The sequence below is a fragment of the Pundamilia nyererei genome, unplaced genomic scaffold, assembly GCF_000239375.1.
Source record: "Pundamilia nyererei isolate P.nyererei 1_Seehausen unplaced genomic scaffold, PunNye1.0 scaffold00039, whole genome shotgun sequence".
NCBI lineage: Eukaryota > Metazoa > Chordata > Actinopteri > Cichliformes > Cichlidae > Pundamilia > Pundamilia nyererei.
Window position 1 is genome coordinate 3,471,895 of NW_005187440.1, and position 59,846 is coordinate 3,531,740.

Consider the following 59,846-nt stretch of genomic DNA (forward strand, 5'->3'; position numbering starts at 1 on the left):
TCTGCACCCTGGTGACATACCCCTACTCCAAGGCCCTGCATGTGTGGGTGGTTGTGGTGGAGCGGGAAGAGGGAGGCAGCTGGAGATGGGGAGGGAAGGAAGGGAGGGGCAAGTGACCCCTCCCTTCCTGTGGGGCCGGGCGGCGCTGCTGCACTGGGCCCGGTCTGGATGGGCCTGGGCCCCCTTTCCCTGGCGGGTCGCGGAGTATGGGGGTGCCTATCTTTTCTTTCCTGACAAAACTGAGTGATCCTCCACTTCTCCCCGCACAATTCTTAGCATATTTCAGTTCCTGCAACTGGTCCATCAGGTTATTGTCTCCCCAGAAACACTTCCCTTGTGCTTTTGGAAATCTGTTTTTTCCTATTTCCGTTGTTGTTTTTCCTATTTCTGTTGTGTTTTGTGTGCTTTTGCAGCATTTTTCTAATTGCTGGCATTTTCTTAAGTTGCAGTCCGTTCAGCCTCTCAGGGCCACCGTACATTCCAGTTGTTTCCTCCAGGTATTTGCTAACATTTTAAAGTCTTGATATTGATGCTTTGATTATTATTCCTCATACTGAGACAATGGTTGTTATTCTTGTACTTCTTTAAAAAATTGGCGACTAAAAAACTAGCCAAAAATGCACAGAAGAAATTAGTGGTGGTGAACAGGCCAATCACAGTATGGCGTTACGACGCGGCATTGATCCAATGTGTAGTTACATTTCTAGGGAGGTGCACTTCAGTTTATGTCATAGGTTACAGTGTAGGGTTTCAGAGGGGTTTGCTACATATGGCTTAAATTTCCAGCTGAAGCACATGTCCCCAGTAAGTCATAGATGATAGGGTTTAAATGTCAAATATTCCAGGGGCGAAGGCAACTGCCCTTCGAGTACAAGGACCATGATCAGGAACAAGAGGCTGTTAAAGCCAAAAGATTTAAAGAACAGTGAGTTGTTCCCAATATTTATCATCAATGTCCAAACTGGTTGACTTGCTATGTTAGCACCAAATGACACGCGCAGATGGTATTAAATATGGGAACCTAAACAACACTCTGTATTAAATAACTGTGATAACACTGGAAGTAGTATTTGGACCTTTTATTTAAATGGTGAAATCTTGAAAACATTGTTGAAGTACCTAAAGTAAAAGTATCAAAACAATTTAAATGGTACATTTTAAGTCACTTTAATGCTAAACCTGGAACCAATTTTCTAACTTAAAGTTGGACAGCTTGTATTAATATAGTATAAAAAATCAGAGGATGCACATTTTGATCTTAGTGGATATTTTGTTATCGTGCAAACTGATATGTAAATAAGGCCTTTAAAATAAATGCTGGGGAACACAGAAATGGAAACTGACAGAACTACACCTCTATGGCCACCCCGTTAAATACACCCCTGAGTATGAGTGAACATACTGAGTTTTGAAGGTTTTTTTCAAAGTCCTGATTTCTCCTTACAGCTACACTGTACATACAGAAGACTCTTTCCAGTGTTGTAATATTTTAGAGGAAAATAGATTTATTTCAGGCAATGCCTTGGCTACCATATGCTCCTCTCTCTTTAAACAGATTCACAGAACAGCCGGTGGCTGGAAAACAGGAAGTTGAGTCCACACAGTTGCGACCTGTCTTCGTTTCATCCAAGCTGACAAATCACATCCCTAAGACTCTTGAATATCCCTATGTTCCTCCTTATACAGTGGGGCAAAAAAGTATTTAGTCAGCCACCGATTGTGCAAGTTCCCCCACCTAAAATGATGACAGAGGTCAGTAATTTGCACCAGAGGTACACTTCAACTGTGAGAGACAGAATGTGAAAAAAAAATCCATGAATCCACATGGTAGGATTTGTAAAGAATTTATTCGTAAATCGGTAGCTGACTAAATACTTTTTTGCCCCACTGTAAGTTCTAAGGTTCCTAATTTGTTTCTTTTGGCCCAGTAATTTAACAAATGCTGCAAATGAACTGTAACAAATTCTCCAGCTGTTCCAGTAAAACCATATTTATTTGAAAAGCTGTGAACAGGCATTATTAATAAAACACAAGCTCTGCTATCTAAATGAGCAAGATTAATACTTTAAGTTCTAATTTTTGGGTTTGTGCCAGGAAGCCTCCTTGATCAAAATACCCAGTTTCATCAGACCCTTTTGTTGTTAACCCAAGCCCCAATATAAATACTAATAAACATTATTAAATTAGATCGGCATTATTTTGTTATTACTGAAAACCTACATGTGTCTAAAGGATACATCTTTGAATGTCTTCAGTTTCTTTTGTCTCAAATGAGCTTGAATCCAGCCACATTTCTTATAGTTTATTCTAAATAAGCCCCTGCAATATTAATATATAAATATAAAGCCAGTATAATGATGAAAGCTCAGGTGTTACTGAAGCAATACCATTAACTGTGTTATATCCATGTGTCCCAGCGAGCTGTGACACTGACCCAGCAGCCTGAACCTGAAGGCAGCTATCATTCATTTTATTATGTACGCCTGTGCTTTCTCAGGACAACAAGCAACCTCACAGCTGCTAAAATGAACAAGCAGGTCAATATGTATTTGTGAAATCTACTCTTTCCATCTTCACATTGATTGGTGCAACGGGGCAGCTGTGCAGGAAGCCAATCACACAGGTGAACAAACACAAAGAAATAAACCACACAGGGCGTGCCGGCGTCATTCACTTTATTAGAATAGCAAAACTTCAGCTGATCAATGTCCTAAATTCAAAATGTTACCTCAGTGTGTAAAAACCAAACAGCGAATAGCCTTAAGAGCTGGAAGCAAATGGTCCAAAGGGGAGTCCCTCGCCACAGATTCCCGTGTTAAAAAGCCCAGCTTTAAAGCAAAAAATAAACATATTCATAACCTTGTACAAAAAGCATTTTTGATCTCTGTTGCTGATTTTCCCCTTTGCGACAGGTATACAGAGGGACTTTGTTTAAAAAATTATTATTATCATCTGTTAAGATTCTTTTAAGGCTTCCTTTTCTTGCCTTACTTGCATTTATCATGAGTTACTTCTTGTTTATGAGACTTTCTGCATTCAGTTTTGTATTTAATAAAAGCATGCTTCACTGGGTTATGATAGGATGACAAACCCTGGCCATTAATGAATAACTCATTAATTTTAAATGTTCAGATATTTTTCTTCTAGAGCTGTGCAGACCTGTTTAGACGTTTTTTCTGACAATGTTTCTGTTCTTAAATATAACCAGTGTAAAATATCAACACTTGGAATGAACTCCAAGTGGTGGTATTTTTTCAGCATATGTGCCAAATTTGTCATGGAATAATAAAGGATCAGGCCTCACCTGACCTGAAACTGCTGAAACTGTTAGTCATTTGCTCAGTTACTTTTTATGTGTCAAACCCCTTTAATTAAAGCTGAAGGCCTGTACTTCAGACATATGTTTGATTTAAATTCCACAGTGATGGTGTAAACAGGCAAAACTATAAAAATTGTGTCTTTGTTTAAAGTATGGACCTCACTGCCTAAGTGACAGGTAGGTGTTGACACAACCCTGGCTCAAAGGGTAGCGCAACAATTTCAGAGATAAATAAATATGCATTGTGTTGCTGTATGAACATGTGCTGTGTCAGTGAACAAAAAATAAAGCAGCTGATGTTCAATAGATCAAGTAACCTGGAGGAGAGAGAAAAAGACTGAGTACCTCAGCACCTACAGTACAAGCAAGCAAACACACCAGCCCAGGTGTCAGCCATCACTCCCAGTGAGCCACTCATCATGTCCCAACAACCAGGTACTGAAGCCTGGGGGCCGTCACATTTCTAACATGGGTGGATCTAGCCAGTAGTTGTTTGCTAGGTGTCAACTAAACTAATTTGTCTCAAGAAATAGCAAACATTTGTGGTGCTGGTGCCCTGTGCTTTACAGTGGAACTAACAGACTGCTTCAGAAGTCCAAAGTCTGTGTTACAATTCTGAGGGAAATCTTTAGCATGTTAATTAGCATTAATAACCAGGTACCTGTGTCTGTGTGATGCTTAAGTATCAGCATTCCACCTGCTCACCTGAATGTGGCCACACCAAGCTCCAAAAATTGTCCATGTCCATCTTTTATATCATACATATTATATTCTGGGGTTGTGTTTTTGCTAAAAACAAGCTAATTTTTACGAAACTAAATCCAAACTAATACATTTCACAATCACGTGACGAAACGCATCACAGGTATAAAGTTGCGTACTTATCTGCTCACACAAAAATGACCATGTAACTACAGATGAATTAATATAGAAACATTCATAATAGCAGTATGAAGAACAGTTGCAGGCATATTAGCAGCAAAACAGAGAAGAATGGCCGCTAAAAGGTCCTCTTTGTGTAGATTGTTGGAGTTCTGTTATTGATATAATCAACATGACTAAATACTGGGTGGTTTAAATCATGATCCACATTTTCAAATTATGAAACTGATCATATATTTTGTATGCGACTTTAGTATTCAACTTAACTAATAAACAGGCTTATCAGCTAAACAAAGACGAGAAGAAGCATAAAGCAGTATGCAGTGGAAATAATCAAGTACATCAAAACCATAATTAACTACAGCACTTCAGTTACTAAGTATATTATCACTTATATCACACGCACATCCTCTTGAATCAGTCACAGCTTTGAAATCTTTCATATTTTTCTTAAGCACAGCACGTCGAAAATGCATATGTATTACTACTATGTTATTACTGCATCATTCTTACTATTACTATTATTACTTCACACATTCCCAAATTCAGTACGGAAAAACCGTCTGTATCTCATTGGTAAAAATGAAAAATAAATATGATGGGTAAAAATAAACTGGCAGAAACCCTGTCAGTTACAGTTATGGATTATGATTAATTACACTGGAACCCCTGCTGAGACGTCACTCAGACAGACGGAAACGTAGTTCTTAACTCTGAGAGCTGGATGAGCCTCACTGCATACAAGAGAAGAAAATACATTTCAACTCAGCAGTCGGCCCGGGCTTGTAGCTCTTCCACCGGCCAAGTAAAGTAAGCTGCTGCAAATGGTTTCACTAGTGCAGAAAAGTTCAGATGGAAAATCCGCAAAGTATCCTTTTAATATAACAAATGCGTAGTCTTAGAATTGTGAGGTCCTGTCATTTTTCATCTATTACACGCTGACGTGACAGGCATCGGCCCGGGCCAATACGTCATCATAAAAGACATTGAATGAAAGGCTGATAGCACAGCAGCACACAAGGGGAACTTCTTCATCTGCTAATAAAGTGCACATTCACTGGTCATGGAATCTGGTGAGTGCGTGTGTGTGTATGGAAGGTGAGTTATAGTAATGGTCCTCGAATGGCAAGGGAGTCTTAAATGGTGCTCTTTCAGAAGATAAACTGGCATCTGCAGGAGTTTAACTCTCTCTCCCTCTCTCTCTCCTATACACGCATACATCTATACACACCTGCCTCTGTGTGTGCACGCTTGAGACTTGTGAGATATGATATTAGACAGTATATAATACTGCCATAAAGAGCTCTGAGGCAACGCACATGTTATAACACGGTCCTCTCAAGAAGCAGACCTGTCACATTTTCCCGGAATGCCAGTGTGCTAAATGTTAACCATAGTCCCCAGACAATGAGGCCCTCAAGGGCGTTTTCCACCTCCAAAACGGGGCATAAGGACACGGAGAAAAGTAAGTGTCAGAATGTGCTAAGCTGGGACCGCTCTGTTTCTCCCCGTGGGCTCATACTGGTCTTCTTTTGCTGTGTATAAACAAGCAACATCATCATCTACAGTTTGCGATTTATAGCCGGGGGACCGCAAAGTTTTTTCACACTTTGAGGAAGGAATTAGGACATCTTTTGCGTGTGAGAGAACGCGCGCGCACGCGAGGGAGGGAGAGAGAGCATTTGAAAACGTCGTAAGTGAAGGGAAGTCAGGGTGCAGCAGCAGCACGGTTTCTGCCATGGAGTGAAAGAAGGAAACCTCCTCTTCGGCGTCGCCTGCATGCAAATGCACCCGACCGGGGTAGAATAAGGCTGGTTCACCACGCTCAGGTGGAACCGCACCATTGACTTGGCGTGGAGCGGTGCTTATCCTCGAACTTAAAGCAGCAAGACACGGTCGCTCAGAATCTTCCAGATCGCATCCAAAGGCTCATACAGGTGACAACTGTGCCCAACTTCACCGCACCGGCCGTGCTGACGCGCACAGTGCGTTTGTCCAGAGGTTGCTCGCTGCGTGAGACCCCGCCGCTCCTCTTCTGACATTTCGCAGCGCTGCCGTGCACATGCAGACTGTGCGTGTGTGGCAGCGTGACGCATTTGCGCCTTTAGATTTGATTTATTTATTTTTAAGAGTCTGGAGTGTCGCGTTTTCGGACAAGTTTGGGTACCGATCGGAATGATCGTCATGTCCGCATGGGATAACTTGCGCGTCTCTCTGTAGAGTGACACAGAGCTCGGCTAGGTGCTGAAGTTGGTTGGGAATAATAATAACAGTACGTAGAGCAGAGGACGAAAGAGGACGAAACGGCTGAATTTATTGCCAGCATCGTCATCTCCGTGTAAGGATCGAAACTGCGCGGGGGGGACTGCTGCTCTTTCCTCCTCTTCATCTGCACACTTCCAGCTTTTTCTTTTCTTCCCCCCCTCTTTTCTCTTGCAGAAGCATCAAAGTGAATTCCAGCTCCTGAAAGCACAGCTGCGTAAACTTGGCCAGATCTGGTGACATTGTAGCCTGTGTGTGTCTGTGTGGGTTTGTGTGTGTGTGATAAGCAGCCTGGATGGATATGCGGCTCACCGAGGGAATTTGAAAAGCAAAGGGGGATTACTATCGGTCCCTCTTGTGTTATAACCTCAAAATGGATGCCCACGTCAGGCTTTGGAGATGCAACTGGATTAGCCACTCTTCCGCTGATCTGCTTGACATCTGAGTGGCACAAGTGTTCAAAGTTTGGATAATCTCAAAGGCTGACGGTGTAGAATGCAGTCTGGAGTGAAGACGCTCTCCGCAGGTGGAGGTGCGTCACTCTGCTGCCTACTGCTCCTCTGGCTCATCTACTCCCATCTGCTCAGAGAGGGTAAGGGCACTTACAGCTATTTATTACTTTGCCAACAGCAGCAAGGTCTCTGAGGGCTTTTTATTGGGATGCAGCTGCACATGGTGTGGTCAGATCCTGTCATTCTGGGGGAAAATTCCTATTACGCCCAATTAAACAGCCTCTGTGCTCATCAGAAGTCAAATTACGGTGACCTTGTTGAACATCTTTGCAGCCTGATTTGGCATCTCAGTAATAATATTCCCAGTCAGTGTATAGTGATGTTATTTTGCACAGTTTCATCATGTCTGATAGCACTATTATGTACCTAGGAGCTTTAGACCACCATTTCCAAAACACTTTTTAAGAATCTGAAATGCATTAAGAATAGTTATAACCTTCAACCCAAACAACCCTGATTTTTTTCTGTTTTGATGCTGGACCAAAAATCAGGCTCTTTGCTGTCATGTGGGATAGTAATTTGGCGAATCTATAACTGAGCCTTAGGTGAAAAAACATCAGAAAGCCTTCAGCTATTGTTTTTCCACTTAGGTTAAGGCCTTTATATCCTTCCAAGCCATGTTTTCATCTTGAATAATGCATCCACTGGTGCAATTACACCTTCACCCTGACACAGAATAGAAAGCAAAAGGATGTTTCCCTGCACTTCATTGGCTGCTGTCCACAACACAACATTTCCGCCGCTGTCAGAGACAGAGAACAGGCTTAAAGTACTGGAACTTGTTGGGAGATGCTGAACACTAAGTTTGCAGATTAGATCTTTTAATCAAGCATTGGCCGGCAGCATAATTACCACTGTGGAGGAGGGATAGTGCCTACATCAATGTCTTTGGCAGCTTGCCGGGAACAAAAGTAGACACTGATGTGAAAAATGAACTGCCTGCGCGTTGAAATGTGCTCCCTTTGCCTCTAATTTGCAGTGTTTTCTCCCAAAAACGCTGCTGTCACCAGCCTCGAATTCCCACCCCTCTCAAGCCTGTGCATATTATCCAAGGAGCCACAGCTACCCTCCTGTTCCCAGCAGCCATTTATTATTGACTCGTTTTCATCTGAAAGTGATCTCATTAGCACATGATTGTACAAATTACTCGATCAATCTCTTGTGAACTTTGTTGCCCTTCATATATTCCCAGGGTAAGTGAGATCTCCCGTGCATGGCCTGGTAGTTAAAACCTCTGGATATGATTTTTGGGGTAGACAGTCTCCCTGTTTGTTGCTGACTGGTTTTTGAATAAAATGTGTCATATATATATATATAAAATGCAGATGTGTAATCATCAAAACCAAGTCATTTGAAACTGGCTGCACTGACCAGTTACTGCACTCATAAAAGCAGCTCTGATTTTTTTAGCATTACAGTCTAAAAATATAACAAGATTCATTTGCAGTATTTCTTTTAGCATTTATAGCTAAGCATCACTGTTAGAGTCAAAGCACTGTTCACTTTCCATGAAAAGCTCGGCCAGTATGGCCCCTGAGGGCCTGAGAGCCACACTGTGTGCCGGTGAACTGGCGAGCAGGACTAACTTGAGGTTAGAGGCTGTGCTGCCTCCACCGTCTTCATAGCCCATCTGTCATGGCGACCAGGACAGGAAATCAAAGCCTAGCAGCTCTGTCCATGCACGCCATTGGGCCACCGTCGGTCACAATAAATGGCCTGTCGGCTGCTCTCAATGTTGCCAGTTTATTCAACAATAAATTTGGAATTGTCTGGGATTTCCGTACTTGGGCCACATTCCGGTTCAGTGGTGCAGCCAGGGAGCAGCGGTGACACATCTCTGCTTTGTCACCCACAAACCTCGGAGTTAGTATGAAAAGGGAGGGTGGAGTGCTGCATTTTTACCCACATTTATTCGCTGGAGGTGAAGGGATAGTTGGCCTTTGCTCTAACTCATCTGACAGAATTCTGTTGCCATGGCAGTAAATCATTAATTTGAAATAATTTGCTCAGATGAGACTTCTTAAATCTTTATTCATCTTTGATGCAACAGCAAAATCATTTCTGTGTTTCTCAGCTGCTCTTTCCATAGATTACTTATCAGCATGTGTAGTGTGGTATCTTTTCTTTGGATTTCCCATTAAGGATGTTTAAGCTGTCATAATTTCTCATTTTACCACAGATGATTATGTGAAACGGTTGTAGTAGCTAACCGATTTAGCAGCTCTCGCCTTCATTTTCATTCATCTTTTTGGTCTCTTTATATGCACTGTTTGGGTTTTCAAGCATTCGAATCTTTCTGAGACTAGTCTGATTGCAAATAGCGGTGGGTGACTGCCTTCATCTATAAAGCTCTGATGACAGCACTCAACACTGCTCAGCAGACAAACTTAGCAGCAAGTTGGTGAAGAAAGCTGAACTTCTGTTTTTCTCAGTAGAAGATGGAACTCTGAAAAGGGTTGAAAGCAGAGCCATAGATTAAGACAGTCCAGTCACCGGGGGTTCTGAATTCGGGGTAAACAGTTCCTGCAAGTGCTTAGCGGGCAGTTGGAATGTATGCTTAAAACATACAGCCTTGTTTTTGTTTAACTACCTTTTAAAAAGACATCTCAGACTTCTGTGCTGCTATATCTCTATGGTGCAGCTAGCATAAGTTGCTAACCCCCGTTGCTAAACTTCTGTGAGTCTCCGTGATCCGCCATTGCTGTAAAAAAAAGAAATGGTGAAGTAAGATGACGTGACTCTTCCATTCAACAGCTCTGGTTGAGAAGAGACTCCAAATTCATTTTATCTGCTGGTTAGAGGATCTAAACCTGTTGAACATTGAATGTGACTCTGAAAAACAAACAGAAACATATGATGTAAAGCAAAATATATTTAATACAAGAGAAGGTGGACAACCCAAATAAATGAAACCACAGGGTGATTTCCTGATCTTGGTGTTCTGTTTTGTACAGAAAGTGCTTCTCTATACAGCGCATGTGACGTGTCATGATTAACGTGTCATTTTGGTTTGTTTGAATAATCCAGTGAGTGCAACAATCTATCCTGTCACCCTGCTCTGCTGTCGACGCGGCTGACAGCACATTTATGAGCCACGTCTGTGGCCCGTGTCACTACATTTTGATGTGACTCACCGAGACTGTACAGAGAACAGGCTCATGCGGTTCAAGTATCAAAACCAGACCGATTTTACTCCTGATGAATTATTCTGTATCCTATCATGGTCATTTCCCCCCGATGTATATGAGAAAGCAAATCTTCATGGTGCACCAGAGAGATAAAATTCAAAATCTTTGGTTGGTATTCTCTTTTAACTCAGAGAGCAGGGCCTATCCATCCAAGCATTAAACTAATCAGAGTACCAGAGAATTACTGACTTTTTGAAGTGAAAAGAATGATTTCCATTCCAGTCTTCTTCAAGGCGGCATTAGGCATGCAAAGGGAGACCTACTTTGATTATGACCTTGGCTGTAAATTGTAAGCAAATCATTGAGACCTGCTTATATAGGCGGTGGGGCTTTAAAAGTATGAGCATCTTTATGGAACAAAATGAAAAGAATTTTTACAGCTAAATCAATTTGGCAGCACACAAAGCTCATATTTCATAACTCCCCGAATATAAATTCTTTCTAGCCGTCAGCTTTGACCTCCCTTGTGGTTGACTGTAGCGCACTACTCAGTGTATTTCTGCATTGTTATTTTCTCTGCGGAAATCTCTGGGCTTGAAACTGCTCCATCATTGGCAGAGTGGTGTAAATGATTTGAGTTATGTTCCTTCGGACTTCTGTCCCTTTCTATTTTCTGCCTGATGCCGTGATCATATTTTCTGAGAGGGAATGTGCTTGAGTGTTAAAGCTCACACAATCCCGCATTACTGTACAGTACTTATGGGGTCGTAATAGTCCTCTGATGTTCACCATTTTCTCTGTGTTTGCAGTAAAGAAGGAGGGCATCATGGAACGCTATCTGGGGGGGAATTTGAAATGAGTCACCGTGGCTTTATACAGTCATCTCTGCGCTACATTCAGCAGAGCTACTGTTTGCATTTGCAAGGCATATTGTACATTCGCTCTCCATGCCTCTAGCCTGTTTTCATCCACAGCAAATTGTTTGAGCGCACTCTGTATTGTAATATTCTGCAGCTGTGCTGTGCGACAGCAAAAGAAATGCATTCAAAGCCATCTCAGTCATGTGAACCGTACCACAGGACAGACCTGAAATACACTGTGAGTCCTAGCAGGGGATGGATGTAAGGGGAATGTTTTCTATTTTAAAGCTGCCCTTGGCAATGTCACACAAAGGTTGCAGACAAACTGTACAAAAAAATGAACTTGGGGATCTTGAAGTTCTCTAATATGATGTTAGCAGACTACACAGCATGCTTTTGCTTTCTAGTGAGAAAGGAGACAATCTAAAGCTACTGTGCCCCGCTTTCCCCAAGGGAGTGCCATCCTACGGCGGCTACGGGAAGTTTCAATTTGTCATTCCCTGTGGGTGGAGTAGTGTTCACACCTGACACGGGAATTAAATTTGAGCAAATAGAGCCCATTTCTGGTGTCTCAGTTGGCAGGGCGGCAGTGCCTTTCAGTGGTTGCTTGTGATTGTCTGAAAATCACACTTGATGCAGCTTAAAAAATTCTGTCATTCGAATGCAGAGCTCAGCATTCGAATATGAGGAGCTTCTCAAGAGAGAACAACAAGGAGCAGACTGACTGAGGGCTAGCACACTGCAGAGAAATGTTCTTTATCTAATAACATAATTCATCCCACCCCAAATGCTCCAACATCTCCCTACCATCACACCCGATTCCTTTCGCACTGTTTTATTTGAAATTGCATAGTTACCATTACAGGTCCTCTAACATCAGCAGGGAGTTGTTCACTTGTATAATTATCAATCGGACTAACATAGAGTATTCAAATAGCATGTGAAATTAAGTGGTGGCACATGTTATGCTCCACTGCTCTGCTGCCCTACTTGTTTAGCAGCAGAAGATCACGGCGATGTCAGGAAGCATATAGCACGGGGTCAGTCAAACATCTGCCTCTCTCACCTGGTGTCCTATTACATGCTACCTACTGCGCTGCACGCGTCAAGTGCTGTTAAGGTAATGAGATGGACTTGGCTGCGGCTGCCTTGGCTACCATATGCACAGTCAAATAAGCTGGCTGTTTGATGTCATCCTGAGTTGTTAATAGAAGCCAGAGCTGTGAGATCAGAATGGACATGAGGAGAAGATCAGGTAAAAGTTCGGGCTGCAGTCGCGAATAAATCCAGATTAACTCACTGAAATTACCTTTATATTTGTGGGATTGAGTTTATTAGCTTCCTTTGAGGTCGTGAAGCAGAGTAACAGTATTTTAGAGTGATCTCTTACTTAAGTTAGCTGAGTCTATATGTGCCACAATTGGTGGTGAAATAATTATCATCTATTAGAAAGCCAATTTCAAGCAATTTCAAGAACTTTAAACTATCGTTCTTATAAACTAAACTATAGAAAATCTTGTGTGTGAACAAGAAAGTCATTTTACCCCACAAGACAATAACTTATGTACACAAAAACCAAAACCAAAGGAAAATCCCACACTGGGCTTCACTGACTCACATTACTGAATCAGAAAAATTTGAAAATTATTCAAGGTCTTCTCATTACAGATTTTTGGGATACCAGTAAAAATTAATGGTGTAACATAAAGTTATATTCTAAGTACACCAAGACTTACAGTGGGAGTCCATTGTCAGGCTCAGACTACAGTCATGCACACTCTCACTCTGTGCAGTCCTGTGAAAAACTAAGTGCAATCTTGCTGCTTCCAAAGGAAGTAACAGGGTAAAAATGCAAATGCAAATTAACAGGATACTCAAATGCAGCTGATCAACAGCAAGTGTGAGCGCCTCTATAAAAACAGAGGTTTTTGTAAATTTCCTGGTCAGTAGCAGGTGTGTGTTAAAGATGAAGTCCCAACAAATTCACCAAAAAGCCTTAAAATCGACGTGAATGAACAAATGCCCACAATTCTCAATGACCCGAAGCAACGCTGTGAAGAAGAGTGGCCCAAAATTCGTTCACAGTGATGTGAGAGACTGAGAAAGTCATATGGAAAATGATCACTGTAAGTTATTACTGCCAAAGGTGTTTCTACATACTTTGAATGGGCTGTGCTCAGTTGTCCTTATAACAACTTCCTTTTTCACATGACTGCACATTGTGTCTTTCTGTTACAGTAGTCACTATCTCTGCTTTGTCAGTTACAGTCAAAATCTTGTGACTGAAAAACATGATAGTTTGCATGTTCCTCTCTTTCATGGTGTTTGGGATGTAATCGGTAAGGAGACATGTTCCAGAAAAAGAACTTTAAAAATCACTGACACACAAAGTGGTCTGTCTGATGCTGGCACTTGTGTTTTCAATTTCTCAGCTCCATCCAGCTTCAACAATTCTTCGTATTTTTCTTTGCTATGTCTAAAATTGTAGAGCTGGTGTAGAGCACTGCGCTCATTTGGGTCATCCTCACAGAGGTGGTGGAGTCATGGTGGAAGAATCAAAACATTTCTATCATGCTAGTCTTCCTGTCATGAGTCATCTCAGGTGCAGCATCAGTTTTCATCCATTATGACACAGCATGCAAGATAAAAAGACCAGTGGTACCCATTTTGTACTATTCCTGGCCCAAAGCTGCACTCTACGTCTTCCAGTTTGGTCTGAAGCAGTTGTTGGGCAGAAAAGAATCAGATAAACAAGAGTATAAAGCCTAGTACAGGGAAGGGTGTTCATTTCTACAAATAAAGACAACGCAAACTGTGTTTTTCCAGTGCTTATGTAACTTTGTAAGTTATCAGACAAAATTTTCAAGGTCCTCTGTGGTTAAATTGTTCAGGAAACTGGTCATAGTTAATGTCACACAAAGAATTTTAACTTCCCTTTATCCGGTCGTTAAGTGATGACATGACGAATCCTACTTCCGGGTCTAAAGTAGTCTGCGTTTAATGTGTGTTGTTAACATGTTTAATGTTTTGTATTTTCTTCTATTTAATCTCAAAAAGCTCCTAAAACAGTCAGTGAGCACTGTTGACCTACCTCGGCTTTTATTACCGCTAATCGTTTATTTAAGCTCAGTTTTTAAAACCTTAGGATGTAACTACAGCCCAGCCCATGCAGCAGTATATGAATGACTAACCTCGTATTGTGGATGGATTAGCTCAGTTGTTCTCCTGGCTGAAGTTTGGTCCTTTTACAGCATAGGTGTCAAACTCTGGCCCCCGGGCCAAATTTGGCCCGCAGCCTACTTACATTTGGCCCGCGAAGCCATACCAAATTACTATCAGAGCTGGCCTACTGGTATTATACAGCTAATACCGTATATATATTGTTTAGTATTAAGCTTTGCTTGTTCCATATTCAGTTTTTCAGCAAAACGTGTTTGAGTCCATAAGAAAAGATTCATTCTTATATCTGGAGGAATAAATATATTTCAATAAATATTAACGTTAGCCCGCGACTTTGTTCCAGTTTTGAATTTTGGCCCACTGTGTATTTGAGTTTGACACCCCTGTTTTACAGCATCCTGCCATGCGATTACATTTGTTCCTGACCACCGAGAACACTCACGTTAACTTTTATCGAGTGGAAAAAAGTTAGCTTTTTTATATTATGCTAACATAGCTGTGTCGCTAGCGGTCACGTAGCACATCATTATATACCAGCTAGCCAAACTTCAGTAACCCTACAAACGTCACTGCTGTTTAGTTTTCTGTCTTCATTTATGTTGGAAGTGATAGCAGAGCTGTATGTTTTCATTTGTTTCCAAAACCCCGCAGTCAGGACATGCTATATTGTATTTAGATAGAAGCTAGCGAGCTAACTCCCTGCTAACTTCTAACTCCGTTAAATGTCATAAATTCCGTTTTCATGGATGCCTGGATGTTAAACTCAATTGTTACACCTGGTAGAGCAGAACGCTGATCATTTTATTAAAGATGAAAGACTTTAGACAGTTTTTCAACTCTCAGTAATGCCATAGTGATCGTTTGATATATGGACCCGCAGCGGAGTTTAGGCCCAGACACGGCTAGTGACGTCAGACTTAACGACCGGATTGTGCAGTTGTGTTTTTTTTTCAGCACCACTGATGGCTCCTGTGAACCTTGATCACACCAGAGAGGTTCTAAATAAGAGAAAATGTGTGAACATGATATGTTTTGTGCCTCTTAATATTAAATACACTTTTTTTGAGGGTGGTGTTCTGTCTCCGAGAGACCCTCTTTGTGTCCTTGTCACTGCAGTTTTTGCTATTTTGGGGGGCTTTGGAAAGGACAGTCATTAATTGTTTCCTTCCTTGTTTCCTGTTTCCTTCTTCCCAAATGCTGGGTAAGCATCACTGAGCAAGATGCAGATCCCAAAGATTTCACCTTGACACCACCACTAATGTGTATTTATTTGTGTGTGTGTTTGTGTGTGGCTTAATGAGAGGATTTGCAGAGAGCTTTGTCCTCAGAAAAAAAAAAAAGTGGAAAGCACTTTATAAAAGCAGTCCATTTAAAAAGTTGATTTAATCCATAATCAAAACAATCATTAGTGTGTCCCTAAACACAAGACAACTACAAGGAAAGCATAAATGTGCTGTGTGAGATAGCTGGCTGATGCTGAATGGGGGTTTTAGCCACTTTTAATTACATTTTAAAAATTGATAAAGGCAGCCACTACTAATCAGTTATGACAGATTACCTGCATCATTAACATTTATAATTTTTCCTGCAATGTTTCCAGTCTCCCACAGAATATCTGCTGGATTCATATCAGATTCTATACATGCTAATATGATTGTCATGCTCTCTAAACTATCGTTTTGTTGCCAGCCCCATTTTCATTCTTGAGAATGCCACTTCTGTCACAAAAGGAGCGCACAATGGAATGAAGATAATCACTCACACTTATTATTGTATCTGAGTGCGGTGATTAGAGTCAGATTAGAAAAGTGGTCGGAGTCAGTTCCGGATGTTTAGGCCAAACCAGCACAGAGGAGCTTTGTGCTATAGCTTTGGTCCCTATAGGGAATAATTCCAAACACAATACGTATTGTTATGAATAATTAACTGCACCACTCTACAAGATGTGGAATTTTTTATAAATATAGTGCAAAACTGTATCTTGGAAAGTCGCGTTGTGCAATAAAACATTGTGAAACCTCGCTTCCATGTGTTTCAAAGCTCCAGTAATTACAATCTATAAAGGAAGATTGTTTTAATATGGAAATGGAATCCTAGTCATAGTTCATTCAGTGCAGTCTCTCATATAATTTTATGGCAAATTCCCTGAGGAGAAACAGAGCTTTTCTCACAAGCTCCCAATGTGGTTTCACTTGTACAGGAGCAGCGCGGCGCTGTCTCCTGCGGATGCCCGTTAAATCTGATAAAGCTTTTTTTCTTTTTTTTAAAATCAGTTAAGACTGACTTCTGATGTATCTGCACAGTCTTAATTAAAGACACAAACAAGGAAAAAAAAGATAAGCTAGAAAGGACTGAAAGTTTTTATTGGTTAGTACAACTGTCTAACTAAGAAACAGCAAACTGCTGCAATCAGCTGCGATGTTAACAGGGATGATGATAATTGGCGGCTTTGTATATTCACGGTCCGTCGCTGAGGTCGTGCCAGTGTGGTGTATCTAGAGCCCAACGGCTCTTAGTCCAGCAGTGATGCACACTGAATCAGACTAACAATGTGAAAGCAAGTGTGGACTCCTGGCAGCCTGTTTCAGGCAGAGTTATTAAGATATTTGTGCGCCTGTACTTTGGTGATCTGCAGTGTGTCTGATCAAAGAGCTGATATGTAGAGCACAGACTCACATCTTTGCTCTAAGCTGTGTGCGTTTGGTCCCCTGTGTGTGTCTGTGCTGCCAGTTAGCACTAGCATAGTGTTATGATTCACTGATAAGGTGATCAAGCTGCCAGTCGCTGCTTAAAGCCAGTGTCTACTACTTCTTGTTGTCATTTCTGACAGGATCCAGGGCCTGTTCAGCGACCATTCCCATCCTTCAGTCGGCGCTCTCCTCGCTACCACGGCCATATGTGCATTTCATCATGTGAAACAGAGACGAGGCAAAGTGTCCTCACACCACTGAGTGACAGAAACCCTCTGTCACATGAATTAACTCCTGTACGTATGATGGAGTGCTGGCCATGGCTAAGGGCGCTTTACAAAGCAGCTACCCCCACCCACACACTACACAACTCACCACTTCAACTCCCCCAGCGCCTTACTGTTGTCTTCCTTCAGGCTTATTACATGAAGCCCATTCATCTGTTCAGTGTTGAGCACTGATATCTGACGGCACCTCTGTCCTCCAAGCAACAACCAAGTATACAGGATCTCGCCTCAGCAGAAAAACGAGAGAGGCGGGTGGGCTGAGTGATGGTGGTGCGCGGTGGAGGGTGGCCAGCAAGGCTGATGTTATGAAATTAGATTTACATAGCAGATCTCTGTAGAACTGGTTTTGTTTTATGGCTCTTAACACTTCTGGAGGTAATTTTATGGAAAAAGTAAACCAGTCTTATCAGCTTAAATGGCAAAGTGTGGCTGTCAGTGGAAACTGCAGCCCATTCATTGATCTATTAACTGAGAGGCTGAGATACCCCGTAAGCCTGTTTTTGATGTCAAGTAGCACTGCTGGAAGTGAAAAGTACTTCCAGCAAACGAGTAGGGCAGAACAAGTCGGATAATATGATTAGCCAACTCTGGTGTAGAAATATAAAGTTTGACCTGCACGGCGGTAGAGAAAACATTACCTACAACTGAGGAGTCCCTCCTCTGTGGACCAAGTATGTGGACCTAACCAAGTATTTTGTTGCTTAAACACAAACAAACTGCAACTAGAAAATATAAAATGAAAGAAGGTTTAATGCCAGAAAGCTCTGAAGGAAAAGCAGTCAACCCGGCAAGTTAATTTTTGCCCGTGAGTCTATCTATCGCCTACCTAACTATCGTTGCAATGGACAGGAAGTATCTCAACTTGGTGAATTATGCTAAAAGAAATGCCGCAGGGTCACCTTAAATCTTCACAGACATCTTGCTCTGATACTTGGATGTCTCAGCACTGCTCAGGTAATTTTATGAGTCATTTGTGTTCATCAACAACCCTTTCAACCTTTGCCATTATTGCGCTCATTTCATGCTACATAGCAGTTAGCGTCTCACTTAATGAGCATTTGAGTGTGGCGGGAAGCGACTAGAAGCAGCAGCATAAAGGAGCTATGGTTGGTGAATGCCAACGATTGACCTTACAGGAACTGCAGTACACACTCTTCTCTAATCTGCCTTTTCTCTTAGATGTTTTGAAGAATGGAGAACCTCCCCTTCATACACCCCCTTGCCCCTCCCATGTAGTTCATCTGCAACTAAAGCATGCTTGCAAAACGTAGATTTCTCCAGTTTGTGTAATTAATTTAAAGATAACACTGTGGCAAACTTGGAAAAGCTGCTTATACACGTGTCCCTGGCCAGGGAGTTATCCATCAATTTGTAATGCCTGGAGAACTCTGAAGTAATTCTCTGTGCTTGGACAGAACTATAAGAATAGCACACACACACACACACACACACACACACACACACACACACACACACACACACACAGATTTCTGAGCAAGGTAATCATCACTTTAAGACATTCTGTCCATTTGCTGTCTCAGTAGAGCTTAGCTTGGCTTGAAAATTGGTCTGTCTGGTGTAGGAGCAGTGCCCAGCAGCCTCTACTCCGTCAACCAAGTAACATTTTATTTCTGTCAGTGGTCCAACTCATTTGGATAGTCAAATAAAAAAGAGCAAAAAATTAATAAATGTGGCTTCAAACAGGGTGTGAGAGTGTTAACCTCACATTGTACGTTCGGGCATGGCTGTGAGTTCTCTGTTTAATTATTGCGACTGCCTGTAAAGTGGATATTTTCAGGTACACGCGAGGATAAGTTATCTACAAATGGCCAGTGTTGTCAATTTCACGGCGAGAACAGTCTTGATGTTTCATTATTTAATGGGTTGACTGCTATGAAATTTGCAGAGAACATTCATGCTCACAGTCAGAAGAAGTCTTTAGATTTTGCCCATTACGTGAAAAAAATCAATAAGTTGTTTTATGGTGCTCTCATATCTCGGAGCCTCTGACTCGTGTGTTTGTTACTTTGCAGTTATGGCTAGCCAAATGGAAGATGCTCTTTTAACTGATTTTTTTTCCTGCATGATCCCTGTAAGGCACTTTCATCAAGAGAACTCTGTCATGGTGTATTAAAACTGAAAAAGCATTCTAGCCGCCTGCTTTTAAAGCACTAAAAACTTTCCTGACATTTTTAATGAGAATATTAAACTCTTTAGTGGAACACAAAGCCAAAAAGGTTAAAAAAATGTCTCTTTGCAAACAACAGCCAGCCTGTCGTTTTCACCTTTGAACACCAGTTGCTCCTCTGTAATAAGTTCATTACTGACTCATTATGCTAATGTGATGTACTTTATCCTCACTGCTGTGTTTGGCAGGCCAGTTGGCGGTGGGAACCTGCGAGATAGTGATGCTCAACAGAGACAGCAGTGTTCCCAGGCGGACCATCGCCAGGCAGACAGCCCGCTGCGCCTGCAGGAGAGGCCAGATCGCCGGCACCACCAGGGCGAGGCCGGCCTGCGTAGATGGTGAGTTCAGTGACTTCTCTAGCCCAATGGAGAATAAATATTAGAGAACGTAGCTGGAGTGATTCAGTACAGCGGGAGAAGAAGTCACTTTGGCAAGCAACTGAATCGGCTGGTGTGCTATAAACATAGAAACAATCTAATTAAAAAGTGTAATTGATGAAAAAAAAGTTCAAAGTAATTTCAATATTTCTGTAACACAATGGATTTTTCCCCTATGTTTGAAGAAAAACTATTTGTATTTCACCTATAACAACTATATTGCAGTCGGCATGTCAAAACCTTTTAATATTTCCCTATATGAAGCCTGTTGTATGCAACTCCACCTTTACCACCATAAATCGAACAGCTGTAGTTCAATTAAACTATTAAAGTAGAAATATTCTCTGAGCATTTAGGGTTTTTTTTTTTTAATTTTAAGATATTTTTAGGGAAGTGTTTTTCATCAAGAGTTAAGGATCGAGTCACCTGGCACACTTGTGTGCTACATAAGATCACTAGCGGCTGGTTAGCTTGGCTTACACCCTAACCCTAACACCACTAGCAGAGTCTCCAGGATGTACAAGGAATGATCTCTTGTAAAATATGATTGTGATATTTCTATACTACTGTTAATAATGAACCTCAGAGATGCCTGCAGGCAGGGTTTAGTTTTCTTTGTACGGAGCCAGGCTAGCAGTTATTCTTTCCAGTCTCTATGTTAACCTACACTAGCTGGCTGCTAGCAGTGGCTTCATACTTAATTGAACAAGTTGTGTCAAACTTTTTACTCTTGTTGAGTGTGGGATCTCGATCTGTGTTTCTGAACAAGGTGGGAAAAAGTGGGAAACCTAGTCATGTATTTACTTTTGTACATTTTTTGCAGTAATGCAGGAGTGGAGAACAATGAAGTATTTGAATAAATCTCGTGCAAAAAAAAAAAATTTGATAGTTTTTAATGTATGTAATTGCATTGTAATTTCACATACCTAGGAGTGCTCTCTGGATGCTCTGGTCCCGTTGAGAAAAGCTGAATAATACACTGTAAAATAAAACTAAACACCAAAATTAAAGTAGTGACATAAATACTGAAAAAAACATTTTAGTTAATGGAAATAAAAAACAAAACTAAATTCAACTGATGCGATATTTATATGCCAAATCATAACAACAATCAATTCAAGTCTAGCAATCAGACGACCTCCTGTGATGAAGCACTTGGCGAGTGTGGGAAGCAAAAACCTTTAACAGGAAGAAACCTCCAGCAGAACCAGGCTCAGCGAGGGGCAGCCATCTGCTGTGACTGGTTGGAGATGAGACAGAGAGACAGGACAAAAACAGCTGTGGAAGAGAGCCAGAGATTAATAATAATTAATGATTAAACGTAGAGTGGTGTATAAACACATGAAGAGTGAGCCCACAGCAGTCTAGGCCTACTACAGCATAACTAAGGGAGAGTACAGGGTCACCTGACCCAGCCTTAACTATAAACACATAGAATTTTAAGCTTAATCTTAAGAGTAAAGTAAATGGTAAATGGCCTGTATTTGTATAGTGCTTTTACTAGTCCCCCCTAGGGACCCCAAAGCACTTTACACACCCAGTCATCCACACATTCACACACTGGTGGAGGCAAGCTACAGTTGTAGCCACAGCTGCCCTGGGGCAGACTGACAGAAGCGAGGCTGCCATATCGCGCCATCAGCCCTTCTGGCCAACACCAGTAGGCGGTAGGTGAAATGTCTTGCCTAAGGACACAACGACACAAACCTTCCAATTACAAGCCCCCAAAGTGTGTCTGTATCCCCAAATCCATCAAGACCAAGACCAATAATACATGCGATAATGACACGTGGAATCATTTCCTCTGCCACAACAGCATCTACAGACCTTTTTCATGGCAGACATTTTGACATAACAGGAACATCATGACAAATTATAAGAGGAAAAGCACAGGTGTAACTATTAACAATAATGTCTCTGTTCCAGTAGGAGTCCCATTTCAGTGAAGCAAAATGCACAATACCGCAGCCCTGCATCGGCTACTCCTGAGTGGAATGCAGTTGCTGTTTTCTGCCTGTCCGCCTGTGTCGTGACTTCCAAACGTGCTGCTGGACAAACCTGCTGTTGCAGGAACTACGGCACCGCTGTGTCGGTCTGACTGTCCTGTCTTTGGACAGTCTTTGTCAAAATGTTAGCGTCGTAACCATGCACTATGCAGTCATGAAACTTTACCAACCCAAGGAGAATGGAAGAAAACAGGACAAAGAGTCATTAGCCACTTTACAGCCAAGTTATTAATGTCAAAAATATCCTAATGCAAAGCAGCATCATCTCCCCCGTTTGACACTGGGTAAAAAGCCAGACTTCAACAACAACAGAGCGCAACCTGTCCTCAATAAGCCCAATGAACAAAATGTATTGGCTTCCTTCTCTCTCCATTAAAAGTAAGTGCCGATGTAATTTGGTTGTTTAACCAGCCAATCGATAATCACTTTGCATGTCTGACTTTTTGATGCCTTTTAGACTGTTTTACTCCTAACTGTGTGATTGGTTGTCTGCATTAGGCCTTCTTCAGTCAGCCACTGTGACATCAACAAATTAGTAATTGCTTTGTGTCTCCAGCGTGTATTGGGTTGAATTTTCCTCCTCCTTTTCCTCCTCCACCTGGGTTTAAAAAAAAAAAAAAAAGATCACTTGTAATGGAGACTCCAGTGTTCATCCACTTTGTAGATAAGATTTTATACTTTAGAGCCCCTGTCTCTGAGCCATTGGACAGTATCTAGCTAAGGGTGATAAGAACGATGAAAGGGATGGGAGGGGTGTGATTGGAGCTCACAATATCACAATCAGATGCACCATTAGTTCCATCATGCGATGACTCATGTTGGCCTTAATCTAATATCCCTGACACCAGAGCCCCACAGTCCATGTCATCCTCTCGGCGCGCTGCTTTTAACCACCTCTCCCTCTCCGCAGACATTTTTCCATAACACTCAACAGATGCTAATTAATTTACAGAGAACTATGATTACAGCAGCAGGAAATTGATTATTACTGGCTTCCTGCCGCACCACACCCTACGCTCCATTAATAGCCAGCGCATTAAAGTTGGGACCTGTTGCTTGCAGGGTCATATTAAGATTTTCTGCTGACAGCTGAGCTCATCAGTCGTTGCCAGGATTTTAAATGGAATTAGTGTGTATTGCACCAAAATGCAGTGGATTTAATGATGCCTGTGATCACATATCCTCTCTAACCTTTTAGCTGAGAGCATATTCATTTACATTCACTTTAATGGCCATTCCCATAAATCCTCTTTTGCCCTTCTAAACACATAAACAATTCACAGACTTATAAATAGGTTTATATATTTCTGTATCTCACCAAGACCGGGGAACATTCTTTCAGTGTTCCACTTTCTTCCTGATCAGTTTTATACAACACTTTCACAGCTGCAGAAGAAGTGGATCACTGCCCTTTTGTGATCCTGTGATAGAACAGTGACCTTTAATGAAAGTGGAACCGTCACTGACTCTCCGTCTGTGGCATGTAAACAAAGGCGAGCGAGCCTGCCTGATACGAGCAGCTATGACTAATTTTGGAAACATATGGTGAACGGAGCACAAAAATCTCATTTGTTTTTCAGGTTAAAGAGTAACTTAAACAAATTCCTTTTTGTGACGGAGAGCTGTGGTTTATATGCATGTCCATATGGTGTTTCTTTTGTGTGCTCGAAGACAAGCAGTCAGCTACACGGCTGAGCGTTTTTTGCCTGGGAGCTGAAGGATGTCAGTGCAGTTTCAAACACAACAAGACTAAGGAACCAATCCCGTGGATGCGGCTTGTTAGAACTGAAAATCGGGAACAAGGTTTATCCGACATTGGCGCATTTTTAGCTGCTTGATTACGCAGTCATATCAGGAGCTTGTGCTATTTATGTGTGCTCCTTCCTTTTTTTTTCTATCCTCTGCTCTCTGTTTCAACATTTCTGCGTCATGGCCTGTGTATTGTGGTGAAACGGACACACACAGAACAGAGAAATTGAGAGGCGGGTTGCCCGACTTGATTTTAACTAGTTATGTTACTGTAAGTGCAATAAAAGTGTTAATAACTCTAAAGTTGTGCTTGTGATAACAACTGGCCTTTTTAGTGCACTCTTTATGACTGAACCTGCCGATGGACAAGTTAAGCAGTGTTTTCTGATATCTGGCCAGGCAGGCGCTGTGTCCTCCTTCATCCTGCAAGAGAACCCATGAGTGGTGCTCTCACATCCAGAGGGAGAGTGGAAGCACGTTGCAGACAAGTAGCTAAGAGAGGATATGGCTTTAATTTCTCTGTATTTGTGGATCCACATTTGAATGAGGCCACTAAATGAGACAAAGGTGTGCATTTGGGTGTTACAGATTGGATGTTACAGTTTGTAACACAAAGAGGTCTCCTCGTCTTACAAAGTGAGGACACTGTTGCGAATCGCTTGCTCATAAAGGATCATCGGCTCGTTGGCTTTCTCTTTGTAAAGTCTTTAGCTTACAATACAAAGCACCTTGAGATGGCTTTTGTTGTCAACGGGTGGCACATACTCTAGTTAAAACTGGATTGAACGGAATATGTAACTATTCATTTTATAAAGCGGTAGAAAGATCAAGAGCATGCTCATACATAATACCAATAGCTATTAAATGCTGAGACCAAGGATTGAAAAATTAAGATGTGTGCTGACTTATGATTAGCAAATAACTGCAATGTCCCTGGTTCACTTCTAGTGGGATATATTTTTGCCACGTCATAGTCTTCTCTAGTTCCCCCGGTTTCTGCAGCTGGATCTACACGTTCAATATCTAATAAGAAATATGGAAGGTTATTTTTGCGGGGGGATAACTTGTCTTTTGGAAGTAATAGAGCATTTTTGTAAAGGTGTGAGTCACAGATGCAACAGTGTCAAATCCTGTTATATCTCGACAACCTCCACGGTCCACCTTTATTTCCAGTAGTGTGATTAAAGCTGGTAAAGACATCAGATCTAAGGATATCAAAACTTTAGCTGTTAGCATGCAAATAATGTATTATGAATTAGTACCCAAAGATATTGCAGACATTAGGCGACTGACCTAATAGAACAAAGGCCGGTTCATCTACCAGGATCCATAAGCTAGATCAGCTCAACGATCAGCACCATGGACAGCGATCAAGGAAGCTTTATTGAGTGAATTCAGACTTTAGATATGTCCTTTACAAACATCTACATAACTGGTTTTGGAGATGTAGTGTTTTAACACTGGAAAATTAACAGCTGAATACACTCAACAGAGTATAGAAGTAAAACCTTTGATTTTCACCTGAGGTAGAATAATGTTCCAACATTTCCATTGTCAGCTATGGTGAGTGGTAATGTGATTACAGTCAGAACTGAAGCTTTGATAAACATCCATTTTTACCCAATAGGTATGACCAGTGTGGAGGGTTATTCGTATTTATGTTTGTCTGTTACTGGATTTTCAAAGAACTGATGCTTGTCAGCTTTGGTTGCTGTGCACAGAACTTTGGGAGATTGACTTTTCACACTACACACTGATAAAGTGCACAGTTTGACATTTGACCCCGTGAGCAGCTGACCTTTTGGAGTGTATACGTGCAATTTACACTGTGAGCACAGATTGGATCAAGTCATCGGCAGAGTTATAATCACCACGAAAAGCTCTGGGATTTGAGGGCCTTTACTGTTTCCTGTAATGAATCGAAACTAAAATCCAAGGCTTAGTCTGATGTAACCTCTGAGACATTTTCAAAGTTACTACAATCTGCAGCTGATGGCTTAACAGAGGCAATTGGACAATTCTTCTTATCTCCCTTGCCGTCCTGCTTGTATTCTGCCTTCAGTAATTACATAACGACAAAACTATCTAAGCCTCAAAGTGAATAAAGTCTGTTGTTACCTGTGAATATATGAATTGATTAGCCTAGACGGTAGCTGCATTGCTTGTGCAGTATGACATATTACCGAGTTGTTCCTCCTGTTTTTTTGGGGTTTTTTTTACTTCACTGAACATGTTGCAGCAAGGGCAGTGGCTTTTTTTCTGCAAGTTACTTCTTTTGATACTCTTTTTTTTAGGCGTATTTCAAGCTTTTTTGCCCTCCTTTTGTGCTGCTGTATGTCAGGGTTGTGCAGGTTTAGTCTGCACACTGTACACAGGAGGATTATGTGCTTTTCCTTGCTTGTCTCCCTGCTCTCACTCTAATCTGCTCCCCGAGTCTCTCCTGCTCCCTTTCTCTGCGTGGCCCGTTGTTGCCATGCCACCACATCACACCGTAATCGTATGAAGCTCGATGGCCACCATGATAAGAGGCTGCAGGGAGACCGTTTATATGCTGGGTTCAAGCTTCTCGTTTTGCGCTCAGTCAAAGCGTTATTGACAATAAACGGGCAAAAGAAGTGATTTAGAAGAAGCATCAAAACAAAACAAAAGCAGAGGTTTTTTTCGTATTTATATTGCAGACGCATAGCCGAGAGGATTAGATGTACTCTTTATTTTAACTGCAGACAGAGCCAGGCCCTCGTTTTAAACAAGCGTGACTTTGAAAAACATGTTTGCTTCTGAGCTGACATTCATTTGCTAGTGTTGTTGGCATAGTTTGCCTGCAGTGCTAACAGCACTTCCTTCCATATTTACCTCATCTTGATCATTTTAATATTTATTGAATGTATATTTCATAGCAGCAGTTTCATGAGCAATTTCATCTTTCATATGGAACACAGCCATGATTATTCAGTGTTGCATAAGCACAAAAGAAATCCCTATTGAACGTGTAAAGTTAATTTTAATTGAATTGAATTTGTTGCTCTTGTTTTTTTTTCTTTCTGTTTAGGAGAAATATTTTTATTCACCAAGGAGTTCAAATGTTTCTTTTATTTGCAATTGCAATTTAAAAAAAAAGGATGTGCTGATGTTTCACATTAAAAGCCCTCTATGCAGAGAGTAAAAACACCTTTAAGATTTTTATTTAATAGTTTTTCATGGAAATGGAGTCACCCTGCAACCTACAAGCGTTTGATTACTAGTGTGTCTAAGTGCACAATTTACTACCTTTGAATGAACTTTCTATGGAGCGTTGCTTTCAACAGTGATGCCAAGAAAAGATTCGGTGCAGTGACAAAATTCAGCTTTAGAAAAAGACGAAAGGCTAATGACAAGTGATAAAAAGTCTTGTTGTATCACTGTTGCATTTGTAACTTTGATAGTTGTCCCCTGTGTAGTTAAAGGAGTGTAAATTTTCAGTTTGAATTCAATTTTATTGTATTTATACAGCAGCAAATCACAACAGTCAACTCAAGGCGCTTCACATTGTAAGGTAGACCCTACAATAATATGGAACAGGTATTTTCTGAAAATACAATATTTGGCATCTGGTTAATTTTGACCCTCTGTAATTGACCAATAGTTTGTTGCTCATGAAAAGCCAGTTGATTGATGGATTAACCCAGATTGGTTATAACCACTTCATAAACATAAAAAAATTATTTATTAATTTTTTTATGGTACAACTCTACTAATGGTTTATTGATTTCTGATCAGTGGAGCGTAAACTTCCCATCTGTGTCAACAACCACAAATAAAACACTACCCACCAGAAATGCAAAGCAAGCCCCCCCCAAAAAACTGCAACAGAAAACTAACTGGATTCTCAACAAACACAATACATGATTATGTGTGGATACATTTTGTAGGCGGGCTGATCATCAGCCCATCAGGCCCATGCTGTCAGGATAATGTTGCAGATTGATCTGTGATTGAAGTTTAATTAACATGAGCCCGAAAACCCGTAAAAACCTGTTACAGTGTTTTTGGTGCCCAGCTTTAATGACTGGCTATAATCTTGTAGGGTGTTTACTGCTGCATAAGAATCATCAGTATTAGTTCCATTATTTCATTTCAAAAGATGCTCTTAATTAATTGTTCTAGTGATTCATTCGTCGCTTTGTTTTTTTTCTTCGATGCAATTAATCCTTTGGTGTGTCCTTGGTGAGAAAGTGTCTCTCTCTTCATCTGAATACATTTTAAATGAGCTGCCTGTGGCTTGAGTATAAATTTGATGTTATTTTTTGCTCTTCTGCGGTGGCAGAATTTCATCAGATTAGCAGCGCGTCTGGTTTAGAAGTCGCCGTTGTGCCTCCTGCCCTGCTCTGAGTCTCGTCTGGCAGTGTTGTGTTGCACTGGGCAGGGCTTGGCACCGTGTGCAGGGGGGACAGATGGTCTTACGTGTGATCTAGTTTGAGGTCCAGAGCCGTACCCCGACAGGGACCCTGGCAGCTGATAAGCCTGGCATGACGTCCGTGGTCCCTGGGTGGGACTCCGACAGCGACTGCGACACGACGGGCCACCCAGGTGTCGGCCAGACAGAGACACTCTCCTCCTCTCTTCCAGCCACCACAGCCAGCTGTTTCATCTCTGCTGTTACCATAACAAACAGGAAAACATTACAAAACAGGCCTGAAAATCTGTTCAAACACCATGATAAAACTATAATGCCAAGATAGCCACAATATTTCCAGCAATTTGCACCAGTTGAGTAACCCAACAAGCCAGGTTTATTATACCCACAGCATGTAAAGCATACTGAAGGGTGAAATCAAGCAGCAGACAGATATTTTCAGACAGCTTTAGCACAGAAGCTTAGTGGGTGGGCGGGTGGTTGTAACGTCTAAGCTTTTTAATGTGTCTACAATTGTGCGTGCCAGCATTTTGGGAGCGATAGGTTTGATGGATGGAGACAGGCTGAAGCCGAACTGCAGCGCTGCCGTTTTGTTGCCGCTCGCGTTATTCATGATGTTGTCGTGCATGAGGTTATCACAGCAATGCTCTCATCCCCCCCCTAACGCCGTGTCACCAATCCGCGGCTCTCAGCACCAGGAGACTCATCAAGTCATCATAGATCAACTCATGTTGTCATGGATGGCATTGAAAAAGTAACAAGGGCAAGCTATCGGGTGCCCGGATAGTACAGCAGGAGCTGAAAACTGCATTTATTTTAGCCAACCTGCGTGACTCTGGGTTGGCTGGCCTGATGCACTCCACGGTTAGTCAGCACTCCCACCGCTTTGCCAGCTCAGCTTTTATTCCTTGCCCTGGAAATTGAGTTTTGCTGGCCCTGTAATGTACTCAAAACTACATCTGCAACTGACTGATAAATCTACGCTTTGTTGCACCTGACGGATAGCTGTGAAAATGAAAATTCACCGCGGCACGTTGCTGTGTCAGGAGGAAGGTCACTTTAGATTTGCCTCTTCCCCACTCAGGATGATGCCAAAATGACCATTTTGTCTCAGAATCCAGTCGCAAAGCTAAACTATCTTCTTAAGCTCGTTCTGTACGATGCGACGACAGGTTTATGTATTGTTTCGTTGAACTGCTGTCTCTCCCTGGCTGCATGGCAACACTATGAGAGCAGGCTTAAAAAAGCACAGCTCCTTCCACGATGAGTAAATAATATCCATTATTTGCTGAGGGAGAATGGCTTTGTATTTACACAGCAGTGATTGTGTGTGCCGCGTTACATACATGAGGGTGCTATTCGGCCAGCTTGATAAATACCACAAGACAGCAGATCTTTATTGCAGACTAGCAGTTGGGGTCTGACACTCCAAAGACCAATTTCAGAGCGTTAACAAGGCCTGGACAGGAATACCTCACAGCAAAATGTCACAAGGCCTCCCTTTCCGCACCTCTTTACTCTTCCCCTTCTGCGGCTCCCCTCTCGGTTCCACCATCAGCTCTCCTCCGGACATTCAGCGAATTGTAGTTCCTCTCTTTCAATTTGCCCACCATGTTACCTCGTTCCACAATGTGCTGCCCCGGGGGATCGTGGGTAGGCAGGAGCGGTGGCCCCAGCCAGGTCCGCAGAGAGCTGATAACCTTTCAGTGTTGCTTTAGCACGCTGTGTAAAGAACAATCAGTGCTTATCAACCTCGACGACAGGCGAATGTTAATTCAATGTCATGCAGTCAGGCTGCAGCGGGAGAATGGGAGCATCACTTGGTTACGCTGTGACAGCCTGACGTCTTCTGCCAACAAATAACTTTAAGAAGACTGGAGAAAGGCTTGTTTTTGATTGCCTTTCTGATATGTAATCTCCTCTCTCTAATCTATCTATAAAATGCTACTGAAAATGAATTTAAGGTTTACAGACCCCTGCAGCTGTCATTTGTGTCACAACTGCATAAAGTCTAAAAACAATAAGTCCAGCGCCATAGCAATACTGACATCAGAAATAATACATTTGACATTTGCGAGGGCCTAAAACCAAATTACAGCTGCTAGCCTGCCACTAACATGTTGGCCAAATGCCTCCATAAGTGGGTTTACTGTGTTGTTTGTGGTTTATTTTGAGTAAAACCTGCTAGAAGTGCTCAAATAATGTCACTGTCCATTGGGGCTTAAGACTGCAAGTTTGAAAGTGTAAATCTGGGGGTGCTGAGTGCAACAAAAAATAAAATAAAAATAAAAAAGCGGTCTAACCAGACATCTGCAATCCATTTCCTTCTATTATTCACCTTCGCCGCCTCAACAATTCCCAATCTGTCACTGATCTGTTAATGTTCAATTTGCATTGTGGGTTTGTTGGCATCAGGTTTTGACAAGAAGAATGTGTAGACTGAAAAACCCATGGTGCTGCTGCATCAATTTTACTAATGCATTTGTCCATGCTAAAGGAACACAGTTTTCTCCTCCCACAGTTACTGGACAACAAGACACATGTAAAAAACAAAAATATATATAATATATAATAATTTTTGAAAAAGGCCCCCTGTCTGTTATTACAATCTGCGTTTTGTGTGTTTTTTGACCAATTTTCAGTCATGTCATTTGTCACGTTCTAATATGGCCACAATGATCTCCAGTGTATAAAAGCTATGATCTCTTTAGGTAGGCAGGCTAAAAACAAATAATCGCCTAAATTGTGGCTACACCTGTAAAACACAATGGAGATATGCCACCACCACCACAGCCTCCAGCTAATTAGGACCTCAGTGGGGGAAAAAGATGGATTCATCTGCTCTCTGATGATGCCAAGAAAAATGAAGATGTGTGCATTTTGTAACAGGATCAAATTTATGGCCAAGCTGTAGCTGGACTCAACTTCTCAGAGTATAATTTAGCTTAAACAAATGAAACATTATTATGTTTTAATTTCCACCAAGAAAAAAATGTCAAAACGGGAAGAGGGGGGTAAGCAATCTTTCTGTGCAGTTGCAGTGAAAGCTTGCATTAGCAAGAGAGTAATTTATGGACCGCCAGCTGGCCTGTAAAGGTTACTACCACAGGCAATTCTGACATGCTAGTTCAACAAGAACCTCATTAAAATACTACAGGCTTTTAGAGACATCAACGTATAAGGTTACCTTTGTGTCTGGTGAGCATAAAAACAACAGATTTGTTTATTATGGGGGAAAAAAAGTTGACTTTTTCTGCAGTTTTTCTCTCTCGCTCTGTGAATCTGTCTCTCTGTCTAATTTACCTCTTTGACCTGATGTCTTTCTTTGCCTTCCAGCACGAATTGTTCGCAGCCGTCAGTGGTGTGAGATGGCTCCCTGCATGGAGGGGGAGGTCTGCAGCCTCCTGTTCAACCGATCCGGCTGGACCTGCACCAGGGGCAGTGGTCGCATCAAGACCGTCACGGTAATTTACTAGACGTGACATTAATATACGCCATATGCACATAACAGCAATGCGCCTACATTTTCAGCATGAGCGAACCCCCGCCAGCCGATAGTGTCAGGTGAAGCCTGAGCCCTGGGCTACAGGGAGTATATTTCAGTCAAACAGCAGGTCAGCATCCAGGTTTCAAACACTGCATCAATAGTGGAACAAAGATGCCAGAAAATTCATGCAGCACTGCTCTCTGTGGGATCAAACTTTGAAGATTTTTTTAGATATCTTTAGGCCTCAGTCTGGTTTGTTTTACACTTTTACAGGAGTTTTGAATTTTGGTAATTCAAACTTTTGAAACACTGAAGCCTGAATCTGTAGCATATACAGTAATAGTGGTGCAAAGATGTGTTGGCAAGTGCATAGGAAGAAAATCTCATGAAATTAGTGAAATCATCATTAGTTTTTACTGATCTGCAGCTCCTAAGTATAAGATGTTCAGCTACAGAGCTGCTGCATCAGCCCTGTGCTGTATCACATTTGCACTGAAAGCAAGCAGTGTACCATATTACCCGGGCTACTTGTGGAAAACTTTCTTTTTCCTACATCCTGGATTATTTTACAGAATGGCTTAAACACACTAGCCAAGACTCAGTCATCTCCTCCCAAAGCTAAAACAAATCATTTGAAGCCAGTCAAATCTGAATCTGACACCAAATCACGAGCTAGGAACTGTAGTTATTATTCTGTCTTTGTGTTTTTATGGAGAAGGTGGAAGCTGATGGAAAACATCTGCAAATGCAAATGCAAGACAGATATATGTAGTATGTAAAAATGTTGACCAAAGCATTAGGCAGTGTGCAGACAGATAACATTAGTGTCTGACCTCTCTCTGACTTTGTTAGAGATTTAAACGAATGCAAAACATGTTGAATTTTTAAAACCCTCAATATGGTGTCATCTGGTCCTCTGTAGGCTCCTCTCACAGTGCATCCAATGCCTCAGAGCTGCCAGTGCTGCATCGCTTACTGAGCACTGATTAATTCTCATTTGATTAAGCAGCGAAACAATGCACAAGGAGCATTGCTAGTCTCCACGAGGGTTAACTTCATATATTTTTTGTATCAATGCAAAAGAATAATCATTATGAATGCGTTTGAAAGCAAAGAATAAAGAAAAATATCTACCCTCCAGACATTACTGCTTGTTTAGTGAACATTAGAGTCACCATGGATACAGGTCTCTCTGTCACTGTGTGCTTCACACTATATCTCTTGGCAATTTCACACTATGCAGCTCTATGCTCCATGAAAATGGAGCAATTTTGTATTCTTTCTGTACAATTCAATGTAATGCATTTCTCTTAGCAGGTGGCCACCTTCCTGCTATGACTTGTGGAGATATGGTGTTGATAACCTTTCTTTGACAAGTCATGGAAACAAATACACTTCCTCCAAAAAACGTCAGCCGATCCCAGTTATACTGCTGGCATGTCCTCTATACTTTTGTTTAGAATGGTTTGCGCTTCCCACGTTCATGAAAATTTTGAAGAGGGCCTAACGACTGTTGGTGACAAGCTCGGCTGGACAAGTTTCTTTTTAGTCATCTGCTCCTTGAACAGCAAAGAGCCAAACTGTGGCCATTAAATCTCTGAGCCAACTGGCTCAGACTTTATAACCCTTCAAATTTTATTTCTGCACCACCTTTTTGCATTTACCAGTGTTACCTTGCTTGCTCGGCTTTTCGCTGTCATTCCCAGGGTGTCAAATACAGATTGTGCAGATCTGTCACAGAAATCTGCACAAGTTGTCTTCTGGCATCAGCTGCAGCAGTATCAGACACCGAGGCCTAACAATCTGCCAATGCATGATAAAATCTACGGCGGTGGAGAGAAAAAAGTTTATTTGTTAGCCAAGAGACTGGAGCTTTTGTCACATATTTTGGGCATATTAATGGCTCAGTCATACTAGCGGAAAAATAGGACAGCAACCTTCTTGCCAGTAGGAAAAACTGGTGGTTGTTGTCAATTAAAAAAACAATTGCAGTGACCCAAAGGTTGAACGTGCAACCCTCTCAACCTCTGGGTGATCGCTTATGATCACAAGGGGATTGCGCAGGTTGCCTGGGGAGAGACAACCTGTCTCCAAACAACCGCTGTCTGTCTCATTCCCTCGGACTCTCAATCATTCTCAGAGTGAAGATGTGCAAATAATTGCCATTAAATTTAAAAATGCAGATGGATTCCCAACATATTGCTATCCATCTGAGTTAGTCAAGTGCAACCCTTTTAGACAGACTGGAAATGGTTGCAGACCTATTCCCTTTTTTCAAAGGCGACAAGATCATCAAGCTCTTTGCACATGATTGGCAGAATTCTGGCTGCAGCAGTCTCCAGCTAGTGTTGTTGCCTAATGTAGCATGAGATATCTAGAAATGCTTAGCATCTCTTGACAATGCTTCGGATGAAAACAGGATTTTTTGTTTTTAACTCCAGATCTTAAACTTTATACCAGTTGCTTCGTCTTGGTAAATATCAAAACAAACTGAATACACACAATCACTGAAAAATAGTCTTTTTTTAATGAATAAAAACATAATTTCTGTCAGTGAGTATCAATCTAAAAAACCTTGCTTTGGACTCAGGACTTCAGTTCTGCATGTAGGAAAAGGATTTGCAGTGAAAGTACGATCAAATATGAGACCGAGAGGTCCTGTGCAAGCATCCATGCGCAACAAATTGGAACTGAGACCAATCTCAATGTTGGCATAAACCCATTGTGTCACAGCGCCAATGCCAAAGTGCCAGTTTGTATATATCTGTGGAATACCATGTCCTTTAAGCTATCTCCTTTCAACAGAACATACATGAGTTCATTGGATCTTTTAAATAACTGTAAGTGGCTCAATACAAAGAAGTAGGCTCATATTTATGGACAAACACTATTTTGATTGTACCTTCATGCCAGTAGAGTGAATACATTTTTTACCTGCCTGATATCTGCCTCAGGTAAGATTATGTCAACAGAAAGAAACAGAGGGGTATAACTTACAGAGGCAGTGCAAGTGAAACAGCTTGGTGTTGTCAGCAAGAGATGACAAGATGGACAGAGCAGGAGAGACCGCTGTCCTTCCCGTCAGGTACAAGGCCAAAGGTCAGCCTCTGACCGGCTCTGTTGATTTTCACTCTCTCTTATCTCTCTCATTTGATGTCTCTTCATCTTGTTCGCTCCTCTGCCTCCTCCGTCCAGCAGCCCTGGGCAGCTGTGACAGATTTCACGCATGCATTCCCGCCGTGCTGTAATGTATCCTGACAGCACACTTAGGTTAGTGTTTTGCTTTTTGTACATACATATACAAAAAATGCAAATGATGTGTTCCTCTGCACATTCTTAATTAGCTGTTGCTGAGCAGATTTTTGTTGAAGAAGTTAATCTGAAGTGATGTCAGTGGGTTTCTTTTTTTTGGGGGGGGGGGGGGGGGGGTTGCTTGTTTGTTTTTTTCTGTTATGTATTTTTGAGGGGGCAGGGATAGGAAGGATTTGGCAGTAGAAAAGAGGAGGTATCAAGAGGTATTTGTTGTAAGACCTAAAATGGGAGGAAAGCACATTCTGGAAGATAAATGAAAATGAGAAATCTATAAAGAGGATTGATCAGGCTGGAGGGGGGATAGAAGGATGAAGAGAGAGAACAGGATGGAGGACTTGGCTGCTTCTCGGCCTCCGGCCAAGCTCTGTCTGTCCACATCTGCAAGTATCTGGGAGAAGGAGAGTGCAGAGAGGAGGTTTTAATTGTGAGACAATCTGTCTTCACGTGGTTAATAATCATATTACACACTGGCATTCGGGGAGTGTGGTTTTCTGAAAGCTGATAATGGCTCTTTATTCATGCTGAGGTGCACAGGTTTGATGTAGGTGGAGCTAGCAGATACAACAAAGTGACAAATCTACCTGATGGTGACAAATTATGCAGAAAGCCATGCATCCAATAAAAGACAATGTGGTTAGAATAATTATACATTGAAGCCGACGTTTTTTCTTTTTCATATCTAAGTCCAGTATGAAATCTCTTTCTAATAACTTATCAAATCTATATGAATTCAGTCAGCCAGCTAGGGCTGCCACGATTAGTCGACTAGTCACGATTACGTCGACTATCAAAATCGTCGACGACTGATTTAATAGTCGACGCATCGTAAGATCACAAAAGAAGCAGGAATAAGTAGTAGGATTTAAGAGTGTAATAACGGACTGAAACAGAAGATGGCAGCACTGCATGTACAAGGATGCCAGCTGCCGTTAAACCCTGAAGAAGAAGAAGCTTTGTCCCAGAATTCATAGCGCAGCCCAGCTCAGTTTCCAACAATGGCGGCAGCTAGTTAGTTTTAATATTATTCTATTACTCTTATTATTCTTTCTGGGTCACAAAATAAACGTTTAAAATATTTTTAGGTGCGAATGTAGCTGTGTAAACCTCAAATATCTGCTCAGTTTATCAAGACACCACATATTTTCAAAAGCGCTCCGACGTTTTCGGAGACGTCTGTTACCCACCAGCTCGATAGCTAGCCCGGGGGCAAGGCTCACTAGAGCCCGTGAGAACACCGGACTCCCGGCAAATCGTTTTCAAACCCACCGCCGTCTTTCGCTAGTCAGGTTAAACATATATAAGTCACATTTTTTAGTATTTTATTTGTTGCTGAGTAAATCGGTTTGGCTAAGATTAAAGTTATAGTTTTTACAAAGCTGAATAAACGTCAAGCAGACAGCTGATTATCAGAAGTGTGAGATGCTGGCGAATATAGCAAGGAGTTTATTAAACTTCACCGAAACAATCTGCAAATTTCATTGAAATTTAATAAACTATCATCTTTTAATTTCTGTGCAGCAGCATCTTTCATCGTCTTTAGTTTTAGTTAGCACAGACCTTAAACACTTAAAGCTGTAAGCTAATGATAGTTATATAAGAGCAGATGCTGCTGGTGCAATAAGCTGTAGCTGTACATCCAATGGAGGCATGATCTGATTAGTCGACTAATCGCAATAATAATCGGTGACTAGTCGACTATCAAAATAATTGTTTGTGGCAGCCCTACAACCAGCTCAAGCTAGTTTCTATGGAGTGCTGCTTTCATTAATGAAAGGAAGAGAATTTAATAAAATCTCTCTGGGTGGAGTTTTGACAATGGAGACGTCAACCTGTCAGCCTATCACTTTCGCCCAGACAGAGACATCTCAACAATTATTTGACTGATGTCAAATAATGAACTGTGCAGGTCAACACTGGAAACTCTTTTTTTTAATATGAATCTACACAGTCCTCAAAAAGAATAGGACTTTTGTGTGTGTGTGTGTGTGTGTGTGTGTGTGTACGCTGTGACCTTTCCTCTAGTTCAAATATCAGGCCCGAATGTAGATAATACATTTTATAATCTATTCTGGACATGAGCCACCCTCAGGCCAAAATACAAACTCTGCATACCAGAAATCTAATCAAACAGGCAAATTGCCATTAATTTGATGCTGCACACTAGTGCTCCCATGAGGATAAACTCTTTTTATTTTAACAACCCCATGGCCTTCCCTACTTTCAATACTTGACATTTTTGGGGCAACTAGATGTTAAAAATGTTAGTATGTTTCATTAGTTGTTGAGGTCTTTGTTCTTTACCTCAAATACAGTATCTAAAGAGAATATATATATGTGTATATCCTCATGCATTATATAATTATTTATTATTAATAATAATGATAATGTTGAAAGAATCTTGTGATATAAAAGAAAATGCACAAATCTGTGCACTAATGCTCCATATACAGTGCCTGGATGACAGGAATTTTGCGGCTGTACACACACAGTGGCTTTCAGCTTAAAAGCTTTAATTCAAGGGGTTTAACAAAAGTATTACATTAACCGTTAAGAACCATTAACAGCCATTTTAAATACACCCTGCCAGCCGCCTAGCCATTTTCAAAGTCTCAAAAGAAACTGGACAAACAAAAAAAATATAAAGATTGTTTTTAATACTTGGATTGAAAATCCTTTGCAGGCAATGACTGACTGATGTCTAAAGCCCATGGAGTGTTTCCTCCCTTGTGATAACCTGCCAGGTCTTTATGTAGCTGCTGTTGCTGCTTGATTGTGCGTCTTTTTACCTTCAGTAACTGAAAAACGTGCTCCGTTGGGTTGAGATCAGGTGGCTGATGCTGTCATGGAAAATTTCTTTGCCTTGAGAAACTCTTTGTTTGCTTCAGCAGTGTAGACTGTCGACTTTAATTAAAAAATTATTGCACTTTTATATGCTGACTGTACGTGATGCATTTTTTGGAGTTGCAGTGTCAGCGTCACAGGTATAATAAAACCTTAAAAAAAGTCTAACTATTGTAACACACATTAATTAAGTGATTTGTCAGTTTTACTGCAATATATAGACACTCCCATATTAGACACATGTCACTGCACCTGCAGCTCTTTATAAACACAACCACCTCCCATCACCTCAGCCTCCTCCTTACCGCCCGCCCTCTTGTGAGTGCAGCTCATGGTGGCACTGCCAGGTCACACACTCCAGCCTAACCTGCTAATGGAGTTTGCATATGCAGCCCGCTCTCCACTGCCAGCTAGCCATTAATATGAATCACTCTCTAGAGGCCCCTCCAAACAAGCTTGCAATTTGTCTTCACTAGTGAGCTGCTGAAAGGTCTACATATGATATTCTCCAAGGTGGAAAGCGCAATTCAGGAGGGCTGGGGTGGGGTGTTATGAGGTTGGTTTCATACACTTGACGGGGACACGGGGGGGGTGGGGGGTGGATTTAAATTGCGGGGTTACACAAGAGCACAGTTGCATGCCGGGGTCTGTGCTATTGAACGGAAGCTGGAAATGTTCATAAGGTGGAAAATTGACAAGACAGCCAGGGAGAATTTAGGACAGTGAAATTAGTTTTACTCCTTTTAGGCAAGTGAGAGGCTTGTGAGATTGCATCACTTGCTCTCTGCTTGGCGAGAGCTCTGTTGAGAGCACTACTGAGCTCTAATATCAGCCTTTGCTAATGCTTTGCGTTTGCAAAGTGATGGGCTCAAATTGAAATTCTGCATATCAGAAATGCTTCTTCAGTGCGGAAAAAAAAAGATAGGACTATTTTCCTGAATATTGTTACTTCACAGGCTAGCGGGAGCTTAAAGTATGAAATGTAAGTACTTGAAATCCTGATTTGATCATAGTCAGACTGCAGACTCGTGCGCATTTCGACCCACAGACAATAACTCGATGGTTGGTGGGAAAAAAATACCCCAAAAATCTTCATACACCCACACAACAAATGCCATTGCTGGGCTAGTGTGTGGCCTGGAGGGGATTCGACCAGTCGTAGTTGGGCATTTTTTGGCAAAATGAGGAGGGTTACAAAATGAACAGGATACGCACAGACGTACACACACTGAGTGACCCAGTAGGTCAGAGAAGCTTGCATGTTTTTTTTTAGCATTTTCTCTTTTTTTCTGCTCTGGTGGCCCTCCTCCAGCTATGTGCTCTTTGTTCCAGCATCAGCCATGGTAAAAAAAAAAAAAGCCAGCGCAGTCTGTGTAGTCCTGCCAGTGTTGCTGTAAACATAAAGACATCATAGCCAGTTAGCATTGCCGGCTTTTTGAAAGGATGCCATGACACAAAAATCTTGATTTGTACAGGAAGGAATAAGTAAAAGGTGTGCCTTTATGAGAAATAGAGCAAAGAAAAACAGGTGTTTGGCTAGAAAACATTCCAAATATGACACCAAAGGGCAAAACAAACAGATAAAACTAGATTTTTGGCACTGTGTCAGTTCAAATGTTCCTGTCCAGTTATGAAGGAGTTATGAAAATCTCACTTCTTTCATAAGAAGTGAGAAAATTACATGGACAGATGATGTAGTTCCACAGTGTCGTTATGTAACACTTGCTAGCACCTCAGTTATAAAGGCTTCAGTGTCTACGACAAAGGACCAGGCAGCCAAGTCACGTGTCACCATGGTCACTGCTGTGCTGGCAGCCCATCTGACCAGAGACAGACTTCTAATGAGTTTGCTTCTCAAAGGCAGCCCAACACACTCCCAGGCTCTGTCAGGGACACAACTATTTCTCTGCAGCTTCTTGAAATAAATTGTTGATTAGTTGGTGAGGTTGGAGACCTGCGGTAGAGATGACAGTTCTCTGTATGGCTTGGAATCATTAGCGTAAGAGGCTAGAAAAGGATGTTGTGTCCAAATAGGAACAACAAAAAAACAGTACAACTGAGCCTCAGGTGCACTGCCAAAAAATGTCAAAGCATGTCATCTATCTCAAATGGTGTTCTATTTTTCCAAACAGCTGGTGAAAACTAACACTGCAGTCATTGTTTCACCTTTCCAGTGAATATAATTCTACCGAGTGTGTTTGATTTCATTTATAACACTTAATTATTCAAATAACATGAGAAGCAGGTGGTATTATCTCAGCCCTACAGGTAGAACATGATATACATGATAAATCTCACGATAACCACCAAAAATGAATTATCCTAATAACAGGTGGAGCTAAAGTCAGATAAATATCATTCTCCTGTGCCACAGACCCTCATTCTTGTCCCAGAATTATTATGATACAGTTATAACACACTTTTTCTATGGGCACTGTGTGAGAGAGAGTGTGTTTTATTTTAAGTCAGCTTGTCATACACCACAGCCAGAAATGCTCATAGATCACCAAAACTGAGAGTAGTATCCAAGTTATGCAATTAGCAGGTAGGTTACAAGTAAGCTGCTACATGTAGCTAGCTTCAAGCTTTCCCCTCAACTAGTCTAAACCACTGGACTGAATGTATTTTCTAGCATACGGGCTAACATGACTTGCTGAGCAGTTGAAAGTTTGGTGAGCATGCTTCCAGCATATTTAGCTAACTAGTTTCAGTTAGCTAATTAGCCCACCATATTGGACTCCTTTGACTACCATACTGGACATGAGGGAAAAATGTCTGACCGATTTTCGACCTGTTCATGCTATAGCAAGAATCTCCTTATCATTGATTTGCTTGCTTGGAGATTAGAGCGGTTGCTTGTAGTTTGCATGATAGACACCAACTCATATGATAACAGAGAACATTTCTCCTTCACAGTAAAAGCTGTGCCTCAAAGCTGCTTTGCAGTCTATTTCTGCTTTGCATCTTGTTTTTCACAATTTTACTAATGCTCAGAGAGCAGCTGTTTACTATTTGCAGACAAGGTGGCATGTTCCGTGCAAACTGCTATCTGCTAGCAAGCCACGCATTTGAACATTTCGAGATTTTCTAGTTGAGGATTACTCATTTTTTCCCTCTCAACTGATGGTTGTCATATGGTCTCTACGGCTGAGTGATTACTTATTCACTTGATCATACACTGTCACACTATCCTGTTTTAGGGTATGAGGTTCCTAAAATTACAGTGATATTCAATGTGGCTGCGCAGTTATGAGCTGAGCTGAGATTTCTGTCTTCAGTTGGAGGCAACGACTAGGTGTTACAGACAAAGTGTGAAGGTCAGGAAGTACTGAGAGATGTCCCAACACCTTGATGTCTCTTGGTCTTGATAGGATTCACAGTAAGAAGAACATAGAAGCATTTTTTCTTTTTTAAAATAATTAATAAACCAAGACAAGTGTAAGTGTAGCCTTCTTTAAAAATGTCATAGCTGTCTCTGAAGCAATAATAACACAAAGAATAAGAACAAGAACAAACCAAAAACAGTGGCTGTTTTGATATATTATAGTGAAGTGCTGTCTCTGTAGAAAAAAATGAGTATATATGTGTCAAACACACAAGCTGCCATAATACTCGGTAAAGTCGTTTTCAAAAGTAAAGTAAATGCTGCAGAGCTGGCTGCTGTGCTGAAGGCTCACATTAGCCGCCTGTCTTTCATCTGTACATGTAATTACATTTTTATAAGAACTCTTTATAATCGCTTTAGTTGCTAAATCTTTATCAAAACAACTAGCCCTACTGAGAATAAAAGCTCTATTTCAAGAGGTCCTTCAGTGTTGGTTTAGTTTTACTTGCAGTTTCATTAGCATATAACTTTGCACTTGTATTTTATATGATTTCATTGTATTTTTTTAGGATATGTAAATTATTTCTTTTTTGTTTTCTTCTTTGTCGCCTCTGGAATCTCTTCAAACCGACTCACTCTCAGTGGGGCACCATCTTTAGATAAAGGTGGTTGTGATGATGGAATCTCTTTGATTAGGTGCTGTAGCACTGTGACCAGCAGCATTAGTTTAGCCCAAATAAAATGCATAATAAGAGAAGTAAAGTAGGTTATTTTTTTAATAGCAACTGCTTGTGCCAAAGGCTCAGAAGGAAACATACAGTAAAATGTTCTTCCAATAAGAGGAAATGGTCTCGGGTATATTACAGAAAGAAAATAATGATTCAGAAAATCAAAACTGGTTGTCATTAGAAAAATGTTTGCATTTTCAAACTGCACTGAAAAACCAGGCCTGGAACATTTGCAGATATTAGATATGCATGCTGTGCACCATGTCCTTCATTGCTCTGCTGGCTTTCAGTCTCATTCAGTGCCGAAATTATTTAATTTCTGTGCAGCAGCAAGTAAAATTCCAACAATAATGCAAAAACAAACTGTTGAAATCAATTCTAGTGTGCTCGCTTGAATGAAACAGGGTTTAACTTTCACTGCTTTTGTAGTAGTACTGCTGTCTGCCACAAGAAATCTGTAATTTAATAAAACTGTTCTTTTTAATTCACTCATAATCGAATGACAGGAACATGCCGCCGTTGTTTCTTTGATACATACATCAGACAAAAGAGCATGGAGTCTAGCTTTTATGTTTTACTGGCCCACCTCCAGGCTTTCGTACCCATTTCTGCTTGTGAATTGACGGTACTCCTGTCATATTGTATCTGACAGGCCCTCTCTGGATCATCGGGGATAACACACTGTAGCTGGGCTGCTTTGCCTTTGGATGTACATTTATAAAATGACTGATGTTCGAACGCTCGGGTGCCCCTGCCGAGCAAATGCATAGTACACAGAGGTTACACTTGATAAGCAAATATACTATTTATTTCAGTTTCATTTGCAGATCTTCTATTTATCAAGCGGAAAAGAAAAATGTGCTTCTTTGGTTTCTCCTCATCTGTTTGTCACACGCTGAGGCACGATCATCAGTCTTGAGCAGATAGCATGGGGAGAGATGCCGAAAATGTATTGAAATAGGCTAGATTGATAGAGATGTTCAGAAAACAGAGAAACAGCTAATATATTCCCACCATTCCATTTCCTTTTCCATTTGTGTTATCATAGGTGTTGTGTTATTGTGCAGGAATTCTGCAGGACGCTTCATGATCACATTCTCAGTTTATAGTGTTTCCTGTGGTATTCATTTACATGCTATAATAAAGTAACACATTGTGTTTTTGTTTTTGCCTCCTCTGGTACTGCCATTATCTATTAAAGAGTTCTTTTGTCAGTTTGACTTTGCCAGGCGCATGTTGCCCCCTTCTCCTTCCAGTCCAGAGTGAATGCGGTCCCTTCTGCTGTCACTTTCAGCACACTGTACCCGGCTCCCCTATTTGAAGTTCTGTCATTGGCAAGCTTTGAACTGCCATTTGTGTTTTAGCCTGCACTCTGCCTGCCTCCAGAGTTTTGTCTGGTGTAAATTTGTCAAAGCCAAAGGGCACCAACACGGGGTTCTTTTGTAACAGTGATGCAGAAAAGCTCTCGCGTAGACCGGACATGCAGGCTCAGCAGCATCCCGTTTCAAAGCTAGGATGTTTTTGAGCCCTTTGGATCTTTAGTGTATGTATTTTTAATAAATTGTTCAGTGCTGCAGCCCCATGATGCACCCGGCTACAAGCTAACATTTCTATCTAATTTAAAATGCTGTAGTCATCCTCAAAACAAACCCCAGGCCTGTTTCCAGTGGTAGAAAGCAAATACAATTACTCAAATGCTGATTTAGTAGCACAGAACATTGTTTTTCAAGTACATTTGTTAATATGTTTTTAATTGTAATTAATGCATGCAGCACCATCTACCTATATAATATATAGTTTTTATTTTTGACACTTTTTCACCAGTATATGTACTCAGTCTTGCATTTAATACTTTAATATAAAGCACAATATAATGGCTTAGTGAAGTTTTAGCTGATGGTAAAGACTTTGTATTCCAGCTGGCCTGTTTGCAAAGCATTTGAAACTTTAAATGTGTCTTATCATCTTTCTCTGGGGGCCTCATGAATTTCTTTACAGCATCAAAATCAATACACAGGCTGTTAAAATACGCTTGATTTGTGTTCTACTTTGCACTGAACATGAATTCTGAATTTGTTTTCATTTATTTAGTGAATACATGAATCTGTGTTCTCTGCAGAAGACTTGCACATGGTTCAAGTCTTCCGGATCATGCCAATTTTGTGGCTATAGCTTGCTTTGTATGAATTCATTAAATCCTGCTTTAAAGAGCAAAACTTAATTAGAAGATTTGAAAAATAGAGGGGTTTTTTTCTGCAGATGGCACATCAGAAATAAAGCAGCAAACAGAACATGCTGCTTGGAAACTAATCAGGTTTTTTCCTCTGAGGCAGCTCTGGGTGTGATGCTCTGATGCTTCAGTACATCAGGCTCACACGGTGAATGTGAACCATCCACCCAGGTTCTTCAGTAAGCTCTGGCTATGGCTAATAACAGCAGAAGCTCCAGTGAATTGTTATGACTGGGACCTTTCTGAGGCTCCGGTTGATGAACCCAGCTAAGTCCTGTGCAGGAGTCCACTTGTTAGGAGAGACCCCTAGGGAAAGATTCTTACTTACTGCAGTGATGGCGCAGCATAGCACCTCTCTCTACAATGGCACGCTGTGCTGTTGGTGACAATTTTGCAGCTCGAAGTGCCACCAAATATGCAGCCTCTGCATTGTTTCCCCTTGAGCACTGAGCAAACAAGCCGTCTGCTGTGCCTGCAGTGGCTTTTCGTCTCAGCTACAGAGGTTTCTGTGAGTTGCAATGCTACCTTGGCTGATGATTTTATTTTGGGTAATGCGAGGCATACTGTATCTCAAAAATACTTTGATCCTAAAATATGTTGTGTTGATGATAAGGAACGACGTTAATTGAATCCCTTAATATTATTATTTTTTTGTTGCCAGTCTCCACTGGCACCCTCTCAAAGATCCGTGCTGCACACCTCATTTGAACTGGGAAACTTTATCATTTATGCACAGTGCTCAGTGTTTACAAGTGATGATGAAACGAGGGCACCCCGAGCTCAGAGACGAGGTCCAAATGTTTCAATTTCACCGCAATATAAGCAATTAGCAAAGCGCTTGTTAGTGCGCATACTCTCTCTCTCTCACTCTTTATCTGTAAATCTCCCCCCATCCCTTGTGCCGGCGGGAGATGAATATGTCTTCGATGTCCTTGGATTTCTGTCTTGTAAACACCATAGGCGCTAAGCACTGTTTACCGGTGTGCATGGCGGGCCAACAGCCGGCTCCGTCTCTTGCACAGTTGTCCCGCGGGGCCAAACTCACCTTGTTACCCTTTTAATTAGTAGGAGCAGTTAATAGTGTCGGCCGCTTCTGCCGCCTCAGCACTTGCCCTGACTTCAGGAATCGCTCCAATCGATAGCAAAGACTTGGGCTCAGACGGGGAGATGGGGGAGCGGGAGGGAGTCCTTATTGCGGGAGTGGCTCGGGCACATATATGATGATGTTTGAAGTGGACTAAAACAACAAAATTATATTCTTTGAGGGACTGTTTAGGGGCAAAAACCATGCCTTCCCTGTATTCCTTGAACATTTAAAAGTATAACAGGGTCTCTCATGCTTATTCACTCAGTTTCTCCCTTCCCACATTTCCTCTCCTTTGAAAATGAATGTAATCAAAAAGCTAAGGGTTTGCTTGGTAGATTCTATTGTGCCCTTATAAGCTTTTATCCCCTCCAAGCGCTCACCTCCCGTGCTCATTTCTTTTCTTGTTTTGATTTAAAGATGCAGTGGAAGTACTTAGCATTTAGATGACATGCTGCTGGAGAGGTGTGATGGATCAGCGCCTCTTCAGAGGACTGAATTTCTTCGACAGCGCGGGGGCCAGTCGGCTGGTCAGACAGACAGAGAGACAGATCACAGAAGGACCGGCCGAGCAGGCAGCGGAATACCAAGTCTGCCTTAGTGCTGCGAGCCTGGCACAGCCGAAGGGAAAGCAGCGGCTGCTGGGAATGCCAATGCACAGCCCAGACAGCCGTCTCGCCTTAGCTCCTCTGATTGGCTAAACAGACCATTAGCTTTCTGATTATGATTAGCCGAGTCATTATCTGCACAAAAGTGGCTCATTCACCAATATTAAGAAAGCAAGGAAGCTGTATCTCTCCTATGGTCGAGCGGAAAACAGCATGTTGTCGTGTCCTCCTTAAGATGAATGTGGGCGGCAAGAAGTTCCGTTCACAAAGAAATAAAGTGGAACACTGTTTATCACCCTGCCTCACAGCTAATGTGATGAAAAAAAAAGTGTGACGCCACTGATGGAAGAAAAGAGAGGTCCTCTGCTCTTTAATGCAGATGATGCGTTGGCCATTACTTGATCGTATTTTCTGGTTGAGGGGAGAAGCAGTGTCCTCGGAGGTCATAAAATCTGGTAGAGAACAAAATAACCTTCAGCTTCCTTCGTCTCGCCTTAGATATAATTGGAAGATGTGCCATCTGTGCTTTTAAATGGACATATGCTGCTCTGCGTCTAAGGCCAGTAAGCTGAGGGAAAACTGAATAAAATGAAGGCCGGCCCTCTCTTCCTTAGTGACCTTCTGCTTCTTCTTTTCCAGCCTTTGCCCAAGGAGCCGTCGTAGGATGCAGAGGAAAAACAGCAAGTATGAGTTTTGTGATTATCTGCTATTTTGCATAATTTGCATGCTGAGTGCATAACCCTGTTTCCAGTTCATTTGAAGAAACCAAGGATGTTTTGATTGTTGGATCTTGTAGAAAGCACAAATACTAACTTTGAAAAGAAGCAGCAAATAAGAGAGGCCCTGCCTCGAATGCATTTCATAGTGTATTTTCCAGGTATGTGTTCAATGGCGAGCTTGAATAAAGGTCCAGGTCTGGGACAATTTCCGAGTCACTTTGATGTAACAATGCAATGAGTTATTGGCAGTTTTTTGAAATGCATAAGAACTGAAAGTAAAGAGCCCCTCTGTGGCTACATCAAAGGGAGCGGCTACTTCAAGGTTCAAGTTCAAGTTCAGTTTTCTCTCAGGACATATATCGAAAGCATGTCTACATGGAAGAATGTTTTTAGTAACCAAGAGGAAAGCTACAAAAGATTTCACAATAGATTCAAAAGACAGAAAGAAAAGAATTATACTTTAAATCCCTCTAAATCAGTACCACTTGTTTTAAAGTCAGCAAGTAAACTGGAGTGGGTAGCAAGTTAGCCTGACTCAGGTTTACTTCACATCCAGAAACTTCCCTCCGGAAATGAAGTAACGACTAAACTGAAATCTTCATCGGAGAACTTGACTGAATATATCTGAACCTTTTATATTCTACAGAAAAAAACCCCAAAACAAAACAGGCATTTGGAATCTGCATGCCGTGTGTCTCATAGCCAATATTCTAAGATTGATTTTCCTTCTTCCACTGAGAAAACAAAATGAATCACGCACAATTACCAAAGACGGGGAGAAAGGGGGGAATTGGGGGCGTCATAAATATTTATCTGCCAGCCCTGGGAATTTGTGCAATTCTGTGTGGATTTGCCAACTCATATTTAAGTGTCTGAATGATTTATGTGGTCAGTCCTGGGGTGTCACATTTGTCCACTGTCACCCTGAATCATTTATGTATTAACATTTATGGATTCATCCATATAACATATTCATGGCAGAATTCTATTATCATTCAAATGGTTTTTTTGATCAAATGATTGGCTAAATTAAGCCATTAACTGCAGAATTTCACCGCAGGTGAAACGTATTCCACCTAGAAAAGAATATATGACATATGAACCCATTTCTTCACATAACTCATATAATTAGATTTTTTTTTTTACCTTTTAGACGTGGCATAATTAACTGTGGAGTCACACCAGTGCTGTGTTTATTCACTGGAAGCAATAGTGATTTCAAAAGAAAAGAAAAGAGGTAACTATATCCAGGAAATGAGGTGTTTCCTGTTCCCTCACAGGCTTCAATGGTGATGGATGTCAAAGCATAAATCAGTCACCGTTGAGTGTGAGGGACGTTCTATTAATACATTCCTCATTAATTTTGTCATTTATTTGATGGAATTAACAAAACAAATGTTGAAGTGTGCCTAACGCAGAGTCCTGATGCCTGTTTTCATAATGTCAGACAATGCACAGGCAAAGAATGACAAGACCTGAATTTGAGTCTCTCGTTAAATTCATAATTGGCTCATATTCTGTATGTAAAGTGTTTTTCTGGAGCTGACATGGATAAAATATGAAAATTAAAGTGGAAGGAGGGAAGTCGGTGGGTGGGTGGTGGTGCTGGTCTTGCAGTTTTTTTTCCTTTAACACCTTTGAATCTGTATATTGGCTGTTTTTGTTGTTAACTAAACTGGTTTTGTTTTTGATTAAAAAAATAATGAGGACTGCAGTTTGGCCCTGACAAAAATGCGACACCAAGAAAAGGCGTTTCTGATACTCACAGTTAGGCAGTGAATGCCCTAAAAAAAAAAATCAGGGCACATTTTCTTTTTCTTTTTTTACTGAAGTGAAAACGCTAATTTAGTTGTTACATGATTAAAAACAAGACTGCGTTTATTTCTTTTCCTCTGTGCACAGGAACCATAATCTAATTAAAGCTGCTTTTGACTTGCTCCCTTAATTCGCAAGGGGTCACCACAGCAGGTAGCTCCACATGTTTGATTTGGCAGATTTTTACACTGGATGCCCTTACTGACACAACCCCAAAGGGATTTGTGTCTCCTCTCGGGATTAAACCGGGGATCTTTTGCTTGTTAGGCAAGTGTGTAAACTACTACACTAGGGATCTGCTAATTAATTTAGATTACTAAAGTAAAAGTTAATTTTTCACAAGCAGGCAAAAGCGACAATAAAGGCTGCTTTGTGCTGCTGCTGTTAATGCGATAGCATTAGGTCCATGGAAAATGTTGGAATTTGACATAAAATTCAAAAGGCTACACAACACAGAAAATCGTCTGCACATTTGCATAACAAGGCGCATGTCTGAAACGATCTAACTTCACAGTTAGTGTCTCACGTTTGTCTTTGTCTTTCTTTCTTCTGCTGCAGGTTCATTGACATCTATGTTGCTAAAGAAACCGAGGCCAGTCATTACACCCAAGATATTTTGTCCGTTCACCAATGAGGCTCCCAAAACGTACATCGGCTCTGACCTTCAATAACAAAAAAATAAAAGATAAAATAACCCATAACATCTCCAGTCACCGCAGTGAGAGACCTGAAATGTCTGAAAACTCCACGAGGGCAGCATGGTAACAACATCAGCATTGAACGTTCATCACACCCAACTTCATGGGCTAATCATGGAACAAAATCCCTATGAGAAACCCCAGAACAACCAGTGGAAAATTCACTGAAGGCCTTTCTTTTTTTTGTCTTTTTGTCTGCCACTGCCCAATCTGCAGGGGACAGCTCCTTGAAGATTCTTTTTATACCTTTGTGGCTTGATTTAGACTTGTCACAAGGCCTTTCAAAAGTCAGCCCCTTCATCTTCTTTACAGTCGCCGCCATGAAGCAATCCAAGGTTATATTCCAGCCAAGTTTCTTTAATGACAGTTCATTGCTCGAGTCGTGACTTTACAGAGGTTGAGGCAGGCCATATTGTCCGTTGGATTCTAGCTTTTAACACCTTTCTCTCATTTGGCCAGGTGAGATTTTTACAAGGCCATAGCCGCCAATGTCTCTGCATACACATAACGGGACGGATATTATGAAATAGCATGAAAGTCACACAAGAGATGACAGATGAGTTGACTGTCTTTGCTCACTGAATGGAGATCGTGATGGTGAAATGTGGACATTTTGGATGACTTAGCTTATACCTTATGTTGTTTGGTTTTTTTTATGTGGTGCCAACATAGACTAGAAAAGTAGTTTTTGTCAATGAACATCTTGTACACACAACTGGGAGCATTTAGCAGATGTGGACCCCTGGCTTGTTTTAATGATCTATACTGTGTGTGTGTGTGTATGTCTGCGTGGGCGCAAGGGTGTGGGTGCATGTTTGCATCTGTCCGTGTGTGAATATGTGAGTACACGTGTGCTTGTGTGTGTATGTTTTTCTGTATGCGTGAGTGGGTAGGAACATCCAGAGATACACTGTGAAATAAGTCATATCCGATGCATTATTCATACTCTTGTATATTTTTGGGACACGCCCAGACCAGAGCTCACCATCTGGCAAAAAGGAAGCATTTGGGATTTTACAGATGTTGGATCTCATTTTAATTCTGGGTTCGCCTTTTCCTTTCTTCCTTCTTGTCTTTTCTTTAGTACATAGAAATATTTATATTGGGGATAAAATATAATTGAAACTGAAATTGAAACAGTATTGTCACATAAGTTAAAATTCTGTAATTAAAATCGATTTATGTGTGATTAAATGTATTTCCGAATCCTTGTCTAAACCGACTATATTTTGATATGAAATGTTTTGGCTGGCCAGATGTGCTATTTGCCAAGAAATGCTTGATATATTTAAAATTATGTACATACATACATATTGATATATATATATATCCAACTAATGTATTTTTTGTTCTATGGGTCTTACTCTAAGGAGTTATAGAGGAGCAGTAGCACAAAAGGCATCAGTCTGAGAGAAGCAGAAGAAGTGGACACAATAACGTGAACGCCAGTAATATTTTTCCAAAAGAATACAAATAAAAAATAAAACACATTCCAAACACATCGAGCTACGGTCTGCAGATGAATAACATCTCTCCAAGCCATTTGCAAAAATAATAATCGCCACGGTGATACTTTACTAGGGGTGATTGCAGTTGGTTGCATTATAATGTACAGGTGTTCCGGTTAATGTGCCTGCTCCTTGCTCCCCTTTTTTCATTTCTTTGTACTACAAAGCCCTGTACATCTCCATCTTAATGTATGCATTTGAGGATATAAAGAGAGCATCTGCTCCCAGAAGCTGTGGACTGTGCATTTGGTGTGTGTGTGTGTGTGTGTGTGTGTGTGTGTGTGTGTGTGTGTGTGTGTGTGTGTGTGCGTGTGTTTTCCAGGTCAGTACACAGTCTTCTGTGTTGTGAGAAAATACCAATTTCCACCTGATCCCATTTCTTTGATTTCATGCTGCCTTTATTTATCACTTCTATGGTTGGCACTCACCGTAAGTAAATTGTCCCTTTGTTTTGCCTCACTGTCAGCGCAGGAGCTGCTGCAGTGACTCTAAGCAGGACAGTAACACTGACGGATTTTACTCAATGATAGATAAGAACAGATGGACATACATAAACCTCCTCTGGCTCTGCATCTGAAAAATGTCCAAATCTGACAAGTATTTATGCTAGAACATGTCATCAAAGTAAGTCTGGTATGGTCCCAGTCACACAGGGCTAGCGACTGGTTTTCGACCCCTTGACAGCCTCCAGTTGCTAGGCAAATATGTGTATTGTTGTTGAGAGGTTGCTGGCTGTCACTTGGTGAAATCATTCACAGAGGGCATTACCACAAAACCCTCCTTGTGGTTGCTTTGGTTAATAGCACGTTGCTACAGTCGCCCATAGTTTTCATGGAAGATTCCGGACATGGATGCGAACACTTGCTAAGTTTGACAGCACGTGGTGTCCATTTCTAGGTTGTGCCCTTTTTATAATTTCCCTACCACTTCGCAAGTAGTTGGCAACTGTTTGCAGACAAGTTGGTGTTTTGTATACAAATTCTTGTTGGCCACATCTGTAACCAAAATATTCTCAAGGAGGTTTTCAGTGCACTATCATACAACTTTTTGGGACCTTCAAAGTAAAAGCTGTGCATTTTGACCGCTACTTTCACTTTCTAGCATCTAAGCAACAACAAGGTTCTCTAAGGCGGTATATCATCTTTATGACAGATTTTTACCCGGCAACACATGGCTGTAATGTATATAGATATTATGTTTGTATTTCTCAGACAGCATTTATTTTAAAAAATAGCTGAAAAAAAAACCCAGAGTCTGAAAATGACATAGTAACGGTATGTGAGATAAATTATGATAATAACGAAAAAAAATATTGAATGCATTGTGTAATACTATACCTGAAGTAACTGTAGAGAATAGATTTCATTACAGATAACCGAGTTATTCACTGTATAACATATCGCTTTACAAAAGTTGCCTTATGTCTTTATTATTTTAGTATTATTCCACAATATGGCAAGTGGATATTGACATATAATGCTACAAGTTATAATTGCATATAATTGCATCAGAAATGTTCCCATACTTCTCACAATTAAAACAGGCAGAGTAAATATTAATCTGATTTATTCTATGTCACAGTTTACTCAGAGCTGTGTGGCTATATGAAACCCTAAGGCATTGTTTAGGAACTAATACTCTCTTATACCCCTGCTTAATATATAATTACCAAATGTTAATGTCTATTTAGTTATTTAATTGCTCAGAGCCACTTAACCCATTGTGTATAAAAGGTTGAAAAGTTTTATAAATTTCATGAGGCTTTTGTTTTCTTTCACAGGTCTATAAAAAGTCCTCATTAATGGGAAACTAAAAGCAGTTTTAAATGTAAGTGCTTGTAAGTATTTTTAATTAACTGCTAAGCCAGCATGACCTTGCATATACTGGTCACAGCAAAAGCCAGTTAGGTGATAATTTGTCTACCATACTGTATATATTTAGAGTAAAGTACGAGAGTGTAAATGCATCGGATTTCTACTGTAAATCTCTCTTAAGACCCACCTTTCCTGCTAATTACTGTAAAACTAATTAAACTCTATACAACTGTGGCTCTACGGTGGAATTCATTTAGTGTTTTTCTAATCTTATTGGCCACTCAAAAAATTTTACACTGCAGCCTACACACAGAACTTTGTTCTTCATTCAACCAGTAATGGACAGTTTGACATGCGGGCCAGTGGAGCAGTGGACTGATCAGCGGAGGCCGCCACTCTGCCTCCTGAGTCAGCTGGCTCTGCTGTATTCTCTCAAATGACCGAGTTCTTTCCAGGAAATCTTAAAGAAATGTAAAATTAAGGGGAAGTAAGGTATTCGTAAAATGCTTTGCCTTGCTATTATTGATTTATGAATTGGCACTGTTTTTCTTATTGGCTCACTGCGAGTGATATTTCTAGGTCATGATGTAGCATTAGTACCATCAAGAATATTAGGTGTTCCACCTGACTGTAAAAAGACTGAGGCATGTGGTTTCTGCGGATGCTACTGAGCCAGTATTCCCACTCAACTCCCACTCAGAGATGTCCTTTCAACAAGGCCTGTCCCTGCTGCTTCCTTCCACTTTCCTTGTATGTCTTGCTGTCTCAGGGTTTTGGATGTGGGCTTCTGTCGGGATCAACAAATGTGGTATTTTTCCTCCATTCCATCTACATTACAGCACAGTATTTCACTGGATATCAGAAAACCTTTACTACACCAGACAGTGAGCTGTCAGGAAGCTACTGTGACAGAATAAAAACTCTTTGTAATGTGGATTCTATCATATATTGATGTTATAAAAATATGACTTTTACATAATCTTTATGATTATCTAGCATTTGTTAAAGGGAAAAATTGAGTGTGATAAAGGTTTGAAGAAAATCTGATGTCACTTATTATACCGGGTGGGCCATTTATATGGATACACCGTAATAACATGGGAATGGTTGGTGATATTAAAGTCCTGTTTGTGGCACATTAGTATATGTGAGGGGGCAAACTCCTCATCCTGGGTGGTGACCATGGTGGCCATTCATGGTGGCCACACTGGAAACCAAGCACACCATTGTTTTTCTTGTGACATTACCAATAAGTTTGATGTGTCACATGGCCCTCTTCCTATTGAAAAAACAAAAGATGTATCCAAGATGGCCGACTTCTAAATGGCCACCATGGTCACCACCCATCTTGAGGAGTTTGCCCCCTCACATATACTAATGTGCCACAAACAGGACTTTAATATCACCAACCATTGCCATGTTATTACGGTGTATCCATATAAATGGCCCACCCTGTACATTTGTTAAAATGTGTAGTTGCACTTCTCAACGCAGATTACCGCCATAAAATCTGATTACATTTCTCAATCAGCTCTGGGAATTGCCCTGTAATTGACACATAAAAAAAAGTGATGCTATGTATTGTAGCTACAGCCGAATAACCATGCAGTAAATGTTTGCCCATCATGGAATAACACTAAAGTGGGATCAGTGGAGGGGCGAAACTCGTCATGCTATGCTTGCATGAGAGCATTTTTTTCCCTCAGATATATCGTAGCTCGAGTGTTATCAAGTGCCTTTAGCTTGTGTCTATGTGAATCCCAGCTAGCAGCAACCACCATGTAACACAATAACACCTGACACTTGATCTTACTGGCTGTTTTTGTGCTTTTAAAAAAGCAATTGTGTCAGCACTTGTGGGATATCTTTTTTCCTCTTGAATAAAACCATCAGGGCCAGCACAAGGGATAAGTGCTCCAGCACTGCGGGCCTTCATCGCTGTATTTCAGTTTTGCTGCTGAGTCTTCCCCATCCAGAATGGATCCCTGGCCGAGCCTAATGAGACACAAACACACCCTCGAGGCTCAGACTGTCTTGCTAAACACAGCATTGTTGAACGGCGCCGCAGTGTAGCGAATTAGCATTTATGCCCACATAAAAATCCATTTACTGATCCATTAGCTTAGCATAGTGCTAATGAGTTGCTAGTGATGATTCGCAAGGGACTTTGGTAGCAGAGCGTCATTAAAGGTTGACTCTTACAAAATAACAGCTTTGCATGTTGAGAGAGGGCTGTAGAATAACACAACTTCCTGTACTAACAATGTTGCTTTTATTTTATATAATCAACTTCTTATAATAAGGGCCAATTTTTCTCCTCCATCCCCTCTCAAATGGTGCTCAGGAACCTGCATGTTTTGCTTGTGGGAAATTGGCATGCCACTGTCACAGGAAATCTATTTAGCCATCGCTCAAACTAATGATGAGGAGGTGGCTGTACTCAGCAGCTTGTGCCAGGTAAGCAGAGCAGAACAGGCTGCAGAAAGCCCCTTCTCAATGGTAAGTTAAAGGTAGAACACAATCAAAGGTATGAGTGAAATAAGCCCTAAGCAGATCATATCAACCCAAAGATTTCTCGAGACATTTTATTGCTTGACTCTTGCTTTCTATTACACCACTAGACACTTTAGTTTTTAATTCAGAATTGAGAAGAAATGTGTGGCTCCACGCTTTGCTCACTTCCAGCAGCACAATGAATGTGAGAAGCAGATCTATAACTGAATGAAATGTCATTTGATTTCCGTTCACAAGAGAAACCAGCAGAATGATATTAGCATCATCGGAGAAAAACATCATTGCCAAAGCCTCCCGGTCCAGGGCCCATTGCAGTGCTGCCACACTGAAGGGGAAGCAGCTCCGGGGGGGAGATGAAGGTATAAAATGGTCGTTTTACTAGAGCAACACAAGCTAATTTATCATTCTCCAGGGGTCAGGCGACGCTTTCTTGGTTGTGAATTTTAATGTTGTTTTTTATGGGTCTTAATAAACTCTATTTTGCTGCGAGCGTTTATGCAGAAGAGCACAACATCCTTCACTCGGCTCATTTAGTGAGTCAAGGAGAGAAGGGCCGCAGCCAAATTTATCCAATGGAGTCATCAGTTTCTTGCACTAATATGACTCAGGAAGGTGAAATATTGACACTATTGGGAAAGTCATTCATGCTCTCTGCCGCATGCTCAGGTTGTGCATGTTACCTTAGATTATTTCACTAATATTATGCTAACATGTAAGAATTTCATGCATAATCACTTTGGCTGTATAATTCAGGATTTCCACTAAATGGTCAGTGATCTTGATGTGCCTCGCTTGGCTATACTAGCTGTGTGGCTCTACTGATGGCAATATTGGTCCGTTAGTCTGCGCCTTTAGTGCAAGCAAAATGTCCCAAAAGATGTTTGGACTGTGTTGAAATGCTGGCCTGAGCCTTTATAGTTCTCGGAAGACTCTTAGTGACGTTGGTACTCATCTAATTACAGCTCCTCCAGGAGGATGATGTTTTGGCTTTTTCGCCAATGTCTCTGCAACTGTTTGGAGCCATCCATTCATCTTAATTTAATTAATTCCCTCGGGTATTTATACTAAACTAATATGGTAAACTTGGTAAACATTACATCTGTCCAACTTAGCTTTTTTACCATCTTAGCTGGCCATTTTAATTAGCCCATTGATTTAGCATTTAGCACAAAGTACAAGATTTCTTGTATAGATGAAACTTCCAAATCTTGTAATACTGTGAGTTTCAAACAAAAGAAAACTGTATGGACATAAAGGAATAGTAAGCAAACAACAGCAATGAAATGTTGGAATTTACTTTCTAAATTTTTTTTTTTTTTTTCCAGAAAAAGAAATTTGCTTTATAACTAAAGTCCAAGGATTTATCTAAAAGCACTGTGATACTATGGTATTCAACTTTACGGGTGAATTGTAAGTGTAAGGGCCACCTCTTATTAGAAAGTCACAGGTCACATTTAACCGTTGACATAGTTACGCAGCAGGAAAATCAACCCTGATGGGGGTATAGATCTTGTGCCAGCCTACTGACTTGTTTATCAGATTTTAAGAGGTTGAGTGACACCATTTAACAAAGGGGTCAGTTCATCACATGATTACTTCCCGTTACATTGGCTCAGTGCTCCCAGCTCTGCATCCAGTCAATTACCAGGCCTAATGTTGAGGACCCGGGTGTTTATTTGAATGCTTATTGCCTTTGGACTTGACAGCGGCTGCCCGTCCTTGGGACCAAACACAGAGAACGTCCAGATGTCACACAGGACGCTCAGTACTCGCTCAAGGAAAGATCGAATGTACGTTTTATTAGGGCAACATAATCTGCAGAACAGAAGCACAGAACTCTGTTCGAGGACAGCATGCGGGGAAATGTATTTCTTTATTTTAAAAAAACCTGACACACAATAAAAGCCTGATGAATATTATTATGGATAAAGGCAAATAAGCGGCACTGGAGCTGCAGTGCATTGTTTGCGCGATTGCATTATTTATTAAGGAAGTGAGGGTAAGGCACCCTTAGAAGATAAGTCCGACCATTTCTAAATTTTTCAATTTCACATGGAAAAGCACCCATTCGCATGGAAAGACCTAAACCAACAATGAAATGTTGTTTGTGTTGCCTATGCCTCATACAGCATTCATAAATATTTATATTCATTACGGTAATTTATTATCCTATGTGCTAACATTCTCCTCTTATATATTGCAATGTATTTGGCCTTTTCTTTTTTAACTGACATAAACAAAGGCTTTTCTGAATGTATTATGATCACTCTTCATTCTGCTGTTACTGAAAGGCTGTAACGTATCATTTTATAACAATTAAATAATACCATGTAGCTTACAATGTTGACCTGCTGTGGTAATAAAATATGTTCCTTTGTTGTCTCTGAACCAGAAAGAAAGCCAAGATAAAATCTGCGTTGCACTATTTGCTTTATTTATTAACATTAAATATGACTGAATAACCCAGAGCTTTCTGTGCATTCAGACTTCAGTGCTGTGACAGTGATTAGGCACGAGCCATCGCTGCCCACCAGGACAAACTCTTTTTTCCATGCCTCCAACCAAAGAAATGAGATATCCTCAACGGTGAAATATGTAAAAGTGAAAAAAGGTCTGTCATTGCAGGCAGTCTGTCATTGCCAGTCTTGATTAGCGCAAACTCTGCTGAGCTCAGTGTACTGTCCAGACCCTCCTGACTCGAAGACGAGGTCCTCTGGGTTTTAGCTATGACAGATTGAGGGTGTCAGGAGGGACTCCCAAGGGTGTGTGTTTGTGTGTGGGGGAGTGTGCGCACCCATGCATGAGCAGTTTAACCATTTGAGTGTGGGTGCATGCATTTGCCTTTGCAACGGCCCATGATCGTAATGTGTATACAGTAGTCTGTGTGCTTGCTGTCCACGTTCTGCCAGCGTGACTGCACGTGCTGTGTAAAATGTGTGTGTGTGAGACTGTGGTTGGAGGCTGAGTGTACAGGGCCAAGATCTCATCTGTGAATCACATGTCTCCCATCAGTCTGACAGCATTAAGTCGAGCCCAATCAATACCCCGAGGGCCTCCAATTGCTGCAACTCAGTGACACACACAGAGAGACAGACACACTAGAGGGTGACTGAGAAAGGGTGAGAAGGGGAGATAGTGTATTGGAGAAATGACTTGCAAAGTGATGGATAAGACTTCAAGCCTATGTTTACTTTGCAGCTAAATTGTTCTTTATCTCATTTATCTTCCTACATTTGGGACACATAACTAAGAGGAAAAAATTGCTTTTTATATAGGGGTGTAATTACTTTTTGTTGGTAGAACTACAGATTTTATAACGAAGAAATTAAAGACGACAAAGTATATGAAAACTTACAAAAAAGTAATCTGAGAAACCCCAGAGCTCTATTCTTGGCAAAAATGGAGCACCATTATTTTTTTTCTGAGATGCTGAAAAAAAATACAGTGCTGCAAGAAAAAAAATTCAAATTCTCTATATCTGCTGGCTGCAGTAAAACTAATCAGACTGAAAAAAAAAACCCCACTTTCCACAACAGATTGGCTGAGACTTTCTCTTCTAGAATAAATGAAGGTAGCCACACCCACACAAAGTGAATTCAGACCATCGCCAAATGTGCATGACAGAAATATAGTCTTCCCATTCATTTTTTTTGCATCAAATCTCCAAAGCAAAAAACCAAAACAAACCCCAAAAGCACCCCCCCCTCCCCCCATGCACATACACACGCACACACTTAACCAAACATGTTTTTCTTAACTTGGCTGGATGGCATCCCAAACACTCCCATGGCCAGGAGTAGTACACGCAAATCCGCAATTCTGGTGACATGCTTTGAAATATAAATAACTCATTAATGCAACTCTAAATTAAACAGTAGCTGTCACGAAAACCCATGGATCTGTTATTCAAACAGAAATACTTCATCTCTGCAGGACCTGAAGCAATCCTTTGCATACTTTGAACCCTCTATGGCATGAATTTTAGTTTTTAAGTGTTTAATGCAACAACTGAATAAATGCTAACTGGACTGCCGTTTATGTAGCGCTTTTCTACTCTAAGGGTTTTATACAACACACCTCATTCACCCATTCTAATACACATTCATACAAGCACCTTTTCTACATCCAAGTGCTTTCTGTCTAACATCCACACACAGATTCAAACTCTGATGAACACAGTGGGAGTAACTTGGGTTCAGTACCTTGCCCAAGGGTACTTTGGCATAGAGACTGGAGCAGCCAGAGATCAAGCCTTCCAATCAGTAGTTGAGTTGTATGAATTTTATGAATTACTTGGGGGTGGTTATGGCCTAGGACAAATGTGGAATACCATGCATGATGCATGGGTCTGCATGTGCAATTGTGTGTGTTTCCGTGTGTCTGAATGCGCTTAATTGCGCTGTGTGGAACTTTATGAATCAGAGGTGGATGTCACATTTCCGTCATTTGACATTTGGATTACCATCACGTCCTGGTGTCTTACATCTACCTTCATAAAAGCTACAGACACCCACACAGACACACACACACACACCATTATGTACATGCACCTGCCAATGCTTACACACACACATCAGATATGTATAGCCTTTAACTGACCCATGATTTCCTAACTGTTCCTCAGACCTAATTCTGGGATCCTCTTGTACTCGCTGTCACTTTCATCCAGTTCACTGTCCTCACTGAGGGAGTGACCTTATGACCCTAAATGTCCAATCAAATTCTTTCCTACCATAAAATCTTTGTGTCCTCATTTCCTCCAACTTTTTACATGATCATTTTAGTGCATGATTTGATTGCTCACACATCCCATCGCTCCAACATACTTGATTCAAATGACCAACTTATGTGCATGAACCGTCAGATAACAGACTGATCATTTGAATCAGGTGTTTTGGAGTGGGGAAACACCTGAAAACCTAAAAGAAGGTGGTTCTAAATTCTAGTCCACTGCTTTACCATTATTGCCTGAAGAAAGGTGTCCTAACTGCACAATCTTGTCCTGAGGTAACCAACCAAAATATGCTGGTTTAAATAAATTAAATCTGAATCTGTCTATAAACAACTAAAAAAATACTTCTTCAGATGTTCTTAAGTAATGGAAACAGGGAAGGAAAAAAGGCTGAGGTATGCCTAATTACTCAAGAACTGCACTGAAAATCAGTGACGACATGTCTTACAGAGCGATGAATCCAAAGTTGAAGTTTTTGGTTTGAATGTGTCTACACAGTGGAGAAAGAAAAACATACTAAGGAATATCTATCCTTTATCTATCATTTATATTTTCATTGAAAAATCGGATGGATGGATGGATGGATGGATGGATGGAT

The 59,846-nt window shown here is 41.1% G+C and overlaps 1 protein-coding gene across 3 annotated transcripts; it reads left to right on the forward strand.

The window, feature by feature from the left end:
* Nucleotides 1-5,868: 5,868 nt before the first annotated feature.
* On the forward strand, nucleotides 5,869-49,874 carry tafa5l (TAFA chemokine like family member 5, like). Of its 3 annotated transcripts, none has more exons than XM_005730813.1 (6): nucleotides 5,869-6,539; nucleotides 6,641-7,055; nucleotides 19,497-19,646; nucleotides 31,170-31,297; nucleotides 46,088-46,132; nucleotides 48,541-49,874. In XM_005730813.1, exons 2-5 carry the CDS (start codon nucleotides 6,959-6,961, stop codon nucleotides 46,109-46,111), a joined length of 399 nt encoding a protein of 132 aa, XP_005730870.1. In that variant the 5' UTR covers nucleotides 5,869-6,539; nucleotides 6,641-6,958; the 3' UTR covers nucleotides 46,112-46,132; nucleotides 48,541-49,874. The 3 variants fall into 3 exon arrangements, with proteins under 3 accessions (XP_005730870.1, XP_005730871.1, XP_005730869.1); XM_005730814.1 differs by having other exon boundaries at nucleotides 5,869-6,138; XM_005730812.1 differs by having other exon boundaries at nucleotides 5,869-7,055.
* The last annotated feature ends 9,972 nt before the right edge of the window (nucleotides 49,875-59,846 follow it).

Excerpts from the sequence above, each read along its gene's own strand:
- tafa5l (XM_005730812.1), top strand. The coding sequence starts at position 6,959 with ATGCAGTCTGGAGTGAAGACGCTCTCCGCAGGTGGAGGTGCGTCACTC. Across the intron at positions 7,056-19,496 it reads CTCCCATCTGCTCAGAGAGG|GCCAGTTGGCGGTGGGAACC; the intron begins GTAAGGGCACTT and ends TGTGTTTGGCAG. Across the intron at positions 31,298-46,087 it reads GTCGCATCAAGACCGTCACG|CCTTTGCCCAAGGAGCCGTC; the intron begins GTAATTTACTAG and ends CTTCTTTTCCAG.